Raw genomic sequence first — 72,089 nt, 5'->3', positions numbered from 1 at the left:
TTTTTTAAAAATTGCAGCCCACATTCACCCCTAACAAACATCCATTTCACAACTTTCGTACCTAAAACACCTCAATTCAATTGCATCTCAAATTCATCCCCTTAAACCAAACACACCCTTGATAATTTGGATAAAAAGAAAAGGAGATAAAGTATAGGGTCTCAACACTACTCAGGAAACATTTATTTATTTATTTTAATTATATTTTGTAACAGCTACAGTTTCTATTTTAGATCTGTATATTATAACGGTAAATTGCTCCTATAGTAGTGTGAACCACAATTCTCTTGCATCACAAACAATCTTTGCTATTACAAATTCATATGAAAAATGAAGCTAGAGGCTATCCTACAACATTTTCTCTTGTTGCTAGCTAGCTTGCTACGTGTTCAGAATTCTACAAGTGGATACCACAACAAACTTTATTTGATCCTAAAATTCAACCCATTTTGCTAGAAAGAGTTCAAATAAATATTCACAAAGTTCAATTTTAGCAAGTATTTTATAGAATACCTGTATGCAAGATATGATACAGGATAATGTATTTTGATTTATATTTTATAGTAAGGATGTGTCATTGTATGTGCTAAATGCATGACAATGACCTCTACCAGATGCAATTACCGTTATTCCCCTATTAAATTTTTTTTTTGTTATACATTGTTAATTTGTTATCTAGTTTGACAATATTATGTTTATTTACTCCATCAGAGCACGATTCGGACCGCTCTCACTGTTAGAAGGGCAGCAGATCAATTTATCAGCGGTAAGCTGCTCCAATTTTTATAATTAAAATTAAAACTCATGATGTTATGATTGCTTTAGAACTAATCACTTTTCTTTATGTGTGGGCTATCTTGATTCATGTGATTTTCCAGTTCTTCCTCCAGCTGAATACAAAGTGTCAGAAAAGACGAGAGAAGCTGGTTTTAGTATTGAACCAGATGATATTGCATCAGTTGTTCGAGGCCATGACTACAATTACTATAAAAAAATTGGTCAAGTTGAAGGGATTATAGAGAAACTCAGTGCCTCAGCCGATGACGGTGTTGGTCAAGACAGTATAGATACCAGGCAAGATATTTATGGAGTCAACCGTTATACTGAGAAACCTTCTAAAAGCTTCCTGATGTTTGTTTGGGAAGCACTGCATGACTTAACACTAATGATTCTCATGGTTTGTGCTATAGTTTCTATAGCTATAGGGCTTCCCACTGAAGGGTGGCCAAAAGGTGTTTATGATGGTCTGGGAATCATACTTAGTATATTCTTGGTGGTCATTGTTACTGCCATCAGTGACTACCAGCAATCCCTGCAGTTCAGGGATTTAGACAAAGAAAAGAAAAAGATCTTTGTTCAGGTCACGAGAGACAGAAAAAGACAGAAGGTCTCAATTTATGATTTGGTTGTGGGAGATATTGTTCATTTGTCAACCGGTGATCAAGTTCCAGCTGATGGAATTTATATATCAGGGTATTCTTTGGTAATTGATGAGTCAAGTTTAACAGGTGAGAGCGAGCCCGTAAATATAGATGAAGAAAGACCTTTTCTTCTTTCAGGAACCAAAGTACAAGATGGTCAGGGGAAGATGATAGTTACAACTGTTGGCATGAGGACCGAATGGGGAAAGTTGATGGAAACTCTAAGTGAGGGAGGAGAGGATGAGACTCCACTGCAGGTGAAATTGAATGGAGTTGCTACAGTTATTGGTAAAATTGGTTTGACTTTTTCTGTGCTGACATTTGTGGTGTTGACAATAAGGTTTGTTGTTGAAAAAGCAGTTCGTGGGGAGTTTGCTAGTTGGTCTTCAAATGATGCATTGAAGCTGCTGGACTACTTTGCTATTGCGGTAACCATAATAGTTGTTGCAATTCCTGAAGGATTGCCATTAGCTGTGACACTAAGTCTTGCTTTTGCGATGAAAAAGTTAATGAAGGATAAAGCACTTGTGAGACATCTTTCTGCCTGCGAGACTATGGGCTCGGCGACCTGCATCTGCACAGATAAAACAGGAACATTGACCACTAACCATATGGTGGTTAATAAAATTTGGATATGTGGAAAGATCAATGAGATTAAAGGCAATGAGAGTATTGACAAACTGAAGACAGAGATATCTGAAGAAGTTTTAAGCATCCTTTTGCGGTCTATATTTCAAAATACTTCTTCCGAAGTTGTTAAGGACAAAGATGGAAAAACGACAATACTAGGAACACCAACAGAATCAGCATTATTGGAATTTGGCTTGCTTGCAGGTGGTGATTTTGAAGCGCAGCGTGGAACATATAAGATACTTAAGGTTGTGCCTTTCAATTCAGTCCGGAAGAAGATGTCTGTGCTAGTAGGTCTTCCTGATGGAGGTGTCCAAGCTTTCTGCAAAGGTGCATCAGAAATAGTATTAAAATTGTGTAACAAAGTTATTGATCCAAATGGAACAGCTGTTGATCTTTCTGATGAGCAGGCAAAGAAAGTCTCTGACATTATAAATGGATTTGCCAATGAAGCTTTGAGAACTCTTTGTTTAGCTCTCAAAGATGTAAATGGAACCCAAGGAGAAAGCAGCATCCCTGAAGATAGCTATACTCTGATAGCCATTGTGGGAATCAAGGATCCTGTGCGCCCTGGGGTTAGGGAAGCTGTTAAAACTTGTTTAGCTGCTGGAATAACTGTCCGCATGGTAACTGGTGATAACATAAATACGGCTAGGGCTATAGCTAGAGAATGTGGCATTCTTACAGAGGATGGTGTGGCCATAGAAGGACCCCACTTTCGGGACTTGTCTACAGAGCAAATGAAGAGTATTATACCAAGAATTCAGGTTGTAATCTCATTGTAAGTTCTGTGATTTTCATTACTCATTCACGATGCCTGTCTTTCTTATGTGCTTAACATGGTTTCAGGTTATGGCGCGATCCTTACCTCTTGACAAGCATACCTTGGTAACCCGTTTGAGGAATATGTTTGGTGAGGTTGTAGCTGTTACTGGTGATGGAACCAATGATGCTCCTGCACTGCATGAGTCAGACATTGGGCTTGCTATGGGCATAGCTGGAACAGAGGTTTGTGCCCATGATTGATTTACTATGGTGTATCTGACGGTATTACGTGTAGCAGTTCATTGTACTGTTTTTGCTTAGTTGCTTGGCATCTTGTTTAAGACAAACTATTATCTTCTGTTCTAGTTACATTATATATTTCTTAATTGATGTTATACATTTTCCATTTCCCTCTTGTCCATACTTCACTTTCTGTTTAGAGTGGTGGAGCCAGACTAGATCCTTGATAGATGAGACTGACTATTAAACAAGTCTGTTATTATCTATATTCAGGAAGCAGTATAGTAAAAGAAAACTGCAGTTTTTCGAAATCCTTATTACCATAGCCATAAACATTGATGCCTTCAAAGGACAATCTCCTATTTTATGTGTTGTGCCTTTTTTATTTTCAAAATTCTTGTCATATTTGTTTCGATGTCTATTTTATATTATTGTCTGGTTGACGTTATCACCAATACTATTTTTCCTTTTTTAAAATTATACCTTTTACAGGTTGCCAAAGAAAATGCTGATGTCATTATAATGGATGATAACTTCACTACTATTGTCAATGTGGCCAGATGGGGACGGGCCATATACATAAACATTCAAAAATTTGTGCAGTTTCAGTTAACAGTCAATATTGTTGCTCTGATTATTAACTTTGTTTCTGCATGCATCACAGGTTTGTTGATTCATAAAAATTTTGTTTCCACTGCAGTGTTGTTGAATCTGTTTCAATGAACAGCCGATTAAGTTTTCTTCCTTATTTTCAGGATCTGCTCCCCTCACAGCTGTTCAGTTGCTTTGGGTCAACTTGATTATGGACACTCTGGGTGCATTGGCTTTGGCCACTGAACCTCCCAATGATGGACTTATGCTAAGACCCCCAGTTGGAAGGACAACAAATTTTATCACCAAACCCATGTGGAGGAATATTTTTGGTCAAAGTTTATATCAACTAATTGTCCTTGCGGTCCTCACTTTTGATGGGAAGAGGCTACTGAGAATTAATGGTCCAGATGCGACTATAGTGCTCAACACTTTGATATTCAACTCCTTTGTATTTTGCCAGGTAAAGTATCACATGCATCCTCTCTAACACCGTGATGATTGTAATTGGCAAATAGATGGTTAGACTTTTTAAAGAAACCACATGATGTTTTAATCCAAATAGTTGATAAAAAGTGGAAGAAAAGTTGAGCATGATTAAAAGATATAATAAAGCTTGGACAGAAGAATGTGTCATATAATAATCTTCATTTGTTATGAATTCTGTAATTTGAATTACATATTATTGTTACTGTTATACTTGACCTTTATGTGAAAATAAGATATATGAAAATGTGAATAGCGGAAACTCCCTCTTTTTGGGTGTATTGATGATTTACTGAAAAGTTCTAAAATAAATAATACATGAACTGACAACTGAAAAATAAGATATATCACAAACTCAAAAGTCATAGTAACGGTGATTGCGACAGTGCATGCTTAATTGACTATAAAACTCAGTTTTAACATGTTAATACCTTTGCTATTCCCCCTATGATTCCTCAATTTGGCTTTAATACTATGGTAAACCATTCAAGATGATGTATAAAATGATCGAGTTCCATTGCGTTGTGCTTATTTTGTGTGCTGTTTCACCTTCGCCACTCTTTCTTTTGCAAGGTTTTCAATGAGATAAACAGCCGAGAAATCGAAAAGATAAACATATTCAAAGGCATGTTTGAGAGCTGGATATTTTTCACGGTGATATTCTCCACAGTGGTGTTTCAAGTACTCATAGTTGAGTTCCTGGGAACATTTGCCAGCACAGTGCCTCTAAGCTGGCAATTCTGGGTGCTCAGCGTTGTAATAGGAGCATTTAGCATGCCTATATCTGTCATACTCAAGTGCATTCCAGTTGAAAGAGGAGGTATTACAACGCACCATGATGGTTATGAGGCACTACCTTCTGGTCCCGAGCTAGCATAAAACAGAAGAAGGAAGAACATAACTTTGCCCTTCTATGATTTTCATTTGTGCAAATGTCGCTGAAATTTTGGCCTTTGTGGGCATACTACAAATTTAATCTTTTTAGTTTCTAGTTTTAAGAATTTTTTTCACAGAAAAATGGAGTTCGAAGTATTTTCGGAAAATTAGATATGATCACTTTAAATTGGATATGATCAATTCTCAAAATTATATATGAAATTTGATCCCGTAAAATTTTAAAAATTTAGGGATCTTTTGTTTTAACATTTTTTTTCAACTTTCTATTTCCTGAATTTCATAAATGAAAAATGAAAACATAAAATAATCAAATAAAAATAAAAAATATTTTCTTAACTAAATGTGCCCATTTGTTTGGCTTTTGTTATTTGCAGGGTTTTTAAAAGTGCACTGGTCACTGAAACGATAAAGATACCGGTTTAAAATTAAATGATTCAATTGTAGTTAAATTATGATTAATTAGGTAATAATAAATTAATATTTTTACTTTTAATATAATATATTCAATAGTCTTAAATAAAAATAATATACTAATTATAATTTTATAACCATAAAATTAAACTTTCTCTAAAAATATCATTATTTATACCATGTAACATCCAAAACTACACATAAAATCAAATCATATATCTTATAATATTAAGCTTTAATAACATAAAATAATACAAAAGTAGAAAATAAAGTTGAGACGGAATGCATCTTATAATATCATATAATAAATATATAATATTTAACTGTTTTATATTCAAAAGATTTGTATAGTACACTAAATCTTATAATACTGAACTTTAATAATATAAAAGTAAAAAATATAACAGTATGTATATAAACTTCAATTGTTACGGTACAGATATCTAACTAATAATAGAAAAGTAAAAAATAGGCTTAATTGTAAAAATAATCCATTTATTTATCCTAACTCACTAAATTGGTTTCTATAATTTAATTCACTAATTGAGTTTTCTATTTTTTTCTTTTTCAATTTGATTATTTGAGTCTTCAATTTTAAAATTGGACATTGACAGTTAACTAAAAGAATTATAACAGATGTAGTATTATCTATTAACTGTTATTGTTTGTGTGTCATAATAGGATGACATGTGGCCGTCATTATTACTCATTAATAGTCAATATCTAATTTTGAGATCGAGTACTTAAATAATTAGATTGAAAAAAAAAATGAAAGACTCAATTAATGAATTAAATTATTAATATGAAGATTATTTTTAAATTTTAAGCCTAAAAACTATAATAGTACCTATATAAACTTAGATTATTGCGTTTGGAAGTTGTTGATAGCTCGTTTATGTCACGTGATTTAGCTCTAAAAAGTTATCTTTGATGGTTTAGCTTTTTCGTTAAGAGTGCATCCACTTCAAAAGAAGTGCATTCACAAGTACAATACTTCATGGAAACATTTTTTTAAACCGATCAAACAAATAAACAACCGGTTTTGTCCGATTTTAGACCGGTTCACCAATTTTTTTAACCATTTGATTACTGATTGGTTTGAAGGCCCTTCCCGACCAAATCGGTCAATCCAGTCCAATTTTGAAAATCATGGTTATTTGACTTATTTTTAGATTAAAATATAATTTTTATCCCTTATTTTCTCAAATTTGTATTTTTGATCTTTTCATTTTTTAATTAAGATATTTCATTTCCCACTTTTTAAAAATCAATAATTTTAGTTTTTTAGGGTCAATTTCAAATATTAATATATGTACTCTGTAAATGTTAACTGACAATTGTTTGTTTATTGTACACATGATAATTTTTTTAAAATTAATTAATTGTTAACAAACTTAATTTATTAAGAAAAATTAAAAAAAAAGTAAATAGTTCAGAAGTCTCAAATTGACCAAAGAGATTAAAGTTATAGATTTTTTAAAAGTGGAAGAGGGAATGTCTCAATTAAAAAATAGGACGACTAAAATTGTAAATTTTTATTTAAAAAAAAGATAAAATGTTTCAATTAAAAAATAGGATATTAAAATCATAGATTTAGGAAAATAGGAGAACAAAAATTATATTTTAACCCTTATTTTTATGATTTCATCACGTTATGTGTGTATTGGTGGGCATACAAAAACAAATGGAATGGATTGAAATATTTTGGAATAAAAATGTTATTTATTATTGGCTTAAATATATTTTTTTATCTATAATAAAAATTAAATTTTTGTGTTTGTTTTCTAATAAATTTTTATTTTGTATTAGTCTCTAATAAAATAACAATTTTATTTTGGGTCATTGACATTTATTCACTAATTAATTAATAGTGGTGTTCACATGTCTAAGTGAACATGTGGTCTAACCCAACTCAATTATAATGAGTTGGATTTTTTAAGTATTCGGATTGAGTTGAATTCGACCCAACCCAATTAAGACCTAATCATATACGGGTTGGATAACAAGTTATATTTTTTTAACCCAACCCGATCCAACTTATATCATATAATTAAATTTATTATTATATGTAAACTAATTATTCAATACAAAAAAACATTAATTATTAGCTCACATAATTTATTAAATTAAATTATCTGTATTTTTTCTTTTTTAAGTTGTTTTAATCTTTGTCTTAATTTTATTTATGTTTTCTCATGCTAATACAATACTATATTTCTATATAAAATAAAAATATCGTATTAGCATTGAAACCATTAATGCTATTAGTCAAATATTGTCACAATTTGGTCCCTTTTGAGTGTATTTAGTCATTATATACTTTCAAAGCTTTAGGCAAAAATAAATTATTATTTTTAAAAAGTTTAATTTTTACAAAATAAAAGAAAAATTTAAATATTGAGACCCGATTAACCTAACCCAACCTGGAAAATTTTGACTAGATTGGACAATGGGTTTAGCCAAATCCGACCTAACCCAACTTGTGAACACCCCTTTTTATTAGAAAACAAACACAAAATTTGCTAATTTATCAAGGACTAAAATAAAATATCAATGATCAACAACAAAATTTTTCATTTGAAACTCATTCCTCATCAATCTCCTAGTTCAATATAACTAAGATCCAAACTACAATGACTAATCTTAATTCCTTAGTGATTAATGCTTGAGTTTCAAGTCAAATCAATTCCTTAGGTGATTTAGACCTAGAAACTTAGAGCTAGATCAATCAATATCTACAAATGCAAGTATTTTATCCATGTCTGTAGGTCTTCATTCTTTGATGATCAAAATTTGTTCTTGCAACATCAAAATTTACAAAAAAAAAACATTAAAAACTATCTTTTTTTTAGTTTCTTAAACAGTTTATACAATTTATTGACAAAAACAATAATTATGTACAAAATTTTTAATGAAAATTTAAGATAATTGCTCATAAAATAATATGTGAAAAAATATTTATCAAAATACCCCAAATTTAGACAGTTGTCTGTACTCAAACAATACAAAATCCAACAAAGGGTGAAGGCAATTATTTACACAACACAATGATAATTCATTATTTGATTGTATTTGAACCCCAATTTTTGTTCCTTTTTGACTTTTTTTTTACTTCATTTTGTTAGTATAGCTTATGGGTATGTGTTAAGTGAACAGTTGAGCAAGAAAGTGGATAAAGTGATAAAAAGAGCCAAAAGAGAGGAGAAAAGGAGAATTATGAGTTTTTTCAATGGGCATGGCATGTGCTAGACCTACAGGTCATGCTATTCCAGCATGACCCATGTTGATTTCTCAAGAATCTTCTCAATCAGCGTGACACATCCAAGCACAACCATGCTAACCTAACACGACCCGTGCTGCACATGAGCCAATATTGGGAATCAACGTCACAAGTTCTCGTAGAAGGCCATGTTGACCAAACACGACCCGAGTTGACTTAGCACAACCTGTGCTGCCCTCCATGTTGCAGTTTTTATTTCAGTAGTATAAATAGAAAAGGGAAGGCATTCTTTAGGTTAGCTTTTATTCTATTTTCGCACGACAAGGGTTTTTGAGCTAGAGAGTTGCGTTGGGGACAATTGGGGTCTTAATCTGTAAATGTTTTCGATCTCTTTCATTCTTAATGCAAAATTGTATGTTGTTTGCATATATTGTGACCATGGTTGGCTAAACCCTTAAAGGTCTGATTATGATGTAGTTGTACCCATGTACTCTAGTTTCTTATTTTATTAAAGTTCTCCAATTTATTCAATTGATTGTGTTGTTCTACCACTTTCTCTTCTATATTGGAATTGATCACTTTAATTCATAGTTAATTGCACTACTATAATAACGGTATTTTAAGTCGGTTATTCAAGCCCTTTGACGACGGTTTTGAACCGTCATAGAAGCCAGCGTCGTAATATCGTAATGCATTTACAACGACGGTTTATAAACCGTCATAGAAAGTAGCATTTTCTAAGACGGTTATTGAATAACCGTCTTAAAATATAATAGATACAAAGACGGTTTACGTTCTACACCCGTCTTAAAATGACATATTTAACATGCGGATTCTAAGACGGTTATTCAACAATCGTCTTAAAAAGTTTAACATTCTAAAACGGTTTTAAAAGAACCGTCGTAGTATGTCCTAGAAATTAAGACGGTTATTCGAATAACCGTCTTAGAATAGCATTTTTGCTGTTGAAATTCTATGATGGCTATTCATACGACCGCCTTAGTTTTTAAGATATACTACGACGGTTCTGTTAGAACCGTCTTAGATAACTTTTTTTTTTGTGTTGGCTGGTAGCTTTAAAAGCTGTTACTTTTAATTACATAGTGTAACAAAATTTAAACAATTATAAAATGATTTAATTACATAATAAACATACAATTTGTAGACATATAAAATCATTCAATTTATAGATAACACTAATATGTAACCAATACATCCAGCAACAACAACACATCTAATACAATGCAGACTTGAAATTTAGATGACAGTACCTGAATGTTGCAATATGATTAATTACGACTATATATATATGCAATGCAAAGATAAGAACATTAATCGGATATAATACCATCATTATTGTTTAATAAGAGTTCCATTAAGAATATTTAAATCATTCCCCACCTAACCCCATTTAATTTTGTATTGATATTTAATTGATTGATTCAAATTTTGAGACAAAAAATTGTAACTAAGCTTATAAGTTAGGAACTATTTTTCACTTATATTAGAAAGTTTATTTAAACTTAATTAAATTGAAAATAAATTATAAACAAACGTTAAACTACCTATTTTAATAAGTTTTTTCACAAACCTGCCAAATATACTTATATATCTCATAAGATAACTCTAAAAAAATTATTACAAACGAGCAAAATACAGAAAATTTGTCCAAATTTTGCTTATTAAGCCATTTTTGTCTTAAAAAGTTATCATTGCATTAAAAATTCTATTTTTTCATTAAAAAATTATTTTATACATAGGAATGCAGTGTGTGATTGTAAATTAAAGATATGCAAGTTTTATTTCTTTTTATTATCAAATATTAATTTGTTAATTTGGTTAAAAATGTCCGCTAACAAATAATGCTTAAGGCCAATTGAGAAACTATAGAAAGTTAAAACCAATAACTTTCACTTAGGTGTTAAACTAGTCAAACTTAGCCTAACCTAGCTCAATTATTACTAAGCATATACTTTCGGTATCTATTACTCTGGATCTCTTTTATTTTTTTTATCCGTCTCTCAATCTCTCTACACTATTTTATTCACCCAGCAACTTCTCTTACAAATTATTTCTAACCTTATTTTTTTTTCACTACATATCCATCAACCAACAATTTCCCCTCATTCTTTTATTTTTACCTCTCTATTTGTCATCCTTCTACCTTGGATCACAGGCAAAAAATTGGAAACATTTTCCATAGAAATATTGTATTTTGAAGTGTTTAACGATAAAATAATACTACAAAGTGATGCAGAGATTTAAGCACTGACCTTCAAGCCAGGTATAATAGATGAAAACGCTATGAATCTCTCAGCCATTAGCTGTCTCCTTTTTCTCTCGGACATAATTTGATCTCGTGTGGTTCCCAAGTTTACCTGGTTCCCTGTTTTGGAAAAGTGAGTTTGTACATGTGTTTCACCCTGTATTTGCTAGCTTAGTCATTCATGATTAACAACTATGAACTGGAAGGGAATGACGCATTTCTTCTATTTCAACCTACTTAGGTTATGATTCTTTTTTAAATCAAGTTTAAATTGCACTTGTAAACTTGATTTCACCATATAGCCAATACATCTATATTGAAAAATAAGATTAATAATAATAAGAAAAGCTACCGAATCCACAATCTCTTGAAAATGAACTGAAACCCCTGCACTATCCAAATTCTGGTGATTGGTGGAATTGTGTATTAACTCCGAAACTTTGTTCAGCCGCATCTGCAACAACCACATCAGTTTCCAAATTTTAAAAAAAAAACATTTAAAAAAATTAAAAAGAACACTCCAATTCCAAAACACTCATTAGTTTCTAGAACATTCTACAATCACACCTGCTTGGCTCGCTTCCCGAACACAAACAGCATCGCATCGATGACGTTGCTCTTCCCGCTCCCGTTAGGTCCCACCACGGCGGAGAAACTCTGAAATCGAAGCAATTAGAAGTTCACAAGTGAAATAAATCCACGCAGTTCAAAAGTTCGCAAGCCAAATCGAAGCAATTCAAAAGGTCGCAAGTTAAACCAAAGCAATTCAAAAGTCCGTAAGTAAAATCGAAGTTCTAAAGTGAAAGTGAAACCGAAGCAATTAAAAAGCTAGCAAGTGAAATTGAACCAAATCGAAGTTCACACTGCAATTAGAGAGAGAAATTGAAGGTTGAGAAGTGAGGTTAATTAGGGGGAAGCAAGGAACTTTATTAATTTGAATCTTGAAAGGTTCAACTTAATTAATGATAGTTTCAATTTAAAATAACATACACAATTTTTATTTTAGAAAACATAACCTACACGCATGATCTTATTCCTTCACTAAAATTTATTAAAAATTATAAAAGTGTACAAGTCTTACTCTTTATTTAATAAATCTTATTTATAATTTTGTAATTTTTTTATAATTTTTATTTAATAAAAGAGCATTTTTTTAACTCCGTTGACAATATGTTCTTAGCTAAGCACATTTTATCTTCATCAATTTTCCAACAAGTGTGCAATCCTCCACTCCAATACTCACCATATCTGTACGTACACACCCAAGTTCATTTATAAGTCCAAGATGGGTCCATTTAAAATGAATTATAAGTCCAAAATGGGTCCATTTCAAGAACTAAATTTAAACAAACCCACCCATATATATTATCGTTGGACAAACACTTTTAAAAGTAAACTAAAAATATATTCATAGTTATTTTTAACAAATTAAAATTCTTTTACTATATATATATATATATATATATATATATATATATATATATATATATATATATATATATACATACTATTTACATTAAAGCTCATGAGTATTTGCCTACAAAATCAATAGTAATTTTTTATCTGGCTATCCCATTTATATTATCCGATTTTTTCTAATACATGGTTAATGCATTTTGGGATCTCAAATTCAGTTGATAAAAAAATCTATTGTTGACAACCATAAAAATATATCACAAATTTTTTTAGTTCACAGGTTCAGAACTTCACTCTCAAAGCTTGTGACCAAAAGATAGAAAAGACCAACTTTAATTTTAACATGAAATTGTTACTAAAATAATTACATGAAGAAGAGATGCATACCTTCACTTTCAGATCACCACTAGCCATCCTAACCAAACCACAAAGATTGTATGAAATGGCATTGGTATCTTTTATTGAAGCCATATTTGGCAAAACCTGAGCGAGCAAACAAAGTTTGAAACAAGAGCTAAGCAACAACATTTATCATTATTACAAAATAGGTAGCAAGTCTAAATTTCAAGCTTCTTCCAACCATCTAACAAATTTTCACCAGCATACTAAAAGAGAAATATAATGAACTAAAAAATCTGCTAAAACTTTTATGATATATTTACCATATAATTCTCCAGTTTCTTGAATTTGTAATGCTCCTTTTGGGCCTCTATGGTATAGTGCGTGGATGTAACCTAATAAATTTAACATAGAAATAAGAGAGAAAAAAAATAAATTGTAAATGTAAAAGAAACTACAATCAATTGAAAGATCTCAGCATCAACACAATTGAAGTAGGAAGATTTCTCAAAAAGAAAATAAATATAAAGCAAATGCAAGACTGTACGTTTACCATTTTCCTTTGTTAATTACCAAAGTGCATGATAACTTTATGTTATGAGAGATAAATATAAAGCAAATGCTAGATCAGTTATGTAATTGTTACAATACTTTAGAACTGTAAATTGGTAACTAATTTGATCATATTTATGTCAACATCACCTGAAAATATGAGTATCTAATTGAGGTATTAAGGGGTATTGCAGAATCGTCCCTATCCATGTATAACATGCTAGGATCAAATCAAAACTGCACAAGTGCACATGGCACAACCTTCCAGCTTTGGAATTAGATCTGCACAACCTTCCAAGCACAATTAATCACAATAATATCAACGAAGGAAAATCTCTACCTAACCATTCTATAAAAATACTTAGTATAATCAGCGAATCCCAAATAGAAACGCAACCACAAATAAAAAAAAATCAGCATCAAACCAAACAAAAACGAAAATGAAAAATTCAATCGACGGGCACTTTCATTCATCTCCCAATCCCTGTTTTTAACTACTTCCTTGCCGGTTACTGTTCCACCTTCATATTCCTCTATTTCGGAACACAAAAAAACAGGGCATGTACTCCTCTCTTCATTTAGTTCTCGTTCGTTCTCGTTCCGAGGGAGACGTCGATTTGTTCTCCATGGAGAGGTCGACGAAGGAAGATTTCATCGGGAAGCAGTTGAAGCAGCAACTTACGAGAACCGCCACAGAGCTGGCCTTCCTGCGCGGAGGAAACGGAACCAAAGGCAGAGCGGGAGCACGCGCGGCAGCTAGCTAGGGTTTCTCGGGTTAGCAATAGTACTGAGTACTATCCAATATATATGAACGAGATATTAACCTAACAAAGACGGTTTTTTGGACAAAACCGTCTTTGTACCAGAATACAAAATTACCATTTCGCCATTTCGCATACCTCATCAAAGCCGGTTCTTCACAAACGTCGTTGTTATGTTTCATTTTATTACAAAAATGCCACCACGAACCTTTTTAAGACGGTTCTCTAGAACCGATTTAGAATCAACGTCGTAAATTGTAGCTTTTTTAGTAGTGTTGGATGTTAGCTACTCATAATTGATTGACATGTAGAATAATAGGGTTCATAAAATTCGCATTACCAAACTAGTGGCATAAACACCCCCCTTTTTACATACCTCTCAGTAATAATTAACCGTAAATTAAATCTCAAATAACCAATGCAAGATTAATTTAGGGAGAAGAGTATTCTTATACCTTTACTATAGTTTGATAATTAAATTAGGAGGAATTAGATAATTAATTGATAATTGAGGGTTCTAGATTATAATAGGAATCAGGGGGAAACAGGACATGTGAACTCATACATAATCTAGGTTATCTCTATTCATACATATCTTTCTCTTGAAATTGTTTTTTGTCCTTAGTTTTGTTTCTTTAATGTAATTACAAACAATCTCCAACTCAAGATAACCCCCCCCCCCTAAAAAAATAATTTGGTTTATGCAAATTAAATTATTCTAGAACATAACTTGTCTCTTGGGTATGATATTCAAACTTTTGAGTTTATGATAACTTGTCTTCGTGTTAGTACATATTTTGCGTATCATTCTAGCATTGTTGCCACAGACTAGTTGTGGAGTTCTTGAGTAATTTTAATTTGCATTAATTAAATAATTTTTGTTCATAATTTTTTTTATTTATTGTCTTTAAATTTTATTAATTATTTTTTCTCCACTCTCACTGAAATTCTGCTCCATGGCCTATTGTGTTTTAATCCTTTTTTGTGTGTTGATAGTTTATGTTCACATGATCTTGCTAAGTATAACCCTGAGATAAAAAAAGCCTCTCACAGGAACAACATTGAAACAAGGAGAAGGAAGATAGATGCTGGTGGACAACAAGAGCACACCTTGTAGGATTACCTCACCCTTAGTGTGGGAATCACTACAGTTATACAACTTCCTAATTTGAGAGACCAAACTTGCAAACTGAGGGATTGAGTGATGATCAATATGATTGAGAGGATACAATTCGATGACCTACCATCAAAAGATCTTGTAGTCCATCTAAAGAAGTTTGTGAGACTCAGACACACTGAAGAGTCCTACCAATGCTCCCGACTATATCAAATCAGTTGTCTTCCCATTCTCATTACGAGAAAGGAGAAAGACTGCCTTAGTGACTTGCCAAATAGGAGCATTACCACCTGGGATTAGTGCTCATTGAGATTCCTAAAGAAAGTCTTTCAGTGGTGAACTCTGAGCAGTTGATCAAAAAAATTGGGAACTTTGCTTAGTTTGAGCAAGAATCTCAATCTGAAGTTTGAGAGCGATTTAAGGGATTGCAAAGAATTTTTCCACACCATGGTTATGCACCATAGAGATTAGTTCACATCTTCTATGGAGGACTATCACAGCACAACCGATCTTACCTAGATGTTGTTGCATGGGGAAACCTCATGCACAAATTGACCAATGCAGCAATAAAGATTATTGAGGTCATGGCTTCAAATTCTTACAATGGTACTGGCAATAGAAGGTTTCTCAAGAGGCCTGCTGGAGTTCACAGATGGAGGTTAATTCATTTGGTTATTCTCTTGAACAAAAGATGGATGTTTTAACCAAGCAAATGGAGATTTTGATGAAGGCTAAGATACAAATGATGACACCCACTACTTCATCCCTTGTTTTTTATGAGCGTGAGGAGACATGACATATGGTTGTAGACTTCCCATTTACTCGAGCTTTGAAGGGGGTAAACTATATGGGTGGAAAGAATATTGGTTATGATCCTTATTCCAACACATACAAACAGGGGTGGAAAGACCCCCTAAACATTTCTTGGAAAGAGCAGAGAGATCAAAGGCAAGGCCAAAGTCAGAACTAGAATGTGTATAGGCCTCCTCACCTACAAAATCAAAATTAGAACACTTATAAAGGCCCTTAGTATCATGATTAGAGGATAATAAAAGAGGAGAAGAAACCAACCATGCAGGAGATGATAATGAAGCATAAGACTAAGAGTAATGAGAGGTTTAAATCCTTAGAATCAATAGTATCAAACCTCATCACTCTTATGTCTCAAAGAGCTCTTTGCACTCTTCCTTCTCAAACTGAGGCTAATCCTAAGAAAGAGGGGGGTGAATGTTGTGAGCACCAAGAGTGGAAAGTCTATGGCAGAACCGAAGAAGAAAGAGAAAGTCACTTTAACACTAGAAAAAGGCTCTCAATAAGGAGAGTAATGAGACAACAAAAAGTGGGTGAAAAGAGGTATTGGCGCCTCCTCAGGTAAGTGTTCCTTTTCCTCAAAGAGTGAGAGATGAGTAAAAAAATAGGTTGTTTTCTAAGTTTGTTGAAATGTTTAAGAAATTGCAAGTAAACATTCCTTTTGTTGAAGAAATTATTGAAATGCCAAAGTATGCCAAGTTTTTAAAGGAAATTATTTCAAAAAACTAAAATTGGAAGACATTGCATTAATTGGCCTCAACAAGGAATGCTCTGTTATTGTTTTAAAGAAATTGTCTCCTAAGCTTAATGACCCAAGAAGTTTTTCAATCCCTTGTTTCATTGGCAAATTTTCCTTTGATAGAGCATTGTGTGATTTAGGTGCTAGCATTATTCTAATGTCTTATTCTGTTTATAAGAAGTTGGGGTTGCAAGAACCTCAACCTATTAACATTTCTATTCAGCTCGTAAAGCAAAAGACTTAATGGTTAAGATTGGTAAGTTCATTTTCTTTGCGGACTTTGTGATTTTGGATATAGAGGAGGATAAAGAAATATCAATTATTTTGGGACAACTTTCTCAACACAGGAGGGGCCTTGATGATGTTAGGGAAGGGAAATTGACTTAGCGTCTAGGTGATAAGGAGGAAGTGTTTAAGGTGTTTGGAACTACAAAAAGCTCTTTCTTTTCCCCTTCCTGCCATTTTATGCAAGTCACTAACAAGATGGAAGTCATTGTGGCTTGGCCTTACCCAAGTATGGGAAAGAAAGACCTTTTGAGGAACAAAGTCAGTCCAAAATACCCTGGATAGAGTAAGAAAAACAGAGATGGCATCACCATTCAAGCTCTTGGCTATGGAGTGAATGATTGTACTAGAGGATCAATGCAAAAAGGGAAAATCACCTTGTTTTGGGATGGTAGATTTTCTTCCCTTTTTCATACGTCAGACTCGAGATGTTAAACAAGCACTCCCAGAAGGCAACCTGTGGGTTATGTGGGTATTTAAAAAACCCACTTGTATCCTTACTTTAAGCTTCTATTGTTTCTTTTCGTTGTTTGTTCTTTTCTTAAATTTTATGCCTTTTTGTTATCCAACATTGGCCATGTTCATCCAACATGGTCTGTGCTCAATTTTTTCTTTTTGGCAGTATCCTCATCATTTTCAAGTACAACCATGCTAGATTTAGCATGACCATGCTATAAAAAAAAATTATATTTTATTTTCTTTTCTTCTCTTGTTTTTCTTTTCCATTTCAGATTACTTTTCTTTTTGTTTTAATTTTTTTATTTTGCCCATTATCTTTATGAACTAGGCCATTGCAAGTGTATACATATTTTTTTTTTAGTTTCTAAAACCAGTTATACAATTTATTGACAAAACACAACAATTCTAAAGAAAAGCAAAGATAATTGCTCACAAAATAATGTGTGAAAAACAATTATCAAAATACCCTAAATTTAGACAGTTGCTTGTCCTCACGCAACATAAAATCCAACAAAGGATGAAGAAAATTGTTTACACAACACAACAATGGTCAAAATTATCAAGCACATGCATATCACAATGTAATATCAAATCATGCATGACCAAGGGAATTACATGTGCAAGAATGTTTACAAGGATTCATCAAAATCATGAAAGCAAATCTTTGAGATTGAGAAGAATAACATCTTATGATTGAGAATTCACTACTTTGCATGACCCCTCATAAGTTAAGTGTTTTACTTAAGGCATGATTTGTTAAGATTATCACTTCTACTCATTCACACATTGAAATGCCTCAACTCAACTATGTTTTTCATCCCATTTTCATAAAAAAAAAACACATAAAGCACAAATCACTAAGCTCTTTTAGGCTTCTAACTTGGCTGGGCTTACAACAATTTTTTGTTTTTCTAGACAATAAAATCATCCAAGGATCAAGGAGAACAATAAATGTGCAAGTTTTGATACAAACACTCACCTACCATTTCCAATTCCTTTTTCCAACCAAGTTTCTCTTTTTGATCTTTTATTTTAACTTTTGTCTTTTGCTTTCTTTTTTTGGAGACTTTGTCTTTTGTTTTTGCTTTTTTTTTTAGAGAAATTTGGTCTCTCTATTTTTATGTATCCTTGCCATTTTTGATTTTATCATAACATTTCCATGTGGTAAACCATCCCAAACTTATGTGAAAACTTTAATCTTGAAAGATTGCTCTCTTATCACTAGGATGAAGGAAGTAATGGTTTTTTGTGTAACATCCCAATTTTTCGTAAATAAATTTAAAAAGCTTTTTAGTAAAAATAAACAAATAAATAAATATAGAGCAAATAATAGGCTGAGTACCCTAGGTATAAATAGTTATGTTAAGTCAGCTGCCTCCTTTTGGTCTCATTTTCGTTTTTCCTCTTCTCCTCTCAAAACTCTTTCTTCTTCCCACAGCCCACCAAACCTGTCTCAGTAAAATGACGATCGCAAACTCGTTCACCGTTGGATCGTCGTGAAATTTGAGTATCATGTTCGCAATCAAATTCCGAACATTCTCACCGTTGGGAATTTCAAAATCATATCTGAGCTTAGAGAAAAGTCCTTCGCATTGTAGTATTTTAATTTCTCGCAGAAACCCAAAACTGTCTCGGTAAAACTACAATCCCGGTTTCGTTAGCCGTTGGATTTTCATGAAATTTGGATATCTTGTTCGAAATTCAATTCCGCACGCTTTCACCGTTGGGATTTGTGAGACAATATTCTTGGAGGAAGAAAAAGGAATCGCATGAAGACAGTACAAATGGAGGTTTCAATCTCTTCTCCGTCTCTCTGACGTTTGGGAATTCTATCGGAGCAGTCAGAGGAATAATTGAAAGAATTTCAGGGAACCGCTAGAGATGTTGCTATCGCTGGCTGAAGAAACGTGAGTCCGCTCAGAGATAAGGGATGAGTTATTCACAATTGGGGATTAGTGAGAACATGTGTAGGGATCCTTAGAGGATTAAATTGGGGTTTTATTTTGGGATGTTTGTTAAATTACAATTTTTTCCTTTATGATTATAAATAAAATATTGATGTCCTAATGAAGATTGCTTGATAAATTGTGCTCTTGATATTTGTATGTTTCGACCTATGATTTTGATATAATTGTGTAATATTATTTGAGGGGTTTTAGTCCTCATGTTGTGATGGTCTTTTATATAAATTGTTATATTGAGGATATGAAATGATGATTCAAATTGTGAGTATGTGATGAATTCTAGAATAACATGTTGCTTTGAGATTATAATATTGTTATTGAGGTTGAGTATAAGTGTAAAGTTGAACATGTGTTAATTTGTGAGATACGTGTAAACATGTGATGATGGATTGTCACACTATGAGATGTGAAATTGTGAATGAGTTCTAGTTGTGGATAAGTGTGTAGTTAACACTTGATGTAAAATTACTTGTGTTGTAAGCTATGAATTGTATAATAACCCGACCAGTGTTATCTTGAGAAAAGCGTTGATGCGCAATGTTAAAGAGAAAATGTAGGTTTCCTATTTAGGAACCAGTGTTAAATCGTAGCGCAATTGTGTTGAACGTGTTTAAAACACGAGTGTAAGGTCGTGGGTGTTGTATAATTCATGAGCAGTGTCTGCATGCAAAAATTATTTTAGGGGTTGGACCTGAATCAGGAGGGAGAGGCCCTGATGGACTCTTTGGAGTGTAGGTCTTGGGGGTCACCGGGTTTGAGTGCTCCTTTAAGCCTATGCTGATCTCATATGGTTGGAGCATTCTCGCAAAACATCGTGACCCTGACTGGTCTCCCTATGATCTTACTTAGTGAGAGTGACCTGACAAACCCATGGTGTGGTGTGTCTTGTTATGTACTCCTAAGCGCCCCAGGGTGGTTTTTCACTGACATGGTACCACATTGCATATAGGATTGAGTCTTAGCATAACTATTGCATATGCTTGCTAATTGTTTATTATGAAATTGATGTGTTATTATATCTTGATCAGAGAATGTGATTTTTGTGTAATGTGATTGATGATTGAAAAGTGTGATTGATGGATGAAAAGTGAACTTTGAATGACAAAGTGGTGGAATTACGTGAATTACGTGTAAGTAAATTTTATTTAGTTTATATGATATGCATATCTAGTTGTCTTGTTTCTCTATTAGTCAGGAATGTGATAACTCACTCCCCGTGTGTTGTTTGTGTTTGGATCTTGTGATGATCTTGAACTTTGTGTTCGGGGGAGCAGACGACTAGGTGAATTGCTTTAAGGAACATTATGCTGAAGGACGTCGAGACACAACGCTCTGATAGAATGTGACAGTGAGACATAAGTTTTTATATTAGTTGCATGATGTTAGTCTATTTTATTTTATTTCACTGATTTAATAAAATATCTATGTAAATTTTGATGGCCTTATTTTGAGCCAAATATGTTTTAATAAATTTTAATTGATAATAGTGAAGTGAATGTGAACCTTTTACCAGTGTGAATTTGGTTACCAATATTTTTATATATTTTGTTTATTTATATATATGTCGGGGTAGAGGGTGTCACATTTTGCATTGGGATTTTATTGAAAGGTTTCAAAAGACAATATTTTTGTATTTTTGGCTCGAAAATGGTTCAAGGGTTAAAATTAAAATACTTTTTGTTGGTTTTTTTGGCTAAGAGGCTAAAATACTAAAAAAAAAAGTGTCTAGACCATTTTCATGCTTCATGTGACATCCTAATTACATAGGAATAAAAAAAATCAATGATACACAAAACAATGGTGACACACTATTAACACCACCATTTTTCGTTTGTATCGAAAAATAGTCCTTTGATGATTATCAAAAGATGAAGATCTAACATCAACAACAAATATTGAAAACAAAGTTATCAATGGTAGAGATAAAAAACCAAAGCAATCGATAGTGGAGATTGAAGACCAAAGCAATCGATGGTAAAGATTTAGGGAAGTTTGTAGTCGTTACAAGTAGTTAGGATTTGTATTCTATAAATATTGAACTTGTATTTTGTAATAAGGGTTGAAACTTGTAAACACCCTCATGGATCAACGAGTTAGTGTAATGTTCTTAACTATTTCTTTTTTCTTTAATAGAGCAAATTCTTCTTCCTATAACATCTTTTATTTAATGCATATTATTAGTTTGTTCAATTATACTTGCAATCTATATTTTAAATCAAACTGAACATTAATAGTTTAACGCATTGGCCCATGGTAAATGACCTTATCAAGAGGATATAGGATCTCTAAAGGAAGAATTGTTCCCTTTCTCGAATTTCTATGGGATTATGCTTGTTGACAAAAACAAGTGCAAAATTTACCGTCAACACACACATTCACTCATTATGTAGGTTCACACCTCACACCTCATATGTCATCCATATGCACCAAAGCATGTCACACAACCAATGTCATCCATATGCATTAATCAATTGAATTCATCCAAGTTCGCACATGCATAAGCCCCTATGGAATTAGCACAATCATCAACTCACCATGTATTGTGATGTCCTCAATCACTTTAAACCAATCAAAGGGACTAACTGTTAGATACTGGACAATCCATCACTAGATGATCCAGACATCTCTTATGATTTTGATGAAAACAACGATATAAATTTATGTTAACTACTTTGTTGCGTGTAAAGCCAATGGGATTGATAATTGGAAATGACATCAGAAGAGACCTATCCTTAAATGGATAACTTGCCAAATGGAAGCATGAAATACTCGTCCAATGCATCCAAACAACGAGTGGAGCAAGCATTTATTTGAATAGTATATTTATTCCACCTCATATGATCTTTTTTTTAAAAGGAACGTATTTGTGATATCGTCCTTTATTTCCTTTTATTTGATTAATGTTCATATTGAGTTATGAATGAAAAAAATGGAAAGTTATGATAGTATCAAACAGGAATGTGCATCATCCGCTTGATTCAGGAAACAAGGATCAATCACCACAATAGCCATAACATTCAATTCCCAAGATCTTATTTAGAATTACAAGTGTCTCTCTACTTATACATATAACGTCAAGGATTGAAGAACGCTGACGAATGCACAAAGAAAGAAAAAAAACTGCGATTTAAGAAACAAGAGAAGAGCAATAGTTGAAAGACACACTGAGCTTAAGAAAGTTTAGCCTTTGTGTATATAAAATATCAGTGAGAGATAAGTACATTATTGTAAATTCACTCTTTGAGTGTCGTAAAAGAATCTTTGATTCTACCTCAAACATTTGTTTATGAAAGCCATAAGTGACTTAGTGACAAAGTAATACTTGAGTGTTCTTAAATTAATGGGGAGTCTAAGGAATGTGCTAGGAGTGACATCGAGAATACTTATAAGATAGAAGTGGAAGGAAAGAATATTAGTTGTAATCAAGATTGATTAGTGAAACTCTTTACTGGTTGGTAAAAGAGAACTGGATGTAGCTTAGGTTGAGTGAACCAATATAAAATGAAGTATTTTTAGTGTCCTTCATTAGCTTACTAACAATATTTTATTGTCCATCATTGTCACAACTTACACATAAGGTTTTCCATTAATCATTTAACTCACTAGACAACAATCCACCTTTGTCACTAGACGAGGGTTTTTACAAACTGTTATTTCAACATCTTTCATTTCTGAAAGATTTTATATTTTGACTAGCACACTATTCAACCCTCCTTCTAGTGTGATTTGTGTTATTTCACTAGCAACCATCCATTTTATTTCCTTTTAATTCTTAAAGTTAAAATTTATATTTTTCTGATAATGGGGTTTGCTATGGCGAGACTTTGTATGTTTTTATGAATTTTCATCTAGTGAATTTGTTATAGTGAAATGACACTTATTCATTCTTTGAATCTAGTGTTCCTTGCTGTGGATAATTTATTAACAATAATAAGGAAAAATTAAAACTAAGGACATAAACCACAACAAAATTAAAACTTGTAAATGTTGTGAAATTTTGTGTTTAGTGTTTATTTGAATTTTATTTACTTTACAAAATCTTAACACATATAGGGCAAGTGTACTTAGTCTAAACTGTAGCAAGAAACAAAAAATATTATGGAGTTATCATATTCACAAAAACTATGTGTAACACCAAAGAAATTAAAAATATTTTTGTTATCTAAGTAAAAAGAAATACAACAACAGAGACCAATTTCGCTACATCAAGTTGTCAATTCACTGTGGCGAAATTAGCTAATCAATACCAACATACATTTGCTATAGCGAGATGTCAATTTGCTACAGTGAATGATATAATATGTTTTGTTTTCTTTCGAATTGAAAATGAAAACAAGGTGGAGAAGGTGTTGCTATCTTAATTCAATGATATCCTTCATATGCAACCTTGATTCCCGATCAAACTTCCAATTTCAACATAATCGATATTTAACTAAAGCAATCTAATCCTAATTCCTTAGGTAAGAGATCCTTAATTTCTAGAATAAATCCCTAATTACTTAGGATATCTCATTCTAGAAATTGGAATATAATCAAAATTTGCAACAATGCATAAACCTACTCTATTCCTAGCAATAAATTCATACACATTCTACTCCAGATATGAGATTTGAATTTGTTTCCACACAATTCAAATCCCTAAAAGATGAGTTGAAAGGATTTCATAAATTGAAATTTGAACCGAAAATGAATCACAAATATTGGAGATCCACTTCATTTAGATCAAGAACAAAAATATATTTACAAAGATCCATGGAGGAATCCAACGTGAAAGTAAGAAAGTTACAAGATTCTAACCTATAATGGAGAAGATGAGGGAGAGAAAATCACCCTCAGAGCTTCTCCAAAAATAAAGAAAATAGAAAATTGGACCAAAGATTCAAAAACTGAATTAATGAGCCAAAGGCTATCTAAACTGTCACAAGAATCCTATTTATGCATTTTGATCTCTGCAGAATAGTTGCTCAATTGAGGACAACACTTGCTATAGCAAGCCTTCATTGCTTCATTTGATTTGTTTGACCTTGAGTTTGTGTTCTTAAAGTAACACTTTCTCGTTGTGGCAAAAGTTGATTCCTCTACAGTGAACTAAGACTACAAAAACTTCTGTTTATGACCAGATTGTCCCTATAATATGAAAATATGCACAAAAATACTAAAAACAATCTTTTTAAGTTCTCAAGACCATTTTATACAATTTATTAACAAAAACTACAATTATGAACAAAAATCCTAAAAAAACCTAAGATAGACTGCTCACAAAATAAAGTGTGAAAAACAATTATTAAAATCAAAATACCCTAAACTTAGACAACTGATTATCCCAAAGCAACACAAAATCCAATAAAGGATAAAGAAAATAATTACAAAACATAGTTGGTTCCATTGCAAACACTTGGGGTTCTTCCATTGGTTCCACCCTCTAGTTTCAAAATTTTCCTACTCTTTAGGGAACTCGTAATCTTTGAGCTCCACCTTCCTTTCAATATAAATCGTTGCCTTATCGAGGCTGTCATAATACCTAGCCTCAACATTTTACTAATTATTTAAATCAATGATTTTAAATTTTTTTTACTAACATAACTGATTAATATATGAATTCAGTAATTTATAGCATAAAATTACGTAGACTTAAATATATAATATAATATTTATTTAATTACTAATTAATAATAAATTAATGGTATTAATTAATTTTATTAATCATAGGAGATAAATGATCAAGAACATCAATAATAACTAAATTAACAATAAGATTTTTAATAGGGTATATTTTTACAAAATATTTGTTTTTTATTTGTATCACTTAATTTAAATTGTAACATTTAATTTATACTTAGGCCTAATTGCATTTTGAACGTTTATACAAGAAAATTGATTAATATTAAAAAATGCTTTAGGAGGAACTAGAACTATCATCCTTAAAGTAAGAAGAACACTCTTTTACGACTACACCTAAGTGCTCATTTGGATATTTAGTGTAAAATCTAGTGTTGATATAAGTTTTATGCGGAAATAGTTCAAAATTCAAATTTTATTCTTTTTTAATTTATTATATTTTTATAATCTTATATATTATCTTTTAAAATATAATATATAAGATTAAATTCTATTTTCACATAAATTAGAATATGTATATTTATACAAGTTTTATTTTTATCTTATATATTATATTTATCTTTTAAAATAATACTTGTGATTTAGTGATAATATTTTTTTTTATAATTTAATTCTTTTAAAAAAATTTCGTACGTGATTAAGTAAAGTTAAATATGAATAAAAAATACTATTATAATAAATAAAAAAATATCTTAATATAGGTAAAAAAATACCATTATTAGATCACATATATAAATATTAAAAAGATAATAAAATACTATCATTTTATGAAATTATAATTTATATAAAAAAATATACATTAAAGATAAAATTTATATTATATATTTGCTTTATAAAATAAATTTTGAATAATGTGATAAAAATATATAAGATTATAAAAATATAATATATAAAATAAAAATAAAGCTTATATTAGTATATATATTCTAATCCATGTGAAAATAGAATTTAATCGGATATATTATATTTTAAAAGATAATATATAAGCTTATAAAAAGTATAATAAATTAAAAAAAATAAAATTTAAAACGTATATTAATACTATGTTTGCATCAAATATTCAAATGAACATTTAGATGTAATGATAAAAGGGTGTGCATCTTATTTCAAGGATCATAGTTCTACTCCTAATTTCTTCTTAAAGCATTCTTTTAAGTAAGGCTTATTAACATATGATTAAATAATATTTTAGGGAATTTAATGGTTTAATTCATATTCAAATATTTTCATAACCATTAATTAATTATTAATTTCGACATTTATTTTAACAAAGAAATTATTATTTTTGAATATTTTAATTTGAAAAAATATTCTTTGGAAATATTATTTTATTTACGTACTCAAGTTTGTTTGAAATATATGATTAGGTAATATTATTCTATCGCTATTGACATAATTTACAGAAAATGTTACAATAAAAAAGTGTGTGAGGAATATATGAAATTTGTTTAAGCAGTTTAATAAAATTTGTTATGTTTTTATTAAGTTGATATAGATTGAAACCTAAAAATTTAAAAGCAATAAGAAAATAATTTTTTATGATCATCATTTTAATTTAATTTGACCACTATCATATCATATGATCATATTTGTTAAGTGTTTAGACAATATAGTTAAATTTGATATTTTTCCTTTTTAGTTGATTGAAACCTTGCATTACTATACTAGGTTGAAATCTAAAACAAACATTCACCTTATATAATCTTTTACTATCATTGTCCAAATTACACTCCCATTAATTAATATTAGAAATAAGTCATTATTGATAACTTTAAAAATATAAGATCACCATGTGATTTGATATAATTAAAAAAATTCTATGAATGTTCATTCATGTTATTAATTTCCTTTTACTCTTATTTTTTAATTTTTAGTACAATAGAACATTATATATATATATATATATATATATATATATATATATATATATATATATATATATATGAATGGTGTGTTAAATTTTTATCTTGCTGATTTTTCTTTTACATATCATGCAAAAATATCTATATGTAAATTAATATTCCTTAATTTAGTTTCTTTTTTCTATTTATTTCAAATTATCTTTTAGATGTTGTATTGTCTTTGACTACTACTCTTTTTTTTTAACTTTGAAAATTTGTATTTATGGAATAAATTTTTGTATAAAAAATGAGATAGAAAAAAATAAAAAGAGAAATAAAATTATTAATGTAATTGAAAGAAAAAAATAATATGGTGAAAATGTTATAAAATTATTTATTAATAAGTTTATTTTTCTGTTTTTCACATTATGTGTGAAATTTATTTATGTTTTAAATGTGATTTTCAAAGCTATTTATATATAACTTTTATAACACATATGTGATTATTTGTCCCCAATGAATTTTCAAAAAATAAATATATAAAAAAATACCTATGGTCATAGTTATAATATTTTGCTATAAAAATATATCGCAACAAATGCTTTTATTTTGTTATCATTCAAAATATAGTTTATGAAATATAATGTATAAAAAATATATATTAATTATACATTATGTTATATATTGTTTATATTATTATCCAATTTTTACATGTATATTTCTAAATATAATAATAATAATAATATTTTTTCTTTTTGTTAACCAAAATAAATTTTGAAAGTAAAAAAATTGCAAGTAGTGGGATCGAACCCACGCCTCATGAAATCGGAAACTTGCCGCTAAAGTGGGTACAACATTGCAGTTACAATTTGCTAACCGGACAGTCAAAGAAAATCCATGCCATCCGTTTTTTTAATGAAACATCGGACGGCTGGCAAACCTCTCGCACTGTGCGAGACCTACCAAGGTTACTCATGCTAGCTTTCGTCCTTCAAACAATTCCATTTGGGCTGATAAGACTTTTTATACACCGCAAAACTTTCCCTTAGAGTAAATATAAATATAAATATATGAATGGGAACATGTCAAATTTTTATACAACTAAACCAATATTTTAAACTATAAAATTTGAGTTTAATGCATATGAATTAATTTTATAAAATAATTTTATATAATCATTTAATTATGATTAGATAATTATTTAAATTTTTACTGTATATCCATTTTTTCTCATAAAATTTACCTAAGAATAAATAATTTTCTCAAAAAACAATTAAAATTTCACAAGTAATATTTCAAAATAAATAAGTTGAGTAAAAAAATTCAAAATAAAAAAATAATACATAATTTATTTGCGCGGCCACTTCGTTTGAATTTATTCATACTTTCTTCCGAATAATTCAATCTCTCTACTGTGTGTGTAAGAGAGAAACGGTGAATAACTAAAGCGTGATCCTAAAGCAGAAGAGCAGCGAAATCAGTGAACCACGAAGATGAAGATGAAGACGAAGACGCCATTGAAGCAGCTGAAGCTCGCGGTTCCTGCTCAGGAAACCCCCATCACGTCTTTCCTGTAAGTTTACCAACCCATTTCATCTTCTTTGCTTCAACCCTCCGATTTTTCCTATAAAGTTTCCGTTTTTATCCTCACTCCCGCAATTCATTGCTTCTCTCTGCTCTAGAATGTGCTCGGGTGGACATTGGTCAAAGGATTCAACAATATCTTGTCATGCAATAGCTTAGGTTTTTGTATTCTTATCATGATTTTTGGAAACCTATCCATTTCAGGATCCAAAAAAAGTGAAGAGAGTTCACATTTTGATTTCTCTTTCCTTTTTTTTTTTATAAAAAAAAACTATTTAACTTCTGTTGTTATTATGTCTATGAAATTGATTGATTTGGTTATTGTAAAATTGTGATTAGGACTGCAAGTGGAACATTCCATGATGGAGATCTACTCTTGAATCAGAAAGGGTTGCGTCTTATCTCTGAAGAAAAAGAATCACGGGTAGCTCTATTACCTAACATTCCCAGTTATTTGCAATTTTCATTCATTCATTTTTTTTTTGTAGAATCTGTAATTTGCATTATTACATACCTTCAATCAATGATGAAATTCAGTTTTGGTTAGGTTTCCTTCTATTTGCTTCCACTTTGTGTATGTTTACTGCGTTTCTGATTTGTTTGTTTGTGATGGGGTTGATGATGTTCAAAGACCAAAGAGTTGGATCTTCTTCCTCTGAGAATTAGTGTAAGCAAATGTATGGCTTCTTGCCATGTTCCATTAACATTCTTGGCCATCTCTTCCTCATTTTGGTTTGAGTTCTTGGTCCATGGAGAATCATATTTGGCTACCAGGGGTGAAATCTTCTAGATTCTTGGACCTGGTGTTTTTGGTGCCAGTGCCTTTGATATACTTAGAGCCCTTCCCAACTCCTTAATTCTTGTTGTTACTAAACTTTCAAGTGACAAGGAGAGAGTATGCTTCCACTGGAGTTGGTTTGTTGTTTGGATTGACCATGTTGCTTCTGACAGTAGTGTGGGATATGAGTAAACTAAGAACAAAGTGAAGGAGAGAAATTGAAAGTGATAGTTCTGATGTTTTACACAAAATGATATTATACCAAGAAATGATACAGAGAATGCTTATTTATAGTACTGACTTATCACTAAATCTGCCTATCAATCTGTTAGGAATCCTTTTAACTAGATGGAGCTAAGCTGAAAGCTCTAAGCTAACAGAAGAGAAATTGATATATTGGAACAGAGAGAAAGTGTAATTTGTATTGATATCAGAGAATTACAAACAACATTCAACAAAGGAGGATTCTCCTTTCCTTTCACACAGGGAATTTCCCTGTCAAACTCAACTAAAATTCTAGCTACCTCAACTACCCTCGAGAGGGTCTATTTATCTTGCTTCCTCCTGACTGTCCTAACTGACTTAACTGTCTCAACTTCCTTAACAGTTCTAATATTGGGCCTTTTGGGATTTCTTCCTCCTATGAAACACTAAAAAAGGTTTTGGATCAATCTGTGGCTGACTTTGATCCTCTTCCCTAACAATTTGTTGACTTTGGTCCTCTTTCCTAACACAATCATACAAACTCTCCAACTAATTCTAACTGTCACTAAGCAACCTTCTCTCTAACTATGTGGCAATTGATCTCCAAATGGATTGGCGGCTATGTGTAATGCGCTGCAATTCTCACAATACAAAACTGGCAATTTAGTACAAGTGACTCCCAAGTCCTCCAGCAAAAATACTAGCCACTGCAGCTCACAAGTGGCAGAAGCAAGAGCTTGATACTCAGCTTCAGATGAAGATCGAGCAACTGTCCCTTGCTTTTTCGAATGCTAGCTAATCAAAGAATCACCAAGAAAGAAACAATGATCAATAATCAATTTCTGGGAGTTAGGAGCACCCCCTCCCAATCAGAACCACTAAAGCCTTGCAACTGAAGAGAATAGTATCATGGGAAAAATAAGCCTTTTCCCGGGGATCCCTTGAGGTAGCGAAGGATCCGAAGGGCAGCCTTGTGATGCAGCAAAGTTGGTTTGGACAAAAAATGACTTAGTTTCTGTACATCATGGGAGATATCTGGACGAGTAGTAGTGAGATATAACAGCCAACCCACTAACCTCCTATAACTCACAACATCAGGAAATGGTGGACTATCTGCTTCAGCTAGTCGCATGCCAGGATCTGTAGGACTGCTTGCTGGCTTGCTGCCTAAGACACCAGAATCTGAGAGCAAATCAAGGCAATACTGGTGGTGACAAAGAGAGTTTCCTTGTTTAGAACCATGGAAATACTTAAGGAGGCCAAGGTCCTTAATACCAAACTGTTGATGAAGTGCAGCCTTAATCTCAAAGAAAACGTGCATGGAATCACCAACCAGAACAATGCCATCCACGTAAACAAGTAAGGCAGAAAATGAACTGTGAGTGCATCGGACAAATAAAGAGTGATCTCCATGAGCTTGAGTGAAGCCTAGCTGAAGGAGGAGAGTGGATAAACGCTCATACCATTTCCTACTGGCTTGTTTGAGGCCATATAATGACTTTAAGAGTTTGCAAGCCTTATTGGGGCCAGGAGATGCAATCCCTTGAGGGATTGTCATGTAGACATCTTCAAGTAACTCTCCATGGAGAAAAGCGTTGTTAAAGTCCAATTGATGAACATACCAATTCTTGGTGGAAGCAAGAGCTAACCACAAGCGAACTGTAGTGAGCTTTGCCATCGGAGAAAAAGTATCAAAGTAGTCCACTCCTTCAGTTTGAGTGTACCCTTTGGCAACTAAGTGGGCCTTGTAACACTCAATTGATCCATCAGCTTTCCTCTTTATTTTGTAGACCCATTTATTTTCAATGGGTTTGATGCTAGGAGGAAGATCAACGATAGTCCAAGTATCGTTGGCATTGAAGGCATCTAGTTCTGGCTGCATAGCTTCACTCCAACACTGTACTTGGTTGGTAGCATGGAATGAAGTTGGTTCAATGTTGGAAGAGATGGATAATGCATAACTTTTGTGTGAATGTGACATGTGATCATAATTCATATACAAGTGAAGTGGAGATGGTGTGGTGGGTTTAGTGAGAGAGGAACTAGAGAGGTTGCAATAATATTGTTTAAGATAAGAGGGTGGTTTTCGAATTTTGGTGCTGCGTCCATGGTTGAGTCCAATACTCTTCAAGAAGTTTTTCCTATTCTCTATCTTGGTCCATCACCTTCTTTGCAGGAATTAGAGTCAACTGTAGATTCTACCATAGATATTCCTGACAATCCTCCACTTGAGCAGGACTCAAAGATCACCCATCGTATATTGACGTTGTCCTCGAATTCCTGACGTAGAACTTGAAGGTAATGAAAGACCAGCTGAATCATGTCCTACTCCAGCAGACAACCTGACCATGGACCACCCAAAGAGAATCTTGACTTGCCCATTGCTCTTAGGAAAGGTATTCGGTCTACACGTAATCCTTATCCTATTTATAACTTCTTAAGTTATCATCGTCTCTCTTCTTCGTACCATTCTTTTGTTTCCTCTTTATCTTCTGTTTCTCTTCCTAAAAATCTTTGTGAAGCACTTGATCATCCAGGATGGCGACAAGCCATGATTGATGAAATGCAGGCTTTGGAGCATAATGGTACTTGGGAGCTGGTTCCTCTTCCCCCAGGCAAGAAACTTGTTGGCTGTTGATGGGTATATGCTATAAAAGTTGGGGTCAATGGACAGATTGATCGCCTCAAAGCTCGATTGGTAGCCAAAGGTTATACCCAGATTTATGGCCTAGATTATAGAGATACTTTCTGTCCTTTGGCTAAAATTACTTTTGTTTGACTCTTTCTTGTCATAGCTGCCATTCGTCATTGGCCACTGTATCAGTTGGATATTAAAAATGCATTCCTACATGGGGAATTAGAAGTGGAGATTTATATGGAGCAACCACCGGGATTTGTTGCTTAGGGGGAGTCTAGCTTGGTTTGCAAACTTCAGAGGTCTCTTTATGGACTTAAACAATCCCCACGAGCTTGGTTTGGAAAATTCAGCTCAGTTGTTAAAGTTTTTGGGATGAAATGAAGTGAAGCAGACCATTCAGTTCTTTATTGTCATACCTCATTGAGTAGATGTGTTTACTTGGTGGTCTATGTAGATGATATAGTCATCACAGGAAATGACCAAGGAAAAATTGTTCAACTGAAGGGAACATTTATTTAGTCATTTTCAGACTAAGGATTTGGGAAAACTTAAATATTTTCTTGGAATTGAAGTTGCTCAGTCAAAAGATGGGATTATCATCTCACAAAGGAAGTATGTGTTAGACATACTTAAAGAAATTGGTATGTCAGATTGTAGACCAATTGATAGTCCCATGGATCCAAATCAAAAATTGCTACCCAATCAGGGGGAGCCTTATTCTGATCCTGAAAGATATCGGAGATTGGTTGGGAAGCTTATCTACCTCACTATTACAAGGCCAGATATTTCCTTTGCATTTGGAGTGGTGAGTCAATTCATGCAGTCTCCTCATAATGATCATTGGGATGCAGTAATTCGAATTTTGAGATACATTAAAAGGACCCCAGGACAAGGACTACTCTATGAAGACAAAGGAAACACTCAAATAGTTGGATTTTGCGATGCAGATTGGGTAGGATCACCTATTGATAGGCGTTCTATTTCAGGATATAGTGTGTCTATTGGAAGAAATCTTGTCTCATGGAAGAGTAAGAAGCAAAATGTTGTTGCAAGGTCTAGTTCAAAGGCTGAATATAGAGCTATGGCTGTAGCCACATGTGAGCTGATTTGGATTAAACAACTTCTTCAAGAATTGAAGTTTGGAAATATTCAACAAATGAAGCTATGTTGTGATAATCAGGCAGCCCTACATTAGCTTCTAATCCAGTATTCCATGAGAGAACTAAACATATTGAGATAGATTGTCATTTTGTTTGGGAGAAAGTCCTTTCTAAGGAAGTTATTACTGAATTCGTTAGTTCTAATGATCAACTAGCAGACATTTTTACAAAATCTCTAAGGGGACCAAAAATTCAAAATATTTGTTCCAAGCTTGGAGCATTTGACTTATATGCTCCAGCTTGAGGGGGAGTGTTGGAATTACACACATTGTATGGGTAGTTGTTCCACACATTGTATGGGTAATTGTTCCAACAAAGAATAGTTATTAATGTACCTAGTTAGTCACATATTCATGTATCTAGGAATTCATATGCATGTACATAGGTACTAGAACTTCATTAATATTCTTGTAAATTTCACATTGTATTTACTCCCTAAGTCTATATAAATATAGATTAGCTGAGTGGGTTAAGCACTCAAGCATTTCACAACCTCTAGTCTCTTCAATAGGCAACAATTGTTACGAAGCTTGGAAGGCAGCCTATTAATTAGAAAGAATGCATGTGTCACTGCATAACTTCATAGCTTCTTTGGCAATCCAGATTGCATCATCAATGTACGTGCTATGTTGGGCAAGTTTTGATGTTTGTGTTCAACTCGACCATTCTGTTGTGGGGTCTCTACACAGCTTGTTTGATGTAGAATCCCCTTGTTGCCAAAGAATGCTGGAATCTAGAATTCGGGACCATTATCATTTCTAATGGCTTTGAGGGATTTACTAAATTTTTTTTCCACCGATGCTACAAAGTGTTGAATCGATGGAGAAACTTTTACTTTCCCTTTAACATCACAATCCAAGTAAATCTGCTGTGATCATCCACAATGGTTAGGAAATGCTTATAATTATGGACTGAGCCTAGGGAACAAGGTCCTCATATATCCATGTGTATAGATAAAAACTTGCAACAGCTCGCTTAGTGCTACTCTTAAAGGAAAGTTGTTTTTGCCTAGCAAAGTGACATATATCACAAACTATTTTTATTCACATTGACTGAAGGAAAGATTTTACACCAAGGATCTAATCTGTGTGAGGACGCATTTCCAAATCGAAAGTACCATAATGCAGACTTTGGCACACTATTTGAGTTACAAATCACATTATTCACTAAAGGAAGAGACATACCATCATTATGCAAGTAATACAAACCATTTTCCAGCTTAGCCAAACTAATCATCTTCGATGAAGAATCCTGTATAGTACAAGAATCATCAGAGAACATAGCTTGATATTGATCCCCTTTCACCAACTTAGAAATAGAGTGTAGATTGAACTGGAAATGAGGTAAGTAAAACACATCAAAAAGGACAAAATCATCCATAATCTTCACTGTCCCTGCTATGTTAGATTGGACTGAAATACCATTTGGCAACCTTAGAGTAATGGGTTTTATTGTATCATATGAATCAAACATTATCAATGATTGACAAATGTGATCTGTGGCTCTGGAATCTACTAGCCAAGAAGCAGAAATCTTGACTTCTTGAGAAGGATAAAGCATAAGAAATACCTTCTAAAAAGAGTGAGAGATGAGAGAGAGAGAGAGACAGAGAGTGTGAGAGAGATAGTGAGAGAGACACAGTCAGAGATAGAGAGTGGACAATCGTGAGGAACCGAAAGAGAGAGAGGCAGAGAGGTTGGCAGCATTTGATGGCGGGTCCCAAACAACACTACGACGGACAGCGGCAAGGACAGACTGGACAGCAACGCAACCACCATCAAGCAAACTGGCGTGACAGAGCCGATATCACGACGTTTTACTTCACTAGATTCCCGGAGGATGCATCGGACAAGGAGTTGTGGTACCATTTCAAGCAGATGGGGGACGTGAGGGAAATCTTCATCTCTAAACAGAGAAACAAAGAAGGAAGGAGGTATGGGTTTGTGAGATACAAAGGAGTCTCAAATGCGAGTTACATGGAAAGAAAGTTAGATAACATTATTGTAGGGGGTCTCAAACTGCATGTGAACATCCCAAAGTATGGGAGAGGAAAGGAGATAAAAGAACAAAACGCAGCCGAACACGGGTGGCAGAAGGAGGGTGGTAATCAGAGGCGCAGCGTGGCAGCAGATCCAAACACGAAGAGGTCGTACGTGGAGGTTGTGACTTCACACACAGAGAACAAGGAACGAAGAAGACGCACCTCCTCTCTGATGGCGGCGCATGGGAGAACACACTCCTCGATCATACTCGAGATTTCGGAGGAGGTGAAGAAAAGATACGCAGATACATGGGTAGGAAGACTGAAGAGACAACAGGTGTTTGAACGAGTAGACGATGAACTCTCTTGGATCCTTGGCTCAAACGTATTGCCCAAATATCTCGGAGACGACATGGTCCTCCGTATCGGGCTTTCAGACACAAAGGCCCAAGAGCTGATTAGGGAAGAAATCAATCACGGCACATCTGCGTTCTACGGCTTGGAAAAATGGAATTCGAAGACTAAACCAGGCAATAGGCTGATTTGGGTGCAATGCTGGGGTATCCCCTTAGTTGCGTGGAGTATTGATAATTTGCGCAAAATCGTGGCTGCAGTGGGCGATTTGGTTGAAGTCGACGATGATTTCGAAGACATGCAACGGCTTGATAGAGCACGGGTCCTGGTCAGAACACCATGGAGATCGACAGTAGAGCACATGGTCACAGCCCATATAGACGGAGACGTCCACAAAATTTCAATCGTAGAGGAGAACTGAAATGCGGGGTTAGCATGCGCGCGACACCGCCGAAATGTTTGGGGGTCATCGGAGGAAATCTATTCTGACGTTGAAGACTCCGACACCTTTCAGTCGTGGCCGACCGACACCTCGCCGCCATCTACCACCTCCAAAATGCATGGCGATACCACGTTCCGACAAAGCTTGGCAAAAACCAACAATCAAAGTGGTACCAGTACTCCATTGGGTATTGCTCGTAGCAAAAGGGCACGTGGACCTAGTAGCGCACTTAGCCACCCAGGAGCTGAGAATGGAAAGGAGACTTACCTTGAAGAATGTCACCCGACATTACCAGGAGCAGGGTACGAGGAAATGGAAAGTCAACCTGCAGGGGCAGCAGGTCTAGGTATGCAAAAATGGAAAGATAACTTACAAGGGTTATTGGCCAGCACAGAGGAGAGCCAAAAAGGGGAGGTAGCTGTCTTGGACCAAGGACATATGGGGGAGAGCTTTCAAAATCATAGCAACAGACCTCTGGGGGATTCTTTAAATAAGTCACGTGATACTAACGTGAACTTAATTGGGCCCAACCTTAATATGGGCCCTTACAAACCCACAACTCCAACGAACCAGCAAAATGCCCGGCAGAAAAAACCTGTAAGTGCCTTGCTGGTTTACTTGAGGAAAAAGGGGTGCTCAAAAAAATGGGCTCAGGATAGGGGGAAAGAGATCAACCCAAAGACATTGGATTTTGCAGACAACCCCATTAACCACAAGGACAGTGCTGTTTCATGTGGTTCGGATGAAGCTTTGGTGTCTCCAAAACAGGGCCAGCTCCAACAAAGCCCTTCCCTTTCAAGTAGCTTCAATAAAAAAGATATGGAGGATGAGGATGATGTTTATAGGGACTTAGCCAGAGAATTGGGAGTCTCTTTTGCAGAGAACAAAAGCAATGCTGTAAAGGTGATGACTGACATGGATAACAGAGAAAATTCTTCAACATCAGCAGCTGTGATGGGAAATGAAATTAATGCCTCATGAATATTTTGTCCTACAATTCTAGAGGGCTGGGTAGTGGTGTCAAGTGGTCAGCCATCAGAAAGTTGACCTTGGCAAACAACATTGACATTCTTTGCATTCAAGAAACCAAAAAGGAATCTGTTGATGTAAAGTTATGTCAGTACCTTTGGAGTGACAACAGTGTTTCTTGGGAGTGTGTTCCTTCCTCTAATGCTGCTGGAGGACTTTTATGCATTTGGAATAATGGATCGTTCTTGGTAGATAGAAGGGTGCTGGGGAGAGGTTTCATAATGCTGGAAAGCACGTGGATTAAAGAGAATAAGAGGGTTTTCATTATTAATGTTTATGCTCCCTGTGAACTTCAAGGGAAGAGAGAGCAGTGGGCTGAGCTATTGCAGCTGAAATCATCCTATCAAGAAGGCCTTTGGTGTGTCTTGGGTGATTTCAACTCCATAAGGCACCGAGAAGAGAGACTAAGTTCATCTCAGACAGTGGGTACATCATCAAGCATATCTGAATTTAACTCTTGGATTTCAGATATGGCCTTAGAGGAGGTTAGGTCTGTTGGGAGAAAATTCACTTGGTGTAGACCTAATGGCAGTGCTATGAGCAAACTGGACAGGTTCTTACTATCTGATGAGTGGCTGTCCCAATGGCCAGACTCTACCCAATTTGTGTTGGAAAGGGACTTCTCTGACCATTGCTCTATCCTTTTGAAGTCTAGAACCATTGATTGAGGGCCTAAACCTTTCAGAATTATGGACTGGTGGTTAAAGGATAAAGGGTTCCAGAACTTGGTGAAACTTGAATGGGGCAATTATCATCCTCCGGGATGGGGGGGTTTTGTTCTAAAACAGAAAATAAAGTTCATTAAAGAGTGCATAAGGCAGTGGAGTCTATCTAATGGCGATATCAGTGCTAGAAAAGTCCACAATTTAAAAAGGGAGCTGAATGCTTTGGAGGCTGGTCTCATCAACAGAACTCTATCTCAAGATGAAGTCAACCTTAAGAAATCACTTCAGGACCAACTTTGGAATGCAGCCTATGCATTTGAATCTATGCTGAGACAAAAGGCTATAGTGAAGTGGCTAAAAGAAGGGGACAACAACTCTAAATATTTCCATAGATTGATCAATCATAGAAGTTGACAAAATGCTATTCAAGGGCTCTTCATAGACCCATATCTCTCATAGGTTGTGTCTATAAAATTCTGGCTAAAAGGTTGGCCCTTGTGCTGCCTCATCTTATTGATGAAAGGCAAACAGTGTTTATGAAGGGGAGGCACATTCTCCATGGTGTTATGATTGCTAATGAGGCTATAGTTGAGGCCAAATCAAGAAACAAACCTTGCATGGTCTTTAAAGTGGATTTTGAAAAGGCATATGATTCGGTTTCTTGGGACTTTCTAGATTATATGTTGATGAGGATGGGCTTTTGCGAAAGATGGAGGAAATGGATAAATGGTTGTGTATGTCTACAGCAACAATATCCATTTTAATTAATGGAAGTCCTTCTAAGGAATTTGTCCCTAAGAGAGGTTTAAGACAAGGTGATCCCCTTGCACCTTTGCTCTTCAATATAGTAGTGAAAGGCCTTACTGGGTTGATGAGGTCAGCTGTAGCTAAGAATCTCTTCAACAGCTATCAAGTGGGAAGGCAAAAAGAGGAAGTTAATATACTACAATATGAAGATGATACCTTGTTCTTTGGGGTTGCCACTAATGATAATGTTAGAGTTTTAAGATGTATTCTGAGATGCTTTGAGTTGGTTTCTGGTCTTAAGATAAATTACAATAAAAGCCAATTCGGGTGCCTGGGTAAATCTGAAGGCTGGTGTAGGGATGCAACTCTTTCTCTTAACTGTAGTCAACTGGAATTTCCCTTCTCTTATCTTGGAATTCTAGTAGGGGTGAGCTCTAAAAGCAGGATTGTATGGCAGCCTATTATAAGGAAGTTTGAGGCCAAGCTTGCAAAATGGAAGCAAAAAAGTCTACCAATGGGGGGTAGAATAACCCTCATTAATTCAGTCTTAACAGCTTTACCCATCTATTTGCTGTCCTTCTTCAGGATCCTTAAACATGTGGTGCAAAAGATTGTCTCTATTCAAAGAAACTTTTTATGGGGAAGTCATCACGAGGCCAACAAGATCCCTTGGGTGAGGTGGGACACAGTTTGCCTCCCTAAGAGTAAAGGGGGGTTAGGGATTAAAGATTTGACTAAATTCAATGAGGCTTTGCTTGGCAAATGGGGGTGGGAGCTGGCAAATAATCAGAATCAACCATGGGCCAGAATTTTATTGTCTAAATATGGTGGATGGAAGGATTTGATTTCTGGTAGAAACAACAGTGTATCCTCTCCTTGGTGGAAAGATCTCAAGGTTGTCTTCCAGCAGCAGAACAGCAACACCATTAGTAATCACTTGAAGTGGAAGGTGGGCTCTGGTGATAAAATCAGCTTTTGGAAGGACAAGTGGCTGAGTGATAATCTAACTCTACAACAAAAATATCCTACTCTGTATCAAATGAGTAGTCAGCAGTCTTCTACAATCAATCTAATGGGGGAATTTGTCGAAGATAGATGGGAATGGAAGCTAAAATGGAGGAGGAATTTTTTTGACCATGAGATTGACTTGGTAGCAGCTTTCTTGGCTGAGCTTGAGAATGTCCACATTAATCAGTCCAGCAGGGATTCTCTAATTTGGAAAGCCGACCCTAATGGTATTTACTCTACAAAGTCAACTTATACATTGCTGCAGGAAGCTGATAGGGAGGTTATTGAGGACAGTGCATCGAAGATCATTTGGTCTCTGAAAATCCCTCCAAGAGCAACTGTGTTCTCATGGAGACTACTCAGAAACAGGATACCTACTAGGGCTAATTTGAGAAGGAGACACGTGGAGATGCCTTCATATAGCTGCCCTCTATGTGAATCTGAAGAGGAAATTGCCAGCCACTATTCAACTGTCTCTGGTGGGAGGCTATGAGATGGGTTAATAGAGTGGGTCCTCTCCCCATAGAACCACTGAATCACTTCCTGCAATTCTCACACTGGAATTCGAAAAGAAGCATAGACAAGAGATGGGAGGCCTTATGGAGAGCACTGTCCTTGACTATTTGGAATCTCAGAAACAGCGTGGTCTTCAATAACCAGCTCTTCATCCCCGAAAAAGTCATGGATGAAGCCTTATTCCATACTTGGTCATGGCTAAGGTGTATGGAGAAGGGTTTTAATACTCATTTTAACCATTGGTCAACTAATTTGAAGGAGGAACTCTCTTAGAGGGGTCTGACATATCTTGTCAGTTGTACTTTATTGTACTCGTTTTTTTAATTGGGCTTGGCTTTTCACTGCCTATGTTATCTGCTGTACACTTCAGTACACCTAGTACTGACCCTTATTTATAATAAATATTATACTTTTGCTGTGCAAAAAAAAAAAAAAAAATACCTTCTGTTCCTGAATTTGTAGTGTGACCATCTCCTCTTTCTCTGGCCACATGAATTTGATTCACGCTATGATCTGCCTCTGTAGAAGTATTCTGCAAATTCATCTTCTGCAATAGTCCAAATAAAGCTTTGTAATCACTCTGTGTGAATGGTGTGGGAGAAGGACCAACAGTAACTGTTTTATATTTGAAGGCTCTTCCAACTTATTATCATTCTTCTCAATCATCACATTATTGTCTGTATTATAACTCTTTTTGTAACCAGTTGGGGAATCCATGCTTCTTATAGCATACACCAACAGTGTGACCACTCTTACCACAATTAAGTGAATTATTTTCCATTAAAATGGAACTTTTGTGTTCAAATAATGAATCTTGTCTAAAGCTATAGTGTTCTTGTTGTAATTCTGCTATACAAACAAGATCCCCTTGTGAGAACCTCTCTTTGAGGTCTCTCCACACATCTGCCGCTGAATCCATATATACTATACTTTGTGCAATAGAACTAGAAACAGAATCCATCAACCAAGAATGAACAAGATTATTGTTACACTCCCACAAATCAAAATATGGGTAAAAGCTATCAGGCATAGGAATGCTTCCATCAATGAAGTGAATCTTGTTCTTACCGCTAATGGCTCTTCGCATCACACAGGCCCATGAATGATAATTGGAACCATTAAGAGGAGTATAAACGAGTACTGTAGCGGGATTCTCTCCTGGATCCACATAATAGGGGCTATTTTGGTTCTGAAAGGGATCCATTTGAGCGTTTATCACTGCACCATGATTGCTTGAGCCAGCATCGTTGTTCTGATTTTTACAAACCATGATTGAAGATGAAGATCAAGATGTGCAGCGGAGCTCCAATTGGAGCTCTGATACCATACGAGTAAACTAAGAACAAAGTGAAGAAGAGAAATTGAAAGTGATAATTCTGATATTTCACATAAAATGACATGACACCAAAAAAGGATACAGTACTGACTTATCACTAAATCCACCTATCAATCATAGCAAACTCTCCAACTAATTCTAACTGTCACTAACAGATTGTACACATGTAATATGAGGGAACCTGTGTTATCATTGGCAAGAAAAAGTTGAAACTCCTAAAAGGTAATGGAAGAGAAGCAAGGAATCAAACCAACTTAGCATCTGCATGGTTGACGGTTATAGGATGTGGTGTTGGGAGTTGCTATACTGTCTCTTCTTGCTGAGCCATTAATAGCAAGTGTCCAAAAATTCTCTGAAGAAGCAGGAGTTTTCATCATTTTCATCTCATTCTTTTTAGTGTTCATTAACAACATTCTTGGCTTTGGGGTGATATCTATTCTTATATACATGCCTGAATCACTTGGAAATTCTTTGCTGATTTACTACAATAGTTTGTGCTGTAATGCTCCTCACGGCTAGTTTTTGCCCCACTTTTCCTCTTTGGACATCATTTCCTGCATACCTCATGTACCTAATATCATTGCTTTTGGTCTTTGTTCTCAAAGATGTTCTCAATTATATTTAGTGACTTTTTGGGGGTTTGACTGGCTGTCATAATTTTGGATGCTAATCATGTTGAATACTATGAGGCTGTTGATCATTCTTTTTTTTTTTTTAAAAAAAAAGTAAAAACTAGAAAAAAAAAGAGAGAAAGAAAACTGGGTTCTTATACCGCGTTAGAATTTGTAGTGTGGGCGCAATAGGGCAGTATGGATTGGGCTAGATGATAGGTTTGAATCTTTTGGTTCTTTCACCTCCTATGCTTGATACACATCGAGCCCAATCCATACTCTCGTGTTGGGCCCATGGTACACATTCTAACAGTGTACTTTATCACACCATTCTGCATGCATCATTTACAGATTCATTTTTCAATCTTTTTTTTTTTTGTTTTCATTTTTGGGCCTTGAGCATCTAAGTCTTACAGTTTACCTCTTTGAACAGCCTTCAGATGGTAAGGAACTGGAATTTGACTTCTTGCTGGACGATCTTGAGACCATCAAAGTAATTGGAAAAGGCAGTGGTGGTGTGGTACAACTTGTTCGCCATAAGTGGGTTGGAAGATTGTTTGCTTTAAAGGTTGTCATGCATAAGTATTTTTAATTGCTTCTATGGGTAGATTTGCTTGTACAATTATTCATCTCATCTCTTGTTTTAAGTTTGACATTGTGTATATTTTTCATCTCATCTGTTGTTTTAAGTTTGGCATACTTTTCTTTCTATAATAACATATAAAGTCATGCAAAAGGACACCATGATATTGGTTTTCCAGTTGCTTTTAACAAATTGTTGCAAATGTCTTGGGATATATGTGAACATGTAGGAAGTACTATAAATAAATGTGTTAATTTTTATATAGAATATATAAATGGAGTTCGAGTTCAGTAAACTCAGGAAAATTACTTTCTGAAAATGTGATTTAGAATATTTTTCCAAGCATGCCGAAGATTGTATCCCACTTTAATTTTGTTTCAACTCCTTTGATGAAACGCTTTAACATTGTGATCTTGCACTGCTTTTAAATATTGCCTTTTAAAAACAAAGCATATTGTTTTGAAAATAATTTTCAGCATTATGAATTGAATTCTTTTTTTTTTATTTTGTATGACGGGGAAACATCTTTGGACTTATCGCAGGTTATTCAGATGAATATACAAGAGGATATTCGAAAACAGATTGTTCAGGAACTGAAAATAAATCAAGCGTCACAGTGTCCACATGTTGTAGTTTGCTATCACTCATTCTATCATAATGGAGTAATATCTCTTGTGTTAGAATACATGGATCGTGGTTCTCTAGCAGATGTAATCAAACAAGTTAAAACAATTCTGGAACCATATCTTGCTGTGGTTTGTAAGCAGGTATGCTGGACCATACTTTAATTTTTTGTTGAAATTGGCAGATTCTAGTCCTTCCAAGTGGCAATAGTCGGAGGCCATTTTGTTTCCTTTATAATTTATTCACTTGCATATTTCAGGTATTGCAAGGCCTTGTTTACCTGCACAATGAAAGGCATGTAATACACAGGGACATTAAACCATCCAATCTGTTAGTTAATCACAAAGGGGAGGTGAAGATTACTGATTTTGGTGTTAGTGCTATGCTGGCAAGCTCAATGGGCCAAAGAGATACATTTGTTGGAACTTACAATTACATGTCGGTGTGTAACTTTTCCTTATTTAATCCTGTTCCATATTACCGGAAACTGCTTCGTGTTTCTAATCAAATTTAAGTCTCCTTCTCCTCTTTTTCTCTGGATTTTTGAGTTTACAACCATACGGTAATTGTTATGATGATTAATATTAGTATGTTTTGTTGATTTCCTTGTTTAGCCAGAAAGAATCAGTGGGAGTACTTATGATTATAGCAGTGACATCTGGAGTTTGGGTATGGTAGTGCTTGAGTGTGCCATAGGACGGTTTCCTTATATACAGTCTGAAGATCAGCAAAGCTGGCCTAGTTTTTATGAGCTTCTGGCAGCAATTGTGGAAAGCCCCCCACCTTCTGCTCCACCCGATCAGTTCTCCCCTGAGTTCTGTACATTCGTGTCATCCTGGTAATTTTTTATTTCTTTTTACTTAGATTCAAAATCAACAAAGGTAGAAAACATAAATGTGTTAGGAAGTCCCATATCGCCTCTCAATTCTTGGGGTGTAGCTTATAGATCTGTTGAGTAACTTCATTTAGTATCAATTGGTTTTAAGTTGAAATCTAACAATATAGTGCTGAAGTGTATATAAAGCATGGCACTTGCCTGACTTTTGTGTTTTGACCACTTGCCTGGTTGCACTTTTAGCTTTATAAGTGTATGAGAAATTTGCTTATTAAATAAATTTTAACACGTTCAAATAAACATGTCACATTGATTATCTTTTGCACGTTTGTGCAGTTTTGAAACCTAAGTCCTAATGTTTGTGCATGTAGTTTGTACCTGTTTTATTTCTGTTGTCTAGTTTTCTGCTGTAGTTACTGTTTGATTTGTTTGCTATATGTAACCCAGTATCAACAAAATTGTTTTAAATTTTTAACATGTTCCGTTTTGTTTTATTTCTAATTAAGTTCATTCCTTGGTTTAATTACAGCATCCAAAAGGATCCTCGGGATAGATTAACATCATTGGAGCTACTGGTTAGTGACGTAATGCTGTTTTTATTGTTTATCTTCGATTTTGTTAGTCTTAAATTTCACTTTTTAGTCTTCTTACAATTGCCACTTCTCAAGTATGGTCCTCCCATTTTTTCTTTTGAAAAATTTGATCACTTCACTATTTTAATTGTGTAATTTTGATTCATATGTTAACTTGACGTCCAATATATAATGGAATTGCTAGCGTGAAAGTGTCGTGTTAGCATTTCTTGTTAAATAGCGGATGCCAAGTTAACGGATAAACAAAAATTGCTCAATTAAAATAGTGGCCGGATTCAATTTGAAAAAAAAAAAAGAAGGATTAAATTTGAGAAATGATGATGGTAAGGGATCAAAGTACAAGTCATTTTGTTAAAATTCCTAATAGTTGTTTCATCTAATCTCATTGTACTTCCAGGATCATCCTTTCATAAAAAAGTTTGAAGATAAAGATCTAGATCTTGGGATTTTGGTAGGTGGCTTGGAACCTCCTGTAAACTTTCCGAGATAATTTTTACAATAGAGTGTAAAATTTGTACTAGACAGCCACAACTCTTGGTGATGGAACAAGGAAATTTCTTGTCAGTTATGCTATATTAGATATGATTATACCGGTATCAGTCCTAAGTTTGGTGACTTTATTACAGTTTTATGAAAACTGATTTGTATAAAAGTTGTTTCTTGTTTGTATTAAGAAAAACTTAATCATTTTATTTGATATTATTCTCTTTAGCTATGAAATTTCTCTAGTCTGACACAATCACTTCCCACAACTACGGTAAAAAATATAGGACCCCGGTGTGTGTCTATATATATATATAAATTAAATATATCAATTATATTGATGATTAATTTTTGTTAGAAATTTGACCGACCATCTTTTATCAGGTTTTTTCTTATATATTTTTTTCACCTACAAGATTTGAATCCAAAACCTTATTTAGAAAGATTAAATCCAATATCACTTAGATTAACGCCTTATTAATATTTGTTGTATATATTTACATGAAAGTTAAAGATTTTGATTATTGTCATTAACACTTTAATGATCTAGTTATTGTTATTAATAATGGAATATATGTGACATTGACATAATAAATACATATGATGCTAAATGTGGTAGTAGACACTTAGGAATGATGGTGTTCAAAATTGAGCATTTAATCTTTATAATTGAACTACTTTAGGAATTAGTTCTTATAAGTAATATTGCTTCACGAAGTAGTATCTGCATGAAAAAAAAAAACAAATTTTAGTCTCTATATTACCTTTATTAATGCATGAAAAAAATACAAATTTTAATCATTCAACCATATGAGTCTCCTCCATTCAGTGAAGAGCTTGAACTTCTCAAGAAAGAGTTGATGGCCACAAGGACTAATTTAAAGCAAGCACTTCCAGATCGCAAAGCTGCTGAAGAAGAGGCTACGAAGCAAAAGATTATTGTAGATTTCTTCTATAAGAAGGTTACTGGTGTTGCATCTCCAAGACGCAACCCAAAATCTAGCTCTGATTCTGATTCAGATACAAACTCTTTTGTCGAGATTCTTTAATCTTTAAAGCTTATGATGATTTCCATCCAAAAAGGGGGACTAAGAACTTAAATATGCATTTGCTTTTGATTAGAAGTAAGAAGAAGATCTAAACAAAAAAGAACCAAAATAGGCGTTCATCAGAGGGGGAGTAAACGGAAGATTGAAGGCATTTAACTTATGGGAAGTGTTTATGCTTTTTCTGATATTTATTCTTGTACTCATCAAAACATCACCTTGATGTAAAAATCTTTTGTGAATAAAATAAGTTGCCTTTAGACTTTCACTAAAGACTTTTTCCTCTTTATCCTCATGTTATGTGCTCTAATACTTTGCATCTTTCATGTATTATCTAATATTCATATGCTCTGATATTTCTTTCTCATGCTCTATTTATGCTGCATCTTTTTAACTTATATTTGTTTGACATCATTAAAAAGAGAAAGATTGTTGAGTCATAAGACAAAATCATGAACCTCAATAATTTTGATTAGATGCAAATAAATATCAAGTTTAAAAAGTTATATCTTATATGCTAATAGACAGAAGCGGTGTATCTGCGTCTGATAAAACAGGCAATAACATGCAAATGTTAGGCTCTAGAAGCATTTAAGACTGACTTAATACTTTGCTTTTGTGATCCTATTTGCAGGGTTGTTTGCATATTCTTTCAAGGATTTGTTAAAGTGAAGAAAAGTAAGAGAACTTTCAAATCAAACTCTCTCTTCACCTAAGAAGGAGCGCCATTGTTGTGGACAAACCCACTTTGCGCAAAAGTTGGTGTGACTACTGAAGCCAATTATAGGAGTGTTGCTCAAGGAAGATAAGCAAAGTCCTTTATTAGCTTAGAGTTGACTCGTATTAATTGCTCCAACTGACACTTGCAACAGACACAAGAACAAACGAAGTTGAAAACTATTTAGAGATGACAATTACTTGTTGTTAAGACTATAAATACGAGAAGATTTGAACAATTCCATACACACACTGATGGAAGCTTGCTTGTGGAGCTTCTATGGAGGCTGGATCTTTGAGCTTCAATGAGGTCCTTCAATGGTGATTTTTCACCATGGAGATGCAGCGGAAGGCAAAGGAGAAGAGGACAGGGGAGACACCATCCACTAGGGAATAAGCCAAGGAAGAAGGAGCTTCACCACCAAGAATTGCCTTGGATAAGAAGCTTGAAGAGGATGCTTTAATGAAGGAAAAGAAAGAGAGAAAGGGGGAACACGAAATTGAAGGAATAAAAGAGGGAAAGAAGTGGAACTTTGAAGTGTATCTCATAAGACTTTCATTCATCAAAGTTACAATAAGTGTTACACATGCTTCTATTTATAGACTAGGTAACTTCCTTTAGAAGCTTTCTTGAGAAAACTTCCTTGAGAAGTTTCTTTGAGAAAACTTCCTTGAGAAGCTAGAGCTTAGCTACACATCATAACTAAGCTCACCTCCTTGAAAAGATTCCTAAAGAAGCTAAAGCTTAGCTACACACACCTCTCTAATAGCTAAGTTCACCTCCTTGAGATGAGAAACTGGAGCTTAGCTACACACCCCCTATAATAGCTAAGCTCACCCCATGACAAAAAACATGAAAATACAAAAAAAAAGTCCTTACTACAAAGACTACTCAAAATGCCTCGAAATACAAGGTTAAAACCCTATACTATTAGAATGGCCAAAATACAAGGCCCAAACGAAGGAAAAACCTATTCTAATATTTACAAACATGAGAACCCTAGGGCCTTCTTTAGTAGCTCTAGCCCAAGCCTCTTGGAATCTTCTATCCAATACCCTTGGGGGGTAGGATTGCATCATCCCCTCCACCTTGGAAAGGATTTGACCTCAAATCCCGAGGTTCTTCATACTCTAGGCTCCTTCCCTCGACACCTGTAAAAATAATAAAAACATATGTATTAGTGGTGTTGGGTATGTTAGAGTATGGTAAGGTCTGAAAACCCCTTTCATGGACATCTTCCCATGAGGGAACATGGTTCCTCACCAACTCAATGAGTGGTGCGACAAGTATAGAAAAATATGGGACAAACCTTTTGTAAAAGTTTGTTAAGTCGTGACAGCCCCAAATTTCCCTTATACTTGGTGGAGTGGGCCAATCAGGAATGACCTTTATTCTCTTAGGATCCGTGGGAACCCCTTGATCACTATTTAAAAAATTAAGGAATGTAATGCAATAAAGCGTACCTTTTTCTGTATTTTTATGTTGATTATTCCTACAAAAAAATACGACAAACCTAAGGTGTCCCATGTGAGCACCTAAGTTTGTATTAAAACCAAAAATAAGAACAAACCTACCTAATGAGTCCCTATGTACATGAATCATGAAGACGTTGGGTGCATGAATGATTTTACAAAAGAGGGTTGCAACACTCAACAAATTCATCATATCACTTATTGTAGGGATTTGGTGCCTAATAATACTTATTTTGGGCACCAACAAAGCACAAGGATTTAAGCTCTTACGAACCAAACCCTCATCCAACAACTCATTTACTTGAGGAATAACCTCAAGCCCAAGAGGTGTGGCAGTGCTAACAAGTGTCTTTTTACAAAGGAGAAGATGTGGAGGTTGTCTAAGAGGGGAAGTTTCTTTAATATTTGTCTTTATTTCAAAATGACTTTCCTTCTTAACTAACCTCTTGGAGGAGACACTTACCTCCTTACACTCTTCCTTAACCATTAAAGGTTGTCCTTCTTCTTGGGGGTAGATTTCTTTACTAGATTCTTCCCCTTTTGCTTCTTCACTTTCACTAGAGGAAGGTGACGTAGTAGCCTCATCTTGGCTACTATAAATGTCTTGGCTCCTCATAATCATGGTTTTTATGGTGGGGCATTGAGAAGTAATGTGTCATCTTCCAAGACATTTAAAACACTTTATAAAGCTAGTCTTCTCTTGCATACTAGCCTTAGGGGCTTGCTTTTCTATTGTCTTCCCCTTATCATCTTTGGGCTTAGAAGGTGTCACCCCTAAGATGCCTTGACCTTGGTCTTTCTTTGGATAAGAGTGAGAGCCATAAGATTTTGGTGTAGACTTCTTTTTAAGTTGTTGCTCTACCCTTATTTCCCAAACTAAGTTAGCCTCTACATTGTCATTCCCATGGAAGTATGGGAGGTTAATGTTAGCCTCTTGAGGCTTTCTTTCCTTTTCTCTTCTATGGGAGTGAGGTCTAAGATGTGACCTATGCCTTCCTTCATAATAGTCACGAAGTTCTTCACTTAGGCTCTTGCAAGAGTTATGACTACTATAGGAGACATGTTTTTCTCTTTTCATTTCTTTCATTATTTTTCTTCTTTCTTCCTCTCTTATTTTCTTTCTTTCATCTTGACTTATTTCTTCCACTCTTTTTTTTCCTTTTTCTTTTCTCTCTTGTTTTTCTTTCCATAACTTGAAGGAACTCAACTCATCTAAGATTCTAGATAAAGGGTCTTTATGACTAGTACCATTGCCATTAACACTAGATGAATGATGACTCATGTTGGTTCCTAAGTTGTGGTTCTTTCTTGTTGGAGGTTTGAAAACAAAAGGTAAAAGAAACTATGGTTGAAACTACCCAAAATAAACACTAAAAGAGGTGTGAAAGATAAGGGAAAAAACTAATTGGTAAAATGCAAGCTATCTAGGTGGTTTGACAATGGAAGGTAAAGGAAATAAGCTATGAAAGTAAGCAAGAAAAGTAAACTAAGTGAATCCTAAGAGTGTTTGGATGACCACATCAAGGTTCCCAACAAAACACTCACTATCCTAAGGAAATATTGCCTAAAATTATTACACACAAATGGAAGTTTGGTAACTTATTGGAGGCTCCCAACACACTTCCAATGAAAGACCTTTTTGTTACAAAACTTGAAAGCAATAAAGGTAAGTAAATTGCAAATTAAAAAATTACAAAACATCCTCAATTTTGGTGGTCGTTATCTCTTTGGTGGTCGTTATCTATTTGGTGATTCACTCAATTTGGAGTGCTTCTTAGTCCAATAGCTCTTAAGGTGGTTGGCCCCTTGCTTCTTGACTCAAATTCTTCAAGGGATGTCACCAATCCTCCTTCCAATTCCCTATATGGCAACCCACAAACAAGGAAACAAAGAGACAAGCAATAACCAAAGAACAAAAAAAATGAAATGAAAGCTAAACCAATGGAGTTTTAACAAGACAATTTTTCAAGGATTATTCAACAATTAAAGCAATGAAAAGGACATAGAAGCAAGCTAGGACTCAAAGAGAAACTTAGAATGGCTCTAGAGTAGAGTAAAAAAACTGAAAAAAAAGACTCAAAAAACCTCTAGCTTTGGCACTTGTCTTCACACTAATTTTCAATTGAAATTTCCAATTATAGAATAAATTTTGAGCCAAAACAACAAGCACACTTCCCTTTCACCTTTTTTTTTTTCTGGATACTGATTTTCCTGCCAAGTTGTGTGATTTTTCGTATTTTTTCCTTTTATCCAAATCACTTGTTTCTTTTTTTCTAACTTTTTTCCCGATGTCTAGAAAATTCACTAAAAATTTCAGCTCAAAATTCGAAGTAACCAATTCTCAGTAATTTTTACAACTTTGTATGTCCAAGTTGCCAGCACCAGCGATTTTTTTTTAAGCATGGCATATTGATTGCATTGGGCTTACTTTCAACCTTCCTATGTATGTTGAACTCACTAGGATGGTTTACCATAGTTTTAGAAGTTCAATATTCACTTAGGATCAACATTTCAGCCAGAAATTCAATCACCAAAACTCAAATTCACAATAGACACAATCATAAGGAAACCTAAAAGTTCAAGAAAAAAAGGTTCACAATCAAAGACTCTCTAAGAATTTTGCATGAACATGTTAAGGACTAATTAACATAAAAGATTTGACTCAAATCAAATAATAGGCTAAAAGAATTTCATACACTCATGAACAAATGAGTTATACGAAGAAACAAGAAAATAAAATTCAGCACAACATAAGAAATCTTATGTGACAAGTTTCATGACTAGACATGACTTCTATGATAAAACTACAATAGGTGAACAAGTCACTCTAGATTTTTGAGGTTTTCTTCTACTTTAATATTTTTGTAAGAATTTTATGGTTTAGGTTTCAGCCACAAAAATAACAAGACAAAACTCAAAGGAACCTAAACTCAACACAATTCATGGTTCAAGAACAAGAACAAGAAATTTGAACCATAGAAAATCAAATCTAGCTTCTATAGCAAGTTTAATTGGTGAAAACTCTAAAGAATCATGTTAACAACATTTAGCACAAGACATGTGAAGAGATACATGGAGAAAAATGAAGAAACAACAATGGAAGAGAAGGTAAAGTAAAAAAATTAATGGAGGTTTAAGGAGCACCTACTTGAAGCTCTTGTGCTCTGATACCACTTGATGGAAGCTTGCTTGTGGAGCTTCTATGGAGGCTGGATCTTTGAGCTTCAATGAGGTCCTTCAATGGTGATTTTTCATCATGGAGATGCAGCGGAAGGCAAAGGAGAAGAGGAGAGGGGAGGCACCATCCACTAGGGAATAAGCCAAGGAAGAAGGAGCTTCACCACCAAGAATTGCCTTGGATAAGAAGCTTGAAGAGGATGCTTTAATGGAGGAAAAGAAAGAGAGAAGGGGGGAGCACGAAATTGAAGGAATAAAAGAGGGAAAGAAGTGGAACTTTGAAGTGTATATCATAAGACTTTCATTCATCAAAGTTACAATAAGTGTTACACATGCTTCTATTTATAGACTAGGTAGTTTCCTTTAGAAGCTTTCTTGAGAAAACTTCCTTGAGAAGCTTCTTTGAGAAAACTTCCTTGAGAAGCTAGAGCTTAGCTACACATCATAACTAAGCTCACCTCCTTGAGAAGCTTCCTTAAGAAGATTCCTAAAGAAGCTAAAGCTTAGCTACACACACCTCTCTAATAGCTAAGTTCACCTCCTTGAGATGAGAAGCTAGAGCTTAGCTACACACCCCTTATAATAGCTAAGCTCACCCCCATGACAAAAAACATGAAAATACAAAAAAAAAGTTCTTACTACAAAGACTACTCAAAATGCCCCGAAATACAAGGCTAAAACCCTATACTACTAGAATGGCCAAAATACAAGGCCCAAACGAAGGAAAAACCTATTCTAATATTTACAAAGAAGAGTGGATCCAACCTTGACCCATGGGCTCAAAAATCTACCCTAAGGTTCATGAGAATCCTAGGGCCTTCTTTAGTAGCTCTAGCCCAAGCCTCTTGGAGTCTTCTATCCAATACCCTTTTGGGGTAGGATTGCATCACACATAAACTGAATTACATATTGTTTCTTTCTATTAAGCTCTTTTTTTTTGTATATTTATAAGTTATGTAAAGCTCTTAAAATACCTCGTAAATCTTGAGAGAAAAATATTGTGAGTTTTATTTGCATATTTATCTGTAAGATGATAGATAGTCAGTGTGCACCTATACCTTAACAAAAATTTTGATTTGTTGTTAGAGACAAAAATGACTTAGTAAGAAAGAATACTTGGACCGTAAAACTTTGGTTATAAGCTTTTGTAAGAGCAAAAAATGACCGTGAACAATACTTATAACTTCGTATAATGGAACTTGATGGGCTGTCAAGAATTAGACATAGTCTCAGTAGTAGAGATGATCTAGTATAAATTCTTACATGCATCTAATCTTTATATTGCTTCTTTTAAATTTGACTAGGGTTGATTTTGTGCTTGTTTAGATCAAAGTTTTCTTGTGCTATCAGATATAATTTTTCTCTCGATGTTTTATCAACCTTGTTTTTCTTTGTGAAAATTGATAGTCAATAGATTTTATTTTTCATAGATTTGTGTTTTTTTCTTTATAAATTACAATCCAATCCCTCCTTGTGTTTTTTGTGCCTTTTCACATATGTAGTATCAAACTAAACCCTTGAAAATAGACTAGAAGGACATTTTTGATCATAAGATGCACTATCAATGTATTGATGCCTTTGGTTTTCATACTCTTACTATAATGATTTCTCCAATGACTAGTCAAGGTTACCCAACTTTTTTAGTACATTCTAATCCATGGGATCAACATGGACAAGTGAAGCTTATACTCTAGGTATAATCACCCTCTAGGCCAAAGTAAACTATCCTTCACGACCTCCTCTAGCTAAATTCCCATATATTTCCTCCTTCAAATAGCTCAAATGTCATGATGCATGATCCATACACAATACACACGACTCCGCTGACATTTCACATTAACAGTCCCACCTCTCATTGGTTGAGTTCCACTTCACTACGGGTTATCTGTTACTTTACACATACCATGAAACATGATCATACATAAGCATATCAAAGAAGTTCACATCATATCAATTCAAAGGTTCTCATCACAGGTGTATAGTACATTTCATGAGTCAACAACATAAGCATTTCCCAAGGAAAGTAAAAAACCACAAGATACAAATATAATAAGGCATTCAAACAATATCAAACATATGAGGAATAAGCATAGAAATCAACAACATCAACTTTATGGTCTCATAGGGTCACACTTAGTGCTACTAGACCTTTGGTACTTGGCACCACTTCGCTTGACCTCTACACTAACTCTTAGAAAGATCCATGCTTACCTCCATACCTCCATTATTAAATTATCATTGGTGACTCAGTAAACCCTTTGCATTCTTGTAGACACACAACATATTCAATTGGTTAAGCCAAGAAGGTCCAAGCCAAAGGGAAAAAGTCAATTTAAGTTTTGGTTTCTTTGTTTCCTCCCCCTTCTTTGGTTGAATCTTTTGTTTTTGTTTGTCGGTACACTTAATTGATGCTTGTTGAGTTACTTACATATCTTGGTGAATAAAGACTTAATTGATGCTTGTTGGGTTACATATCTATCTAAATTTATTTCTTTTTTTTCGCTTTAATTGATTACGCGGTAGTTTTTAACATTCAAAAAATTATAATTTAAAATTCTTAATGAATAATGGCAGTTCTTAAAACCGTCAAATATTGTCTTTTGAATTTTTAAAGAACATGTCATACTTGACTGAGAGATCTTAATGACAAGGATAAAAAACAAAAGTTTTATTTTATTAATGACCAATAACAAAAAAAAAAATTATTCAAGATCAAACACAAAGTTAGATAATATATTAAGGACCAAAAACATATTTAAATCTTAATTATTTCAAAATTAAAAATGCTAGTGATGTTAGTTAGTATTAAACTAACAGAATGACCATTTTGGGTAGTGTTTCAAACTTAAAGAACAAAAACAAGAATTACTAAAAACATAAGGACCCATTTGGGGTGGTCGTTAGTTTGAGTTTTGAGCTTGAAATGCAATTTTTAAAACAAAAACGTGTTTGACAAACACCACCAATGTCATTGCAACAACCACCACCGTCACCACTAACACCATCATCACTGTCACAATCGTCGACATTGACATCACCATCACCACTACCATCAATGTCACCGCCATCGTTATTGTCACCACTGCCACTATTACCAACAATACTACCTCCTTTATTGCCACCACAACCATCACCAATTTTGCAGCCACCACCACCATCATCACCAACACCGCTACCACTACCACCCCACACTAGTACTGCCACCAACATCACTGACATTGTTACCACCACTACTAATACCACTTCTGTCATCGCCATCATCGTCACCATTGTTTGCCATCACCATTTGCATCACCACCACAACCAATGCCACGTCCACTGCCACTGCCACTGTCACCATGACCATCACTAATATCTCTATCGTTGTCATTATTGTTGACATCATCATCACCGTTGTCGTTATCACACACAAAAATACTCTTAAACTAATTTTAATATGATATTAAACTTTCAAAATGAATTTATTTGAAACTAATCATATTTTAAAATTTGGGTTTTTTTTACACTAAAACTACAAAGTAGTTGTTATTTTTAAAAATTTCAAAACTCAAAATTAAAAATCCACCCCAAATGGGCCCTAAGGGACCTTCCTTTCAAAAGCAAAACATAACGGACCAAAAGGATATTTTAGCCTACCGTTTATGAGAAAGTTTAATTAAAAATAAATGTGAAATTTTTTATTCTCAAGAAGCATATATAAATATTCTGGTGAATATTTTCTCCAATACCAATTACACCCTAAATTTTGGTTTGGTGGAGAAGAAATTGGATGAAGGAGAGTAGATGGAAATTAATTGAGTTATTTAATTAAAAGAGAAATAGTTTTAAAAGTGATGATACCCACTATATTATTTCTCAACTTTTTGTACTCATCTTTTTACCTCTCTTCTCATCTCTCTTCTATTTCTCTATAACCAAATATTTTTTTTTTCTAGTTTGTTTCTCAACTAATTATGTTAATTATTTTTATTTACATCCCCCTATTTCTCTTTTTTTCACCCAACACGACATAAAAGTGATACTAACAATGGATTGAATATAATCATCATATTTTTTAAATGTCTTGTTTAGTTTCTTTTTTGTCCTCAGTCAAAGATCACAAGTGTTTCTCAGCTCACTAGTTAGAGACTAACTCCGCTTGCGATGCCTGATTGTCAATGACATGAGAGAATTTTGCACACAATGAGAATCAAACATGGCTTCTTATGCTAAATGAATTGTTCCCTCATATGTGAACATGGTGTGGTCTCACATGTAACAATTAAAAAAATAATATTTTGAAGTATAAATAATAATAATAATAATAATAATAATAATAATAATAAAAGATAAAGGGGATGTAACTTTTGGTAACCACCTTTTGGTCTCTGTTTTTACAAGATCATTTTACCCTTCAAAACTTACTAATGGCCTACAATCTCACCGTTCAAAAATAAATCTACATATTTGCACGATACAATTTTTTTCCAAAATTATAACTTTCCATCTTTTTATTTTAAAATTAAACATAATATGTATATCTATAACAATAGATACCAATAGATAAATGAAACACAACTTTTGAATTCCATTTTTACAAGGATTATTTTACCTTTCAAAACTTACTAACTACATACAATCTCATCATTCCAAAATAAATCCATATGTGAACATGGTGTGGTCTCACATGTAACAATTAAAAAATTAATATTTTGAAGTATAAATAATAATGATAATAATAATAGATAAAGGGGATGTAACTTTTGGTAACCACCTTTTGGTCTCTATTTTTATAAAGAGCATTTTACCCTTCAAAACTTACTAACGACCTACAATCTCACCGTTCAAAAATAAATCTACACATTTGCACGATACAATTTTTTCCCAAAATTATAACTTTTCATCTTTTATTTTAAAATTAAACATAATATGTATATTTATAACAATAGATACCAATAGATAAATGAGACACAACTTTTGAATTCCATTTTTACAAGGATTATTTTACCTTTCAAAACTTACTAACTACATACAATCTCATCATTCCAAAATAAATCCATATGTGAACATGGTGTGGTCTCACATGTAACAATTAAAAAAAATATTTTGAAGTATAAATAATAATAATAATAATAATAATAATAATAGATAAAAGAGATGTAACTTTTGGTAACGACCTTTTGGTCTCTGTTTTTACAAAGATCATTTTACCCTTCAAAACTTACTAACGACCTACAATCTCACCGTTCAAAAATAAATCTACACATTTGCACGATACAATTTGTTTTCCAAAATTATAACTTTCCATCTGTTTATTTTAAAATTAAACATAATATGTATATCTATAACAATAGATACCAATAGATAAATGAGACACAACTTTTGAATTCCATTTTTACAAGGATTATTTTACCTTTCAAAACTTACTAACTACATACAATCTCATCATTCAAAAATAAATCCACATGTTTGCATGGTGCAGATTTTTTCCAAAATTATAACTTTTCATCTTTTTATTTTAAATTTAAAGAAAATATGTATATCTATAACAATAGATAACAATAGATAAAGGGGATACAACTATTGATAGCCACCTTTTTGGTCTCCATTTTTACAAGGACCATATGTATATCTTTTGATTTTCAATTTGTTGAAGGACACTTGCGCTTACAGTAATTATATGTGATTCCAAATCATTGAAAGTATCAAATTAATAATGTTGTGCGAGTGCTTTCTAATTTTTTTTAAAATATATTCGTTAATCAATTGCTTTGAGATCTCCTTCCTATAACCATTTATTTTTCTCTCTTCCCTTCCATATTAGTTGCTTCAATTGGGGAAGGAAAATATTTTTGTTTTAGGGCATTTGTGTGGACTCTAATTCAGTCAATGTGTCAATTTCAAATCATTATTTGCTTTACTTCCTACTTGCATTAGAAAAAAAAAAAAACTTCCCTCCATCTTTGTCGGTCAATTTTCATTATTAGCATCTTATTTTACATATTTTTTGGTATGTGTGTATATATGTATTTGATTTAGGAAAGATAATTCCTAGGATGGTGAACAAATTTGAGTAACCATCCCTATATTAGATATTGAGTAATCATTTTTATGTCTAACATTGACTATCCACTCTTATATGTTTTATTCTTTATTTGATCAGACACAAGAGACTAGTAATAATGTCATAATACGGTGTCCAAGTGTGATTAGATGAAATCACATAGTATAATATAATGTTGAAGTTCAATCCATTAGAACCTTAAATATATACAAGGACAATACATATAAAAAAAATACAAAGAATGACTCATTACAATGTATTTTAGTACATCTTATTTTAATACATGATTTATTACAAATTCAGATTCATTTTTAATTGTGGAAATTCAAGATCTAGATTATTTTGTTTTGTATTTTTCTTTTGATACCATCTTCTTTCATATGTTCCTTCATCCATACCAATTATATTTTAATTATATACCTTTTCATTAATTTCTAATATAAATCTTTTAAAATAGAAATTAGATATAATTAGGATAACTCTCTATTTCACTAATTATTAAACTTAGGTATTCTTTTATACTACTTCAACATATATTTAAAAAATATATTAAACTAAAATTAATATATACTTTAATATATAATAAAAAATATTATAAATATAAAAATAATATAACGTAATAGTGTGTTTATGCTAGTAATAACTAATAGTAATAATAATAATACGATTAATTAAACCAAAAAAATTTCATATTTGGGTATAGTTTGGCCTGAGTTGAGAGAAAAAGGGAGCAAGGGTTTCAAACTCGAGGCAGTGGTTGCGTGGGTGCGTGCGTCTGAGTGGGATAGAAAAGAAAAGAATGGCGGAAAGGGCGAAACCGATCGACTTCGAACTCACCTTAAAGCCTTTCTATCAGAGAGCCTCAGAAGCAGAGGTAAAACTCACTAGTCATTTTCTTATCGTGTCACTCTCTTTTCATTTTCTTCTTCTTCTTCTTCTTTTGAAAACCTGTCATTCCTCAATCTATTTGCCATTGGAAATCTGTGACTTGGTTGTGTCCTTCGTATTTTCGTTTTATATTGAAGCATCCAAACGCGTATTCGTAGGGTATGCAGAGTTCAATTGTTTAATAGAAATTTGAAAAAAAAGGTGTTAGATCATAGATGGGTTCTATAGGGTAAATCTCCGTTTTGCTTCCTCAAACATGAAAAAAGTGGTTAGTTTAGTTTCTTCGCCGTTTTCATCTTGAAACATAAAAAAAAATAATTAGTTTAGGTTTTTTTTTTTTTTAAAAGTTTAGTTGAGTTTATCTATCAAGAACGAAGTGATTTCTATTTTTTAGTGACTACCGTGAGTAGGTGGATAGAAAAATTGGAGCTAATGAAAGTTAATTGTTGTATTTTCTTGGTACAACAGAAGGGGTTTGAAATTGGAGTGCCATTTGTGTTTGCTCAGCCTTACAATTGTGCCCCCCTCCTATGAATTGAATGAGAGCTATTTTTTTAATAAAAAATAATGCATTTTTCCTTGAGCAATCAACAAGTGAGATTTATCCTTTTGTTGGTTCCCTATACCCCTTATGAGAAATGCTAGCAAGTAGCAACACGCTCAGCCACACTCTTTTAAACAAACTCTCTTACTGGGTAAAATTTATTGAAAATTACAAAATATTATGGGTCCCACGTCTTATTAAATGACCCTCTCATGGTTTTGTAGTTTTCGATGAATTTCAACCAATAATAAAGTGTGTTATGAGGAGTGTGGTAGAGGGTGTGTTGTTAGCACTCCCTCTACCCCTTATATTTTGCTTTGGCTTCAAGTATAGTCTAAGATCAAGTTAACGTCATGTTTTTTCCCTCTTGCTAGGTTTTAGTGTGCATTTTGTTTAGTTCCTTTTGGAAAGCAATCGTATTTTAGCTTCTTGAGGGAGCTTTGAAAACAAAAGGATGATTGTTTCCTCCGAAAATAAGAAAGCTCTTGCAAACATGCATTTACATAAATGAGTTGGTAATTATGCCCAAAAAGTTTAAAAAAGAGATTGGTTGGTAATATATTTCATTAGAAGACACTCAAACATGTGTTTAATATTTCAGAGTAAATATAAATTATTGGGTTGAAACTTTTTATAATTACCTCCTTGCTGCATGCATGTGGCGATGATTGTTGAACTTGTCTTTTGAGGGTTCATTATATATGTCTCACTACTCCATACACTAGTGCTGCAGGGTTGGTGTTTTCTATTCTGATTCCATAGCTTAAGAAAAAATTTAGTTCTTTATCTTTAATTATTTTCAGTTGGTTGGTGTAGGGGGGGAGGGCAGGGACAATAGCTTGAATCAGAATTAGGGTTGAAGGATAGGGGTATGAAAATTAAGGGTTTCAGAGATGGAAACCTCAGATCAAAAGTTCACTAGATTACAAGGAAAATCCCTGGAATAATGTCCATGAGTGAAAAATATAAGTTTATCTATATTACACATCGATAGCTCATAGCTCTTTTATAGGTCCCTTAAACTTTACTGATAAGTAATCATTTTTCAAGGACATTGATGATCTATAGTGTTTTCATGTAAATTAAATTTTACGGTAATTACTTACCTTAAGTGCATAAAATCCCTAGAAACAATTCTACAAAGATTACAACTAAGTTATCAAAAATTAAAATATTAGTATAATTGATTCCCCCTCCTTCATGTTATATATCAACATTCCTTCTATTCTCAATAAACAAGATCCTGCTAGCATGAAATTTCAAGTATTAAAAAGAGTTTTTTAATAAGAAATTCTATTGTTATATCATTTGATGTGATCTGAACTCAATCGAACTCAATAGCAATCGGTGAGATCTTTGACATGGTGGTGTGATGTGAGAACTAGCAATGAATTCCTGCTAGAATCGTCTTTGAAGCGAGTTGGTTATTCGTAGTGACTGAGAGTGTAAAAAGCTGTTCTAATTTATGGGGCAGAGGTCCTTTTATAGTTTCCCCTGCCTTGGATTTGGCCTCTTGGGCCTTGTCTTATGTGAGTTTTCCCTGCGAAGTGTTCTTTGGGCCTTCCTTTGTAATGGGCCAGCCCATAAGCCTAGATGTATACCATAACATCATTCAACCTAGATTATGCAAAACTAAACTGTGTATGGCTTGAGGTTAGAGTGGATTTGACTCTGAGTCTGAACATATGTAAAATTATGGAAAGGACTGCCCCCAGACATTCTTTTTCCTTTGCTTTCCATCCATTTGGTTATATCTTGTGCAGATATGGAATTGAGCTTCCACTATATTCTCTGACCATAGGCTTGCTGCAATACCAACTGCATGAAAGTTTGGCACTGTTGTGACTTGTGAAACATGGCTCCTTTGTAATGAAAAGAAAAAGGATTTTGAAATGAAATTTCCTTGTTGGAATTGGAAGAATTTAACAATCTCTGACACAGAGAATGACACTTGTCTTATGTCCACATGTTCCTGTTTCCTGTGTATCCCAAAAATCTGAGACTACTTCTTCATAGACTTTGTTAAAGCTTTCTCTCTCTCTTGTGCTCTTTTTTAAGGGGCGGGTTAAGTTTTGTTAAAACTGTGTGACTGAATTACTGAAGGTTTTCTTACAAGTTACAACTCTCTTACCAGCATATCTATATTGTAGGAGCGCTTATCAAGACTAGAAGCAGCCTTGAATAGTAAAAAAGGTAGGTGCTATGCTAAGGTACTCAGCAAAACCATTAGTATTTTCAGATTGAAGTCTATCCTTGAGATCGTGGGCCTAAATTACATATATATGAGACTTGCTCAGGTACTGGAAACGAGGAAAACTTGAAAGTGATTAATGATCTTCAGTCAAAGTTAGAAGTTGCAAACGTAGAGTTAATTTCTGAAAAAGAGAAGGTTGTACTCATTTATGGCTTATATTACATTACATTTCTCTATTAGTTGAATATCATACATTCTTTACTAATAATTTTTTATTTGCAGGCTCAAATGCTTGTTGCAGAAAATGCAAAACTTCAATACCGAATTATTCATCTTCTGAGAGCACTCAAGGAAGCTGATCTGAAGTTAGAAAAAGTGAGTATGGTTGTTTTTTCTTTCAATTCTTGTAAAAATACATGTTGATTAATTGGTAGAAGCTTGTGTAATAATAAGTCTGTATTATTTGAGTCAGTATGGGTGTAGAAGTTTTCTACCATATTGCCATACAATAATTAGGATTATATATTTCGTGTAGAAATGAGACCTAATTTTCTTTTTCTTGGCTACACTTTTGAGAAACATATGGTTCAACATATTGTGCATTGTTTAAGGTGTTGCTTGAAGTCCAAATTAGGCATTATATGTGTTTATAAAAAAGAATAAAATTAATATCACTTGAAAATTTAAGACAAGAACCATGATAGAAAGACTAGCTTGGTAAAATTAGCCTGGCAACTAAAGTTAGTTTTATGTGCAACTGCATTTTTTTTTCCAAAGTAAGAAGACAAGTAATTTAACAATGTGCGTATTTCTTTTACGCAACCAGTATGGTTTCAAAACTGCTTCACTTATAAGTTATAAATTTCAGCAAATAGAGTGTTAAACTATGCTTGAATTTTCATAGCCTATCTAGATGGTGAGAATTTGCATCAATGTTTGTTTATCATGATTACTCTTCCAATGGTTATCCAAAATGATAATGAGATTGGTTCAACTTATTATATGCCTCTTTACTAGTTGAAAATTATGTAATGTTGTTGTATGGAATGTGGCTCATGGCTAATTTAGTAATATTTCTTTTGCTTACTTCAGGCTACAGTGCATGAGCAGCTACAGAGCATGAAATTGCAGGGTTCTTGAGTTTATGAGCTGCTATTGACAGTTGCTTTTTCTTGTGTATTTTGTTTTATGGTTGATATTCATCATACAGTATGTTCTGGGAGATGCTAAATATTTTTAGCTTTATTGGTTTTACATCTTTAGAAGTCGGATCTTTGTTTAGCTCATACATGATCATAGACACGAATTTCTTCCAACTTTAGCTCATATATTTGTTTAAACATATAATAAGTAAAACATTAAAAAAAAAATCAATTTAATAAAAGTAAACAAAAACATCATATTGAATGAAAGAATGGTTTCCAAAAATAACTTGCTCTTCATATTTTTATTTTGAAATAAATCCTTTATAGTTTGAGCTGGTTGAAGATTTTCTATTTTTATTTTTCCTTGCATGCAACAGATGCTAAAACTTGGTTTTTTAGCTTTTCATTGTTTTTGTGTTCTCTCGGCATATCGCATTTGTGTTTTCCAAAATTCACATTCCTATAAGGCATCTCTAATATCTCAAGTACCTGAAAAAAAATGTATTTTAAAATTAGTTGTTTATTATTTCAAATATATTGTTGATGACATTTTGTGTTGTTTGTTTAGCATTAAATTTATGTAAATAATTTACTATATATAAACTATATTGTCAAAAGAATAAATTTTGTATAACTAATGTTTTCATTAAATTGGTATTTAAGCTAAAAATAGTAGTTGCATTTCACTTGTCAAATTTGGAATATTTTTCATCTTTATAATAGTAGGCAATTATACAAATCTACTTGATTAATTAAGATAACATGATCTTCTAGCAAAGGTTGTGTTGTTTCTCCTACATTACATTAAATTAAAAAAATAGTATATAAATAATGAAATATCTTATTAAAAAATATTAAACAAAATTACTAAACCACAGTTAAAATTTACCTTCCAAATTTGTGATATTTATCCCGTGCATTAAAATGTTGTCCATGCTATTAGGTAGTGTCATTCTTTACCATTTAAATCCAAACTGGTATTTGACAATTTACTTCTTTTGATAAAAATAAAATTGTTTTCCTTAAATATCTTTCTCAAAGACCGTGTATCTAGATAAAAAAAAATAATATCATAAACAACATCAATTCTCTTTCCTTTGCAAGTGCTTGAATTTTCTTGAGTATCTATTTGAAAAAAATAATGATGACATTCCGATTGTATAATTTTTTTAAAATGTAGGAATATAAATTGAAAAAAAAAAAATATTTTTGTGTATACATGCATTGGCTACATTTGATATGATTCTAAAAAAGATTTAGATGACGCCCATTATTATGCTGGAGTATTCCAAGACAAAAAAAAAAATAAAATTCATGATGCTTTTCAAAAATAAAATTATAATTTTATTAAGTTTGATTCATACCTTTAAATATAATAGCAAAAAAGCAATGCAATTAAAAGTTGGAATAAATAAAAGAATCATAATATTTTAACCATCAAAATTTTATTAAGCTTGAATGTAAGCTTTTAACCAAATTAATCATTTCAGTAATTTGGTGGTGTTTCTTTTCTTAGCTGAGGATTTTAATTGTTTGGAAATTGAATATGAAAAAATTACATAAATATAAATACCAATTTAAAATTATAAAAAGTATTTTATAAATTTTAAACATCTCAATTTTAATTATATATTTTATCCTATAAGTAGCTACAATTTCTTTCCTCGTGGGTTTTAATAATATATATTTTTGGGCTTTGATCCCCTGTTTAAAAAAAAACCTTTATTGCTTAAGAAAACAAATATAGGAATGGAATTTTGTGTTTGAATTTGATAAAAATGCTATATTTAGTTGTTTTGGATTTGTGTCGAAGATCCATATTTTTCAAGATACAAAATAAATTATATTATTAATAAATATTTTTATATAATTTTCACATTATTATTTTTTCTTTCAATTACATTAATAATTTTATTTCTCTTTTTCTTTTTTATACAAAAATTTATTCTATGAATACATATTTTCAAAGTTTTAAGATAGAGAAAACTTTTGTGTCAACTTTCTAAGAGTAGTAGTCAACTTTTCTAAAAAAAAATAGTAGTAGTCAATAGCCTTAATAATGCCATTAAAATTCCTCAAAGGCAGCATACACACACTTAACATCATTTCCATAATTTTGTCGAGTTCTTTTTCTTTAGTTTAATTTAGATAATTTCAAATAATAAAATAGAAACAAAGAAACTAAAAGAAGGAATATAATAATTTACATATAGATATTTGTATGATATATATAAAAAAATTAAGATAAAAACAGAGCACATTATTCATATAGATATATCAACTTTTTTTGAAAAAATAAATTAATAGAAAATTGAAGTTCTTGGCATCCATGTGATCCTCAAAAGCAACAATTTAGGAATCATCATTAATTTGTTCATGTTTTATAGAAACAACAGTGTGTATTGAAACAAAATCAGACAAAGCTAACACATGTTTTTAGTATTTCAGTGCAAAGGAAACTGAAAAAGGTAAAGACACAACGAATGGCAACAGCATACAAATAGAAGGTTTAATCCTGCGGCTACATTTTTGATCAAAACAGTTTTACTAATTGCAACCATTTATTTGAAACAGAAATTCGAACCATTATATTATTATGGAATAATATAATCTAAACTTAAATGTTCATTTTATTTCATCATTTAATCTAATTTAGAAGCCAATATTGACCTATTGCTTTTTTCGTATAAATACCAACAATATTGACCTATCGCTTCAATGTAATTTGGAAGACAAAGTTTGCAAAATCAATATAAATATCAAACGACAAACAAAGCGTTGAGCAAAATTAACAGAACGTAAATATTTTTAATATTAAGATAGGAATCGTGCAGTTATAATGAGGAAATTGTCTGGTAGTAGCAGGAAACAAAAACCACAAAATATTAAACTTTTTTTAAAAAAAAGATGAATATAAAAGAACTTATTCATCAAAGTCAAGGTCGGTGTTGTTGTTGTTCCATTCGATGGCTTTCCTGATGAGCAGCTCCCATGCATGGTCATGAAAACGGTAGTAAAAGGCTACCTCATCTCCGGGTCTTAAATTTTTTTCATGAATCAGGTTGAACCATGGTTCTGTAATAGCTGGCATGTCATTGTGGATGCTGAGTGGCCATTTGGTGGATTTTGGAAGTCCATGGTGGATGATAATACTTTTTTTGGAGCCATACACAAATTTGGAAGCTGCTGCAGGAAGTGTCTGTATCATCAAAACAAAGGATGGTTAAACAAATTGATGAGGAAACCACAAAGTATGATAGACTGAAAAAAGTGTAGTATAACGCACCAAAGGCAGGTTCTGTTGTAGCATATCATGTGTGATATCAACTGTGAAGATGTATCTCCTTCTATATATGATGGGCTTTAGGTTAGAGTGGTGGTGTGCAGGTCCGTCAATATAAACGGTGAAAGTGGTATTTTTGTCACCGGCAACCAAACGTAGAATCACGCTTTCGCTGAGGTTGTGTGCCTTTCTAAAATCATTCAAGCCATCAGCAAAAAAACATTTAGTACCGAGTGTTCTTATCCGAATGAAATGTATCTCGCCATCGTAGTGGAATAAAACATATTTGGGGTAGTTGCGGAGCCATTGTCTGTGATAGGAGAAAGGAACTTGGAGAAGGTTCTACAGGCAAAGAAAGTAAGGCGAGGCAGTTGAAAAAAAATGGAAATGCAGTTAAGTAGAAAACGGTTTTTTATGTGAAATGTTACCTTCTGAACTCTGAAAGGTGTGGTGAATCTTATGCTGTCCATTGGATCGCGTGGGAACTATACGAATAATGTGAAAATGTTAAGTAACCAAAGGAATAGAGGAAACAAATATAAGAAAGATGAAAATGAGAAGAAGAAGAAATAAATTACAATAGTGGAGCGTGATGCGGAAGTGGCCATAAGGATGCAAAGAAGATGAATAGGGAGTCTAGTTTGGTTTGGCAGGATGCGAAGAAGATGAATAGGAAGTGTAGTATAGGTATATATATGTGTATAGAAGTGTTGTAAGTGGCGGTGGTGTTATATCGATATAATGACTGATTTAATTAACAAATTAAATGGTGACTCTTGGATGCAAAGAAGATGAAGTTTGGTTTGGCAAAATGCGAAGAAGATGAATAGGAAGTGTAGTATAGGCAGATATATATGTATAGAAGTGTTGTAAGTGGCGGTGGTGTTATATCGATATAATGATTGATTTAATTAAGAAATTAAATGGTGACTCTTTGTTGTTGAACGATGCAAAAAAGAGTTGTGAAGAGTCACAACCTTATACAGCGCTGACGTCTCTCGATAATGATTACATTTGATGTAGTATAGGGAGATACAACTGCAGTAATTGTCTTAGTGCATTTATTACGATAGTGCCTTAGTGGTGTAAGTTTTATGTGGGATGGGAAAGCGTTTTTTTTTGTAAACAAAGTGGAAGTTCAGAAGGAAATCTGATAGCAGAGTAAGCGGGGATATGAAGCGTGTAGGAAGTGTGTACGTATCGGGAAAAGTAAGGGTTGAGCAGCAATTGTGCAGTGTATTTATTAGGAATACGGATTCGTTGGTGTAATTTTAATTTGGTAGTGAATATAAGTTGAATTTATTTGTAGAGTAAGTGGAAGTTCAAAAGGTTATGGTATAGGACTGAAAGCATGAATACAAACTGTGGATGGTTGGTCCAGCACCCCAGGGACTTCGAAAACATTTTCATTAAATTAAATCATATGATATCATTCATATTCATATTAAATATTAAAGGATTGAAGTTGGATTTATTTGTAGACTAAGTGGAAGTGTAAAAACCAATCGTATAGGAGTGTAAGCACGAATACAAAATGTGTAGGGGTGGTCCAGGTAGTTGGAAAACATTTTCGTTAAATCACATTAAATAAAAAAAGATTTCAATTTAATTAACCATAATATGGATTTGTACGTGTATTTCGTAAATTATTGCATGATTTGTAGTTATATAAATAAATTACCATGAAATAAACAATTTGATATTGACCATGTAATATAAATTTTCAGATAACATTTGCAGCATTAAATAAATTTGTTGAAGTTGGATTGAATTCCCCGAAGTCAGTATAGGAATTTTGGAATGCAACAACATACATGGTATATGCGTTATATGTCAAACTGAACAAAAGGAGTAAAAGCGAATATGATGTAGAATTAAATAAATTAGTTGAAGTTGCATTGAATTCCTCGAAGTGAGTATAACAATTTTGGAATGCAACAACATACATAGTGCATGTGTTATATGTCAGACTGAATAAAACAAACAAACAGAAAGGTGTAATTAATGCGACAACATAATTGTATTGTACGATGGAAGGATACCTATTTATAAATTGGCAAAGACTTCGTTGTAAACAACATTAGTGGTAATATTTTTTGGATTACCATCATTGTCATGTATGAGAATATGAAGTCCATCTTTGCTTTTAACCCTTGAGAGTGCAACATATAGTTGGCCATGACTAAAAACTGGGTGTGGCAAATACAGTCCTATGTGGTGTAATGATTGTCCCTGAGATTTGTTTATAGTCATAGCATAAGAAACTATGAAGGGAAACTGCCTCCTTATAAGTTTGAATGGCCATGGAGATTCAGAAGGAGACATATTTATTCTGGGTATGTATGTCCTATTTCCTGAATTAGGCCTAGTAATTACTTCAGCCTCAATCACATTAGATCCGAGTTTGGTGATAATGAGCCTAGTTCCATTGCACAGGCCATCAGTCTGGTCAAGATTTCGTATTAGCATGATTGGAGTTACAACCTTAAGTTTTAATTTATGATTAGGTATACCTGATGTTTGCAATGAATACAAGAATTCAGGTGGCAATAATGCAAAAGCAGGATTGAGCAATTCATCTGATTTATCAATACTATCTGCGCTGTAATACTTTTTTTCGTGATTGGGTATAAGTGATAGGACATAATCATTTATTTCGTCAACAATTTCTTTTTTAGAGGCAAGAACAACTCTTTTTTGCAAGTAATCTGTGTCACTGTAGTTATCTATCAAGTTGGGATAGGTGGCTTCAACAATAGCATGGATAGAATCATCATAATTTTTGATAAGAAACTCATCTGGAATAGTGATTTCTGAAAATCCGTCATTATATTGTCCAATTTTTCCATCTCCTATGTCAAGTAGACAATGTGAAAATTGTTTGAGTTCTTCATCGTTGGGCTGTTGGGTAGCATTTGATAGCAATATCATGTTTTTTGTAAGTTTAAGAATTTGGCAATGGTCCCAAATGTATGATGTATTTATAGTTGCATGGACGATGTCTGAGCGATTACCTTTTGGAACAATTGGCAAGATCTGTCAGAAATCTTCACCAAAAACCATAATTTTCCCTCCAAAAGGCAGATTGTTTTGCATGATGTCTTTAAGACTTTTATCTAGTGCCTCAAATGCAAATTTGTGACACATTGGAGCTTCATCCCAGACTATTAGTTTTGTAACCTTTAATAATTCAGCTAACTCACTGCCTTGATGAATATTGCATGTTGAATTTTCTGTTGCAGGGATTGGTATAGTAAATTTGGAATGTGCGGTCCGACTACCAGGCAATAGTAATGAAGCAATTCCACTTGAAGCAACTGTACAAACAATTCCACCATTGGAGTGTATACCAGATGATAAGGTTGTCCAAACAAATGTTTTGCCAGTTCCACCATATCCATAGAGAAAGTAAACTGCAACTGATTGAGTGTTAACCACAGACATAATGGTATCGACAATAGTTTTTTGCTCATCTGTAATTATATATTCACATATTAACAAATAGTAATATATACTATTGTGATTAAGGAGTTGCTATATCAAATGTGTCATAATTTGTGAGTACCTATGAGCAATTGGTATGCTGTGTTGTATTGTTCTGCTAATATTTCTTTGCCATATGTCATTTCATTATGGATGAGATTATTATGATGTTGGTTTCGTGCATATCCTATTGGGTATGGCATGGATGGAAAATCTCGCAAGCTCCTTCAGTTCGCTTGTAGCATATTCTCAATCTCAGTTAAGCATAAATGAATTGTTTCCTTTTTAGTAAGGTGAATACCTGTGATTAGTAAAATAATAAACATAATGATTATGAGTAAACAATATTTATTTAGAATATATAAAATCACCTTGTTTTCTATGATTGAATATGATATCATCTGCCATCCATTGCCATGTCTGTTGCCAAACATATTCTGGTCTGTCCATGGTGTTCATAAATAAAAGCTTGACAAATAATTTTCTTAGGTAGTGTGCAATACCCCAATTATTAGCTTCCTGTAAAGCACTGATAAATTCTTGATCACTACCTAGAAAGCCTTTTGCAAAACATGCTTCCCTAAATGTAGGATATACCAGACCGTTGACTGTTCTAATGTCACTGTAAGACTGTGCACCTTTGGCAGTGGATAGCATCATTCTAAGGTAAAATAGTTCACCAGCTGAAGGTGGGACCCATATGAGTCTGCCTATTGTATTCCCTTGTTTTCTTGGTTGCCAGCATCTTTTGCGGGCGACATAAACAAATCTTGAGATATATTGATGATATGTAAGATCCCGTCCATAAGAACATATTTTGTTAGAATGCATCCAAGTTGTGAACATGGATTCTTTGATTGTGTTTTTTGATAGGACTTCACCTATTTGTTGATCATCTGTCTAGTAAACATGCTGTTGATTTTCAAGGTGGAAATATAGCCGCTCCACTGTCGGGGAACGCACATCATTGGGAATGCAAAAATTTTCCAACATGCTTCTGGGGGAGATACATATCTATTGATTCAAGCAACACACATATATTGTTGAAGATAGAATCAGATGTTGGTAAGTTTGAGTTAAACATATAACATCAAATAAATTAATTTATGTTAAATGATTTCGTTAATCAAATCAGGTGAGAATAGAAGGATACCTGCAATCAAGATATTGCTTAATTTCATCTTGATTTCCAAGAGAAGCTGTGATACGGTCAGAACCTTTGTTGATGTATTTGAACAGATATTTAATGGATGTACTTTGATTACACCATTCCACGTTTAAGTGTGTTTTATACTTTAATAAGAGTTGTGGATTGTATGGTACAACAAATCTGTTATCTAGTTCAATTCCATTTTTCATCACTGTACGACCATCATTTCTTCTCCTATAAACTGGGAATCCATCTTGGTCAACAATTGTTGCTCCATGAAATTTTTTTGGAAAACATCTAATGCACTTTCCATTGACCATACATGGTGATTTTTATTTGCAAACCCACATGGTCCATGCATCATATGGTTGGACACAATTTCAAATAATTGTGCCTGGCTCTGTTTGTTAGGTATTTCTGCTGAAATCATTTGATCAATATCGTGTGGGTTTGGTAACTTGTTTGAAGGGTGCAGAAAAATTAAAATGTAGGCATGTGGCAATCCTCTTTTTTGCCACTCAATTGTATAAATATCTATAATAAACTTGCATCAGTGATATTATAAACATCAACTTAGAAAGTAGGGAAAAACTCATAGAATTTTTTATTACTTACATCCAATAATGTTGCCAAAGATATTGCCATGTTTTAAGTCATTCATTAATTGATTGAGTTTTATTTTGAAAACTCGTGTGATAATATCAGGGCAATTATTGGGGGTCAGATTGGATTGTGTGACCTTGCGTTGTATTTCTGGCCATGTTGGATTACATGTCATTGTTAAGAATAAGTCTGGAAATCCAAGATGTCCACAAATTGCCATGCCATCAAAATACAGTTGCTCCATATATCTTTGACTACCAACAAAACTACTTGGCAATATGATTCTCTTTCCTCTGTCCCTACCAAGTGTTTCAGGATGATCATTAGAGCCAGTTAAATTGATGTATTTGTCAACCCTGAGTTGTTGTTGATGCTGTCTGACATAGTTTAGTTTTTGAGACTCAACCATACAATATCCATCAACAATCCATTGCTGAAATAATCTTCTGGAATGAAGTATAGTCTGTGCTTCATCAGTTCTTGACTGTAGGCGGTAAGAAAAATATTCACGCAATGTGACTTGTTTCCTCTTTGCAGCATGTATATTGGCATGATCTTTGTGAGGTATATTTAGTCTGTAACCATCTTCTCCTTTTGGGTATAAAAGTGGATATTGCAAAGGCAAATATGCATGATGAAGTTCATGTATTCTCTTCAGAAGTCCGGATTGTTTTTCTATTATAATATCTCTTTTATCAGCTGAGTGTTCATCACCAACAATCAAGGCAGCAACTTCAGTGGTAGTTGGTAAGTTATACAACCTTCTGTCTGTTTGTCTTTGACTAATGAGTTTCATCTTCAGGTCTGGAACTGCAGCAGAATGCAATTTGTCCCTTGCCATTCGAAACCTTTGAGCATAGTGATTGTGATGATCAAGCATGTCTTTGATTGCAATGATAATCTGTAAATAAAAAATTAGCTAGAACAGTATACGCAACTATTTGAATATGTAATTTTTTACATGTGTGACATAAGTATGAATACTAACGGGTTCTGTGAAAGTCTGTTGATGATCTCATTGTCTGTATCATAAATATATAGTTGTGCAAACTTAGGTGGGTTATTAGGCATAGGGAGGAGGCTTCCAATAAGATGATGTGTTTGTCCATGTATACGGAAAGTTGGAGGTTCTTTTCCAGCGTTATAGGATTTGTCAAATTTGATACCGGGAGATGTAAAGGTAAACATTAGATTATATATTCGTATGTACTGCTGGAAATTCTTAGCTTTAGGATCCTGGTTATTGAAAAGTAAGTGATTTAATGGATGGGGTGGTTAATGCAACAGAGGCAATTGTATTTTTCCATCAGAACAACATAATGAAAACCTTGGTTTGTTTGTTT

The 72,089-nt window shown here is 33.5% G+C and overlaps 3 protein-coding genes and 1 non-coding gene across 4 annotated transcripts in view; 3 read left to right on the top strand and 1 right to left on the bottom strand.

The window, feature by feature from the left end:
• The window catches only part of LOC100785768 (calcium-transporting ATPase 4, plasma membrane-type), an 11,284-nt gene extending 6,008 nt beyond the window's left edge, over window positions 1-5,276 (top strand). The window contains exons 2-7 of the mRNA XM_003535839.5: window positions 712-766; window positions 879-2,818; window positions 2,901-3,059; window positions 3,549-3,720; window positions 3,812-4,110; window positions 4,707-5,276. Of these exons, the coding sequence (XP_003535887.1) occupies window positions 712-766; window positions 879-2,818; window positions 2,901-3,059; window positions 3,549-3,720; window positions 3,812-4,110; window positions 4,707-5,012 (2,931 nt within the window). The 3' untranslated portion in view covers window positions 5,013-5,276. The remainder of the gene's footprint in view (window positions 1-711; window positions 767-878; window positions 2,819-2,900; window positions 3,060-3,548; window positions 3,721-3,811; window positions 4,111-4,706) is intronic.
• Window positions 5,277-9,554: 4,278 nt separating this feature from the next.
• MIR4352A (microRNA MIR4352a) lies at window positions 9,555-9,690 on the bottom strand. The gene has a single exon (NR_048671.1). It is a non-coding gene; the product is annotated as a microRNA MIR4352a (primary transcript).
• Window positions 9,691-28,200: 18,510 nt separating this feature from the next.
• Window positions 28,201-45,169, top strand: LOC100786284 (mitogen-activated protein kinase kinase 6). Its single transcript, XM_003535840.5, has 8 exons — window positions 28,201-28,402; window positions 28,753-28,837; window positions 42,316-42,450; window positions 43,008-43,232; window positions 43,349-43,531; window positions 43,704-43,927; window positions 44,454-44,499; window positions 44,915-45,169. The coding sequence occupies exons 1-8, from the start codon at window positions 28,323-28,325 to the stop codon at window positions 45,005-45,007; spliced, it is 1,071 nt and encodes a 356-aa protein (XP_003535888.1). The 5' UTR covers window positions 28,201-28,322; the 3' UTR covers window positions 45,008-45,169.
• A 13,019-nt stretch (window positions 45,170-58,188) lies between these two features.
• Window positions 58,189-62,398, top strand: LOC100527237 (uncharacterized). The gene is made up of 5 exons (NM_001249891.2): window positions 58,189-58,330; window positions 61,039-61,081; window positions 61,186-61,277; window positions 61,365-61,457; window positions 62,175-62,398. The coding sequence occupies exons 1-5, from the start codon at window positions 58,256-58,258 to the stop codon at window positions 62,220-62,222; spliced, it is 351 nt and encodes a 116-aa protein (NP_001236820.1). The 5' UTR covers window positions 58,189-58,255; the 3' UTR covers window positions 62,223-62,398.
• Window positions 62,399-72,089: the final 9,691 nt, after the last annotated feature.

Source organism: Glycine max, chromosome 10 (genome assembly GCF_000004515.6).
Source record: "Glycine max cultivar Williams 82 chromosome 10, Glycine_max_v4.0, whole genome shotgun sequence".
NCBI classification, from domain to species: Eukaryota; Viridiplantae; Streptophyta; class Magnoliopsida; order Fabales; family Fabaceae; genus Glycine; species Glycine max.
The sequence above is the reverse complement of the archived record's forward strand: the minus strand, read 5'-3'. Positions and strand labels throughout refer to the sequence as shown.

Coding starts and splice junctions, on each gene's coding strand:
- LOC100527237 (NM_001249891.2), top strand. CDS start 58,256: ATGGCGGAAAGGGCGAAACCGATCGACTTCGAACTCACCTTAAAGCCT. Junction 61,082..61,185: donor AGCCTTGAATAGTAAAAAAG/GTAGGTGCTATG, acceptor AGACTTGCTCAG/GTACTGGAAACGAGGAAAAC. Junction 61,278..61,364: donor TAATTTCTGAAAAAGAGAAG/GTTGTACTCATT, acceptor TTTTATTTGCAG/GCTCAAATGCTTGTTGCAGA.
- LOC100786284 (XM_003535840.5), top strand. CDS start 28,323: ATGAAGATGAAGACGAAGACGCCATTGAAGCAGCTGAAGCTCGCGGTT. Junction 43,233..43,348: donor TTGCTGTGGTTTGTAAGCAG/GTATGCTGGACC, acceptor TGCATATTTCAG/GTATTGCAAGGCCTTGTTTA. Junction 43,928..44,453: donor TGTACATTCGTGTCATCCTG/GTAATTTTTTAT, acceptor GTTTAATTACAG/CATCCAAAAGGATCCTCGGG.